Genomic DNA, 72,089 nt, shown 5'->3' with positions numbered 1-72,089 from the left:
CACCTTTTCTAGGTACTTGGCAAGATTACATCATTCTATCATCTATGCCACTACCTCTTTGGATGTCACCACTCCTTCCAGATTGTGGATGCTGCAGTATTTTAATTGATTGAATGCTCAGATTTCCATGGCTAATCCATATCTTCTTTGCTCCTCCTCTGAGAAAGGGAATCTGTTGGCTTTATCCTATTGATCTGCCATTTAGGTTCATGTGGCCACACAATAGCCCACAATTAGTTTCTTTAAAGGGCATCTCTTGCATGGAAGATAAAATGACTAGAAAGATTAGTATTCGATGATGAAGGATATAACCCACAAAATGAGAATTCCCACATCCATCAATCCACACACTTTTACACATTCATTCTTTCCTTTAAAATTCAATTTATATTTTGAGTTCTCATCCATTTTCCACTTTTACCTCCTCCCCCTTGGAAAATATGAAAATCCTTCCTAAGATTGTGGAAAACAAGGTGTATGTGCATTCAGTGTGTCTGTGGTGTGCCTCACTCTCTCAAGAGCCAGTCATAAAACTTGGGGTTATACTCTAGAGTCACATAACTGTCCATATCTTGTGGCTGAATGCCTACTTGCATTATATAAGTTAATACATCAGTCAAGAGGTCACCGAAGTTGAGTTGACTTGCAATGTGGAGTTCCTCCTCCGTTAGAATCTTATCCAAGTATGGGTGAAGCATGATATTGTCTTTGATTCCTAGTTATGGCTAACACTCTAAATGAGATTGGGGCCACATAGGTCTGGTTATACTTGGAAGTCTTGATGGCACATCATTGCTCCACATTGGTCATGATTTGGCAGTCTTCTTGAGCCCATGAAAGACACAAATTACACTACTTGTGTAAGAAATTGGACTCAGACTCAACTAGTTGTTGGAGTTTAGAAAGTTCCTGTGGTGGCATGGGAATTTTGATTTTCTTATAGGAGGTGATTAAGTATTGGCTTATGGCCTCTTCTCATGAAATCTCACTACCAATCATTTCATTTGCAATAGTGGAGGTCTTAGTGAAGATGAACTCATATTCTTTTGAAGAATACAGCAAGGAACGTACCTCACTTGCAATAGGTTCGTCAAGTAGGCCTAGGTCCAACCGTTTGTAACTTTTAGCAAACAACATGAAAGTTAAGTCCAATCGTCTAATGCACATTACCAAGTCATCCCCTATGTCCACGGCCATCTTGGAAGCCACTTCAAGAATGGTTCATCGTGGCTACAGTGGCCTAAGGCATGTTGGTGGTTTGGGTTTATTTGAATAGGACAAGTTGATGTGTGGTACTTCCATGTGAGGATTCTCAATGGGTGTGACAAGCTTGGTTTGAGAGTTTTGGAATTTGATTGCCACTGTGTCATCGTGTTTTGTAGTGGTGATTATCTTAGAGTCATGAGGTAGGGGCTTACTCAAGAGTGGTTGCTTGTGGACTCTTAGTTGAGCTTTGGGCTAATAGACCATTTGAGCACTCAAGGATCGAGTACCCTTTCTTTTGGATTTTCTCCTCCCCTATTTTAGTTGATGCTTCTTCTGAAGCTTGGTTTTTGAGGCATGAGATTGAGGATCATATATAGCACTTGAGATTTTAGGCAACCACAACAAGGTGCTATCCCCATAGTATCCTTGGGCTTGCATCAGGGCTTTTGGAACCCAGTGCTACTCTGTCACGTGTGAATTATAAGAGCACCAACTCCACCATTAAGGCCTATAGTTTGAGGCACGGAGATTATACATTCCCAATTATTGATGTTTATGAGACGATGGTCTATGCTTAGGAATCCACTTGAATATTTGGGCCGTAGCTTTGGGCATGGTTCCCAGATGCAACTGTGAAGGTACTATGGGAGTACATTGTGATGTACTATCCCCCTCCTTAGGGTTGATACTAGAGGTTTAGTTATAGGTGACACTACAAGCTTTGGGACAAGCGTGGTGCCCTTACTGCTACTTGAAAGCTGTTACTATTGTAACATTACCATTGGCAAGGTGGATGTGCTGTGAGTCATAGTCAACATTACAATGAACTTGTTTTTTGAACATGCACCCCAGCAATGATTCCTTACCAACACTCTACTTGTTAGGTAGCACATAAAAGATGATGGGTAGGCTCTCAGTCTCGATAGAAACCATTATTTTACATTATTCCAAAAGTGGATAGGATTACCTCCCAATCGGGCTAAGTTTTGCATTGGTTGGTTGCAAATGGGGTTGACCCATGGCGGTCCAAAGTTGATGCATTAAGATATTTGTGTCTACTCCCTCATCAATTAGTGTATCAAGGGTGTATGCCTTTTGGGAGGTTATGGTGATTTGCACAGGTTGGCTGGTGCTACCACTTCCTCATCTGCATCCTCGAGTTCAGTGATGGTTGTAACCCTCATGTTCGTCAATGGTTCTATCATTAGAGGTTCGTGAAGTGGATATGACAGAGGGTAATACTTTCAAATGTGACTTCTGTTGAAGAAAACTATGCCCTCTCCTTCTAGGGTTTCAAGTTCCACATTCCATATTCTACTAATATTGCGAACCTTGAAAGGTCCAAATCCCACAAACTTCATTTTCTACTTGCGTCCCTTGACAGAGTATAGCAAGACGAGAGCAAGACTAGGTCTCCTCACCCAAAGTCTCGTTGTTTGACGTGTTTGTCAAACCAACTCTTGCATCGTGCCTTTTCACAAGATTAGAGAATGACTTGCAATGAGACGCATCTCAAATAGATGTTCCAACTCTACTAATAGATTTATCCATGCTTCTTGGCCCTTCCATCTCTCTTGGGCTACTATTCTCAAGCTTGGAACAAAGAATTCCACTGGTTAATAGCTTCGATTTCGTAGGTCAATTTAAATGGAGTCTATCCTATGGCTATTTTGTAGGCTGTCCTATATGCCCATAAAGCTGGCATGAGCTTGTTGTCCCAATCACTGCATGAGATAGAGACTACTTTTGTTAGAACATCCACCAAGATCTTATAGAGAGGATTCAGCTCGACCATTGGCTTGAGGATAATATAGAGAGGATTTTCTATGGATTATTAAGAATATGGATAACAAGTGAGCGATCACTTCATTGATGAAGTGTGTGCCTTGGTCACTAACCAACTCTATGGGGCAACTAAACTGTGAGATTACTTGCTCCCACAAAACATTGGCCATGGTCCTAACATCATTTTGGTGAGTTGCTCGAGCTTCCACCCACTTGGTGAGGTAGTTTGTGGCAACAATGATGTACTTGGATTGGAAGTATTGTGCTACAAGGATGATTGGACCAATGAAGTCAATTTTCAACTTCTCAAATGGTTGGCACACGATCACCGTGGTCAACTCCATTTTGTCCTTACAAGTAGGGACTTTGGTTTGTTGGCACTCATCAAAATGCTTCACAAAGCTAGTTTCATTGAGAAATAGCATTGGCCACCACAATTGAGACTGGAGCACCTTACTCGGTGTAGTGTCTTCACTAAAGTGCCCTCCAGCAATCCCACCATGCACTTCCTTGAGCACATCATGCATTTTGTGTTCACATACACATCTCCTTAAGAGTCCACCTTGTCCTAACCGATACAGTTGACCTGCAATCAACTGATAGGGTTGGACCTTCAAGATTAGTCTTTTTAACCTAGCATTTTCTGTGGGTCATTCTGACAATCCGTTCTTGAGGATGTGGACTATGTCATCCACCTAATATGGTGTGACATCTACTCTAAACAATTCTCATTCGTTGGACATTCTAAAAAGATGTGCATTTGGTAGGTCATCATTGATTCCCTATCTAGTCCGATTCTCCTATGGGCATGCATGACATGTGATCTGCCATATAATGTTGTTTGCATTTGCATACGACCACAAAGAAATCAATTTCCAAAAGCAAATTTAGCCATTTAGTAATGCATCCTGTTGCGCGCAAGGTTTGTTTACAAGATAAAGCAATGCTTGATGATCCACAAAGAAGGTAAAGGGTGTCTCTAGAATCTAGTGTCTAAACTTCTTTACAGTGAACGCCATGGCTGATCCTTTCCTCTCTGTTGTGTAGTTTATTTCTATCTCAATGAGTTGTCTACTAGCAAAGCTCATTGGATAGTCTAGGTTATGTTCACTAGGTGGGAACAACAGTTCCCCCACAACAAATTTTGATGCAACAATGTGCACATGAAAGGTAATGGACCAATCTAGATCTCTTAGGATAGGAGCTAAAGTCAGAGTCTATTTAAGCCTTTCATAGGCCTCTTGACACTCTTCAGTCCACTTGAATACTATAAGTAGCTTGTACAAAGGTCTAGTAATTAATGCATAGTTCAATACAAACTACCAATGGTACCCGGTGTGGTCTAAGAAACATTGAACTCCCTTGAAGTTGGTCGGAGGGGGAAGATCTATAATCACCTTGACTTTAAAGAAGTCTGGCTAGCCCATTCCTCAACACAACATTCCCTAGAATACAACCATGTTTCACCTAAGACTGGCACTTTAAGGGGTTCAGTGAGAGATCGTATTGCCGACACTGTTCAAAGACTATTTGCAACTTTTTCAATATGCTCTTCCCAGTTGTTGTGGATGTATAAATCATTGACAGAGACTTCCAACCATTTCTTGAGCATGTCCTTGAAGATGGCACACATGAGGCATTGGAAGGTAGCAGGAGCATTAGTCAATCCAAATGGCATGACTATATAGGCAAACACCCCCCATTCGGTGGTGAATGTTGTCTTATGCCTATCATCCGAATGGAATTACACTTGGTTATAGCTTAACAATGCATCCAAAAAGTTGTAGGCTTCCTTTCCTGCCACTCTCTCTAGCATGTGCTCTGTGTATGGCAATGGGTAGTTGTCTCTCTTTGTAGCCCCGTTGACTTTCTTATCGTTTACGCACACTTGAATCTTCCCATTTTTCTTCATGATGATAACTATGGGTGATACCTAGTCTGCGTGCTCTATATCATAAATGAATTCCGCCTTCATTAGCATATCAATCTCCTCCTTTATTGCATGTGCATACTTAGAATTCATTGCATTGTTGGGGGTAAAGGCACCTCCGCCTAGCCGCCCGTGCATTACTACACTGACAGTCACCACCACTACACACTGCAGGTGGTGGGCGCCCGTCACCGTCACTTTATTCTTTATTCTTTTAGTGACAGTTTGAATAAAGGAAGGCCCGGTCACACATTGTGATTGTTGGAGTTCCCATTTCTAGTCTCTCCCTTTCTTGCTCTTGCTCTCCCGCCATAGCTCTCGAGTCCAACCTTCGATCCGTCGCTCCCTTTCAACTGGTATCAGAGCTTTGCTTTTTGACTCTTGAGCTTGATTCATGGCATTCTCAGCATCCCATTGACTCCCTACTTGCATTGGGTCTCCTTCCCAACAGCCATATCCGACTCCTTCGAGCTCCCATCACTCCCCGGCTTCCGAGCACCTTCCTTGCATTGTTGGGCACCTTCAGGGTATTACATCAGAGGTATTTGATCATTTTCTTCAGGGTTTACTTCAGTTCTCATGTCTCACAAGCCGTAAACAAGATGGGGGTAGCCACCATTGAAGCTTCCTTGCTTCATATCTCACTTGCCTTTGAACAAGACTTGCTGGAGCTTGTTTGAAGCCTTCCTTGGCTTTAACTGGACCCCTCCGAATCTTGGCCACCATTTTTTGCAACCCCAGGACCAGCATTTACAGTTGGCGGAATCACGCAGCCCTCCCATATGTGTCTTCAGCATTGACAGTCACAACAGCAGCGCACTTGGAAAGGCTCCATTTCGGGCATATGAACATGCTTTGATGCTTGATTTTGATGGTTGATGTGTTGGCATAGCATTTGGACTGATTTAACACTATTTTGGAACTGTCATAACAGTCCACATGCAGTTTATGACAGTGTTACACTGACATTTGATGCTATAGCTTGTTTGGCATTGTCATTTGATGCCCGGTTGGTCCCGTTTGATGCCTGGATGTTAGGGGAATGTATGCCTATTGTTTGGCAACCATTTGGAGCTGATTTTGGTGCTGAAATTCTCAGTTTTGAACAGTAAATCATTGCTGTACATAGTTGGGCTGAAGTCATTTTACTCATGTATACTTATGCCTATGCTTTTCGGGCTATGTTTCGGGCATATATGGTGATGTATTGACACTTGGGGCTCGACATAGATCTTGGTTTTGATTCGTGATCATTGGTTGAGCTTGAGCTCACTTTGCAAAGCATTTGGATGCTCCATCTTGGATGTACTTATGGTATGTATGTTGCTTATGTCTGACCGGTCTTGACATGCTTAGCCTATGCCATTACTACATGCTAGTTATATTGTTTGGAGCCTGTTGCTACTGGAGCTCAATTTTGGCTTGACCTTGGATTCTCGGAGCTTACTTGAGCTATTTATTGGCTTGCCAAAGTTGTATCTTGGGATGTACTTGATGTCTTACATGCTTATGGATGCTACATATAGATGCTCTACTGCCTACATATTCGGGATGTACTATTGATGTATTGTCTTGGACTTATGTCATTGGCACTATGTCTTGCCTTGGCTTGAGCTCTTGAGCTCATATATACGGATTTTGTGCCAGTGGGAGCATTCTTGAATGCTTATCAAACATTAAGTAGGTGGTACTTTTATGCATTGAACCATTACATGCTATTGAGCAGTTTACAGACACTTTAGACTTTGAGTCTTCTTACCTTTTGGGATGATACATCATATGTCTTGGTTCAATGTATGCTTATGAGCTAAGTCTTAGTTTTGGAACCGTATCTTTGTGAACTAACACCTGTGTCAAGTTTTGGTAGTGGCAGGAACACTTTGCCCCGTTGCTTGGGGGGTGTGCCTTGCTCACTGGCAGATGTTTGTATGACATACTTGGATGTTGGATTCATGCTTATTGACCATCATATGCTTATGATATATCCGCATGATGCCGGCTTTGGTCTTGGCAGTATCTGATTGCCTTGGGATCCGATTTTGGCACTGTTAGCTCTCTTTTACTGAAATCTGAAATCTATTACACCAAGCATATATGTATGGACTGACATGGATTTAGCATATGCACATATCTGCAGTGTCCTTCAGGTACCTCATGATACCCTTCACGGCATCCCAATGCTTCTTGCCAGGTATAGCCATATAGCGTGCCACAACACCAACTGCAAAGGCAACATGGCATACATAAGACTCTGCCCACTGCGGATGCATAGGGAATCTTGGCCATCTCGGCCCTCTGCTCATCTGTCTGCGGATAATCAGCATGTGATACCTTCATATAAGAAGGCAATGGACAGCCAATAGGCTTTATATCCTGCATGCGAAAGTGCTCAAGGACTTTATGAATGTACTCCCTCTGTGACAAGTAGAGGAGTCCCCGATGCCTGTTGCGTCTAATGCGCATACCAAGTATGTGAGCGGCCTGGTCCCAGATCTTTCATCTCAAAGCTCTTCTTGAGCTGAGCCTTAAGAGTATCTAGCTCATCATGAGCTTTCCCTGCTATCAGCATATCATCCATATAGAGTACCGAAATCAATAAAGAACCATCACGGGCTTTCTTCATGTAAAGACACGGATCCATAGCACTCTGACTGTAGCCTTGTGACTACATATAGGCATCAAACTTATGATACCACTCCCTAGGTGCCTGTTTCAAGCCATAAAGACTTTTCTTCAATTTGCACACTAGGTGTTGCCTGCCAGGTTCTGCAAAGCCCTTAGGCTACTCCATATAAATCTCATCATGTAAGTCCCCATGTAAGAAAGCTATCTTGACATCCATCTGGTATAAATCCAAGTCAAGTTGAGCAACCAAAGCCAAGACTAAGCGCAGGGTGATCATCTTAACCACAGAAGAAAAGACCTCGTCAAAGTGCACACCATGCTCCTGCTTAAAACCCTTTGCTACCAATCTAGCCTTGCATGCCGGCTTGGGGTGTCCATGGGTACTTTTTAGCTTGTACACCCACTTGCATGGCAAAGCCTTCTTGCCCGTAGGCAAGGAAACCAAATCCCAAGTGTCATTCTTATGCAGGGAGTCTATCTCAGATTGCATAGCCCTCTCCTAGGAGTGACTATCACCCCTGCGCATAGCCTCATCATAGGTGAAAGGCTCTCCTACATCTGTAACCAAGACATAATGCATCGAGGGTTGAAACCTATCAGGTGGACGTTTGTCTCTAGTAGACCGTCTCACAGCAGGCTTTGCTGCCTGCCCAGCTACCTGTCCAACACACTGACCATGAGCATCTACTGCAGCTGTAGGCTGTCCAACTGGCTGTGCGGGAGCTCTCAGCTCCTCCTGAAATATGACCGTGCGGATCTCAACACCTCTCTCAGGTTGCCTATGCATTTTGTCTTCATGGAAGACTACATCATGACTATGAATGACTTTCCGTGCCTGCGGATCCCAAAGACGGTAACCCATCTCACCTGCATCCCCATAACCAAGGAAAATGCATTTGACACTCTTGGGATCCAGCTTACTTCTCTTGTCCCTGGTCACATGGCAAAATGCCTCGCATCCAAAGACATAGAGATGTGCATAAGAGGGAGGTTTTCTAGTCCATACCTCCTCTTCAACTTGGAAATCCAAACCACTAGAGGGTGATCTGTTCATGACATGCACAATTGTACTAACTGCCTCAGTCCAAAAGCTTTGTGGTAGGCCTACATGGCTAAGCATACTACGTACACGCTCCTGGATGGTTCTATTCATCCGCTCAGCCAAACCATTCTGGGGGGGGTGTAGGGGGTGGTCAACTGAAGCTTAATACCCCTCTCATCACATAACTGCTCAAAAGCACGTGAGACATACTCACCCCCATTATCTGTCCTTAGGCATTTTAGCCTATACCCAAACTGGTTCTCAACCAATGCAAGCCATCTCTAAAACACAGCCAAGACATCGGATTTCAGCTTAATGGGATAAGCCCAAACTTTCCGTGAAAAATCATCTATGAACGTAACAAAATACTTTGCACCACCCATAGACTGAGTATGAGTGCTATTCAGTTAGCCAAGAATCTGGTCTTCCATGCGAAGATGAAACACATTGAGGTCAGGTATCACTTCATATGTGGGGTCATTGAGGACAAGTCTGTTGATCTTGTCAAGATCTCAACTGACTAGAATCCTGCAGATTTGCTCACGAAAAGCCTCTCTACAGAGCGCTTTGCCTTCCTCAGGAGGTTGATGGGCGTGGGATGAGATGACGTCTTTCCTCATCCTGTTGTACATGTGTGCATGTTGTACTGTCTTTTTTCTTTTTCTTTTCACTCCTCACTAGGGCAGATTCACTTTTAAGTGGGAGGTTATTGGGGGTAAAGGCGCCTCTGCCTAGTCGCCCATGTATTACTACACTGACAGTCACTGCCACTGCACACTGCATGTGGTGGGCACTCGTCACCGTCACTTTATTCTTTATTCTTTTAGTGACAGTTTGAATAAAGGAAGGCCCGGTCACACATTGTGACAATTGGAGTTCCCATTTCTAGTCTCTCCCTTTCTTGCTTTTGCTCTCCCGCCATAGCTCTCGAGTTCAACCTTCGATCCATCGCTCCCTTTCATGCATACAGTTGTTCCTTGATGCTTCGGAGGTCATGGAAATATTATGAGTCACTGTGCTTGGATTTATTCCCTTTAGCTTGTCTAAGGACCACGCAAACACATCAGTAAATTCCCTTAAGAGATGCATGAGATCATTCTCTTCCTCCTCGGTTAGGCTATCCACTATGTACATGGGTCGAGGCTTGTCATTCTCTCTTGCCAAGTTGACATTCTTAACCTTGGTTGGTCCTTCAATAGGTTCACTTGCTTGCCCTTTCTATTCGGCTCCTACTAGCCCCACTACTCGCTTGCCCTTTTTGTACTTCGTAAAGCACTTGAGTAGGTCTTGGGGTTTCTTCTACCATTCCATTTTTGAAGACTTTGATCACTTCTATTTCTCCTTCTTTAATCCTTGGAGGAAGGTCCCCCTTGGTGCATCAGGTCGAGGTATTTCGAGGTCACTATCAGACCTTACCTCTCTGACTCGAAATTGTACTCGTCATTCTCACTAGACGAGGTTGTCTCCCTTGGTGCTTGCAACTCTACGAGCTAACTCTACTCCAAATAATGGTGTGGTGAAAGGATGAACTAATCCCGCTTGCTCATAATCTACCACCTCAAGGCATTCTAGCCAAGCTCAATTGCAATCTACCTTGGCAACTCCTTTGCTTACTAGAGACATGTTAACCTCTCAAGATTTAATATTTGCTCCCTATTTGCTCAATGACTCTTCCATCAGTGTCAAGATTTGTGTGTCACTTGAAGGGTTCCTACCTTTTTGAGCTCTGTGCCACCTTGAGGGGCTTTAAGTTGGCAGCTGGGCTACCTGAAAGCTCACTTGATAGGTATATTGAGAATTTTGTCGAGTTCCAATTTGTGTGTTGGAACATGATAGGTGATTGGCATTGGTTGGCTTATGCGACTTCCAGCCATCATGCATAAAGATACTATGGGTAGGTTAGAAGCGATGGCAATGTTAGGTTTGCTAGCTGAGTCTATAGCTTGCTTGTATTCACCCTCATCCTCTGAGAATGGGAGATCAATGGTTGCCAATACATGCACCCAGTCTCACTCATCCTCTGGGCAAGGAATGTACCTTGTTAGAGGTCCATAATAGCTCCTAGACCCCAAGTCACCCTTAAACAGGGTAGAGATGGCATGTAAGTCCACTGGTGAGATTTTCCCAAGTGTTCATCTCTATTTGGATTGCTTTTGATCTATTGCCCAAGAATATCAAGCGATTACCCCATTCCTCTATCACTTTGGCATTCCTCATGCAAGGCCTACCTAGCAGGATATCACAATCCACTCCCTTCATAACTGTGAAGTTCATGAAGAATTGGATTCCCGCTATCTTTAAAGGCTAGTCCTTCAAGACTTCGAAAGGTCTAACCTTCATCCCATTTGCTAGAGTGATATTAAACCATGAGGTTTCCATGGGTGGGTTTCCCCAAGCTTGTAGGACTTCGTGTGACTAAGTACACTAACCCCTACTTATGTGTCCACTATCCCCTTTCGTGTAGTATCTACTAAGGCAACCACATGTAAGATTGTGTGCATCTCAGTGCCCTCCCAAAAGGTATTCACTTGTGGGGACTTAGACATTGGATGTAGCCTTATGCTTGGTGTATGTGTCACATCATTGTGGTCAGAAAAGTCTTGTGGTTTATGTTCATTACTACATTCTACCCATTGCTTCAATTCTTGCCAAAGTATGGAGTTTTACCACCTAAGCAATTCTCCCAACAACAATGTCATAGGAGTTTTTATTGGTGTGGTTAGCAATTTTCCATTCGTCTTTCCCTCCTTAGATTCATGGGCTCCCTACCAATGCTCTTGATCCATTTGCGTAGTTGTGGCCCCCTCATTCTACCCATGTAGCTATTCACGTGATGGTGTTGTCTCTCCTGCTCTTAGATATGTGGAAGAGACTAGTGGGCTCAAGGTTGAGAGTTCATTAATCTTATTTTCAATTATAGGTTCGACATCTCAAATGTAAGATTGAGCTTCTTTTATCCATTCCTTAACCTTATCCGCAACCTTTAGTTGCTAGTTGGGATTAGGGTACTCTCCAATCTTAGCGCTTTTCTTTTCTCTCATCTCAGGAGCAGATGTTTCTACTTTAACATCAATGACCTATTTTCCCTTGGTTAATGTGGCATCACTCTCAGTCTTGAGCATTATTTTCTCTTCAGTTCGCTTTCTCCTCCATCATTGACTCTTCTTTCCTATAGAGGACACATCGAGGTTACCAAGTCTAGGTAATGAGATACCAGCGTGCTTTGTTTGAGCTCGTATCATGACATTTATGGGGATAGGTATGGCATCATACAATTGCCAAGCTAGTGGAGGGTTTCCACTAAGGGCAATTAGTGAATATGTGTGTGACTATGCATTCGGGGCATCTCAAGTCAGCCTTCTCTCTATTTGCTTGCTCCTTTTCAGGGCACCTAGATGAGATATGCCCTAGATGACCACACGTCCAACATGCTATGGATTCTTGGTTCTGAGCTCCTCCTAGGCCTCTACCTCTTCCTCTGCTTGAGGTCACGATCGGCATAGCTCTATAGTCCATCAATATGGGATTACCCTCTTCGTCATAAGAGACATAAGGGTTCAAGTAAGAATCTTCTTCCAGTGGTTCCTCCACAAAGTGCATTGGAACATTGCTCGGTGGATAGGTCACAATAGGTCTTGGTGGTCTAGGGATTCCCATTGGATTGATGTCTATCCTCAATGTAGCTAGCTTTGAATTGTTAGGTGCAGGGAGAGCTAAAGGGGGTCCCCTTCCAAAATATGGTTGCCCAAGTGAGAACCAATTGGACTTTAGTATGAGTTGTAATCTCAGTCTCAGACCTAAAAATAAAGTTAGAAACCTATACGAGCCCAACATGGTTAAACATTGGAAGGCTTGGGATGAATAAGGCAAGCGTGGTAGCCTAGTTTTGGGTTGGTTCACTTTTCAAGTGAGATTGTACATATGAGAATAAAAATCAAGAACATCTTTGTTTTCAAATGGACTGATTAGTGTTCGTAAATTAAGGGTGTGCTAATGAACCCTGTGTAAATACTAATTAATTAAGCTATTTTTATATGTCATCACAACATGGTAGCATGCCTATTCAAATACTAAAATATGCATCGACATAGTGGGAAGAAGGTAGATGATTTTCTAACGAAATCGTTTGATAGTCAAGTAGACCTGGTTAGTCGAGTAGCTTTCCCCAAGTTTAGAATAAAGATAAACAAGCATGACCTTCTTCTGTGTCAGTTCTAGAAACGGTAAGCACCATTTTAGGGGGATGGTGTGAGACTATGTCATATGGTAGAGGGGTTGATGGTTAGTTCCCCCTCATTTCTCACTCATTGAAGTTATGTCTTTAGGAACCTGTAGGTCGGATCCTCATAGAGCAAGGATGTGCATTTCACATGTGAGGTGGACCTAGGAAACACCTAGTCATCAAGTCCACGCACTCAAAGTTAGCATAGATGGTGGTGATAGGATTGGTCCCTAGATGACTAACAAACTACCCTCCCTAACTTAAATTGGGTCAGGTATGTTTTAGTTTTAGATAATAAGAGGGGTTAGCATTATGGGATGGAGGTGTCTATAGTAAAAGAGAAAACTTGATTACTCATATAAAGAATATACAAAATCATAAGAGATTAGAGAATCCTAGAGGGCATAGGGGTATCCATGTCTTACGCAAGACAATGTGTTACTTTACCTTAGCCTATCTACATATCTTCCCTATGTGTAGGTGTGAGAGAGGACTCTTAAGTCGTAGGGTTGAGGGTTTAAGAGAGAGAGAGGACTCTAAACACACATACACACTTTGTGTATGTGCAAGGGGTAGGTTAAAATGGCTAGAGAGAAAAGAGAAAGAGAGAGAAAGAGAATAGTAAACTATAGTTATACTTAAAAAATTTGTAGTTTAAACTATTAATATTTAACACAAATGTACCAAAGTCTTTCTACCTTAAACTAAATAATATATGTTTTCTAGAAATATTATATTCTCATATGATGCTATGTTTTTTTACAGGGTTATAAATTAGCCTTATATTATGATGGGCTCTCTCTTTCTCTCTCTCTCTCTCTCTCTCTCTCTCTCTCTCTCTCTCTCTCTCTCTCTCTCTCTCTCTCTCTCTCTCTCTCTCTCTCTCTCTCTCTCTACATGTATATCCTTATGTACAATATTTCTACCATGTCTACCTATATATATGAGTATCAAAGTATAGATGCACTCTTATAGCTTACTTACACGCGTGCACATCGATGTCTTATGCATATAGAATGCAGTCCTTTGCCTTTCCATGTCTACATGCATCATTATATACACGCATGTGCACACACACACACACACATACAAAAGCTCTCTCTCTCTCTCTCTCTCTCTCTCTCTCTATGATCATGGGGTCCCTCCCCCGTCTCTCACACACTCTCTCATCATAGTGTCCCTTCCCCCCTCTCTCTCTCCACATGTGTCCAAATGTGTGCGATGTGTCATTCCATAGCTTTTTTGAGTGAAGCTTAAGACATGAGATAGAGGGGGGCTAGAAATCAATGGTTGGTGGCTAGCATTAAGGCTCCGAGTTTCAATATAATAATGATAATTTAACTCAAGTATTTTCAATATATATAACACTCTCAAAAAACATAGCATTAAATAAGAACACAACGTTTCTAAAGGATATCTATTGTTCGGTTTAAGTAGAAAGAATTAGGTACATATATGTTAAACATTGATAGTTTAATTAAAAAGTATATATACAATGGTAGATTTTTGTATTTTTTAATTTTGAGGAGTATTTTAGGAATTTCCACAAATTGTAGGGGCATTTTGGTGATTTTCCCTAACATTAATTCATATGATGGTGATCTTGTTGGGTGAGAAAGATGGTATGCACCATAGCATGGACAAGAAATGGCTTGCCTTTCATCACTCTCAACTAGGAATTTGTTTCTAGGTTGGACCAAGGACATAATAAAAGGTGGCACAAGCATTAAGTAATTCATGCATTACCTTCCCAATGGTGCTTATTAAACTAAATAATTAATCTTCTTATGAAAAAGGAAAAATAGAAAGTAGAGTATATTTTTGCTTCTTTTGGCATGGACACCTCAAGAGTTAGAAGCTCTGGTTACACTTGAGCTTGTTGCTATTGATTGTCTCTATCAAATTTATGACTCAATATGCCTTACTTAATAATAGAAGTGTGCATGTATGGATCAAATCCATTATATATCAATTTGCACATGTGGAACTACGCCATCATGACATCTTCTTGAGTGTTCTTATCTTCATTGTATTCTTGTCATGCCTAAGGTTATACATGTCCTTCTTTGAATGTACATGATTGTAAACTCTAAAAGTTGTTTAGACTTAGTGGCAACAATAAGCATGGACAAAATACTAGTCCCAAATGTTTGCAAATCATGGGGTCATCGTTTGGCCCCTTTGCACATTATTTCTAAATGACTCTAGAGTTTTAAGTTATATATATTGTCATGGAAAATATTAAAATTTTCAACAATAACAAACTAGTGTCTCTTGCATGCTTCTCATCAAGAAGCTGCCACGAAGTAATGTTGTGAGGAAAGCGAAGTTGTGGGAAGTGTGTGTGTATGCATTTGAGAGAGAGGTAGGCTAAAATGGCTAGAGAGAAAAAGAGAAAGACAATATTAAACTATCATTGAAGCTGATTTATTTTTATCTTAAATTATTGCTATCATTGATCTAAATGTACTAAAATCTCTCTTCCTTAAACTAAATAATAGATGTTATTTGAAAACCTTATTTTCCCATCCAATGATACAATTTTTAACAAGGTTATAAATTAGCCTCACATAAGTATGCATGTACAACCTTCTCTTGCATTAAATCTAAAAGGCATGGGTTAAAAGATGATCCCTTTGGTATTTTGTAATGTATTACTCCATTTTGTGAATTAAAAACATGTGTGAGTATCTACCTTAAGGGTTTTAAACAATAAGAAGGGTTATCATTGTTTAAAAACATGGTTGAGAAAGAGTGGAAGAGTAGATTATGGGGGAAAGTAGAAGAACAAGAATAAAACCATAGTGGCAAGAAAGAGACTTAATTGATATGTTGGTTGCAAGTACATTGTTTTGTAGCTTCTAACTTGGACACACTCTTCCCTCTTTGCTTATGGGATACAATTTCTTACATGTGCTTGTAGCATAGCATTTAGCATTATACATTTTAACACCCCCCCTTGATGCTAGCTCCCCCTCTAGTTAATTGCACCTAAGGATGTAGATTCTCCCCCTACATGCCTGCAAGGCCTCTAGCCCATGTAGGGTCAAACAATGTATGAGTAAATTTACAAAATACCCTAAGAACATTCTTCATAAGATGGTGAAGATTCTTGTATAATGTTTACCTTTTGGTTCTAACAATCTTTGTCAATGTGTCCAAACTTGTTACATTTTTTGCACATTGGCTTTCCTTTGTTCCAACATTCTTGTTTCTTATATCCATTTCTCCCACCACAGATCCCTGCGAATAATTTTTAAAGAATAACCTCTACTATAAAGTGTGGTTACTACTGGGTTCAGTGTAGAGTCTTGGGCTTTCTTCTTAAGTTTACCTTCTTATTCGTACAAACTTCTAGTCAATTTAGATTTTTATTTGGCACATTCATTATTATTGCAACCACTTGTTCATACCCTTTGTCGGGTTTATCCCACAACTATTAAGTAGCATGGCAATGGCTTCATCTTCGTCTACATCTTTGCCTATTGAAGATAGTTGTACTTTAAGACTTTTAAATTCGCTCATTAATGATGTCAATGAATCAAAGTTATTTAGGTCCAATCTAAAAAAGTCAATTAATTTTTGGATTTTTTACTTGTGAATCAAAGATTTTATCAAGCCCTTTTCATGCTTCTTTTGCCTCTTTTATGCCTGAAATGTGGTAGAGTACATCATCTGAAAGGGCCCATGCAATAATTCCTAATGTCTTATTATTTTTTATCCTCCATTGCAGGTCATTATTAGGATCTTCCAACTACTTCCATAAGTTATTACATATGAGATGGTACATAGTTTTCATCTTCCATGTATGAAAACCATCACCATTAAATTTTGCCACTGCTGCTATTTTTTATATTTTGTGAACAGAGAGGTCTTATTGGCAACTCACTTGGCAGTGTGTAATTTCGATTTAGAAATACGAGTGAGGATATATTTGGAGATTATGAGAGAGTTTGATTAATGAGGAAACTTGCATACAAACACCCCTTTATGCTTTTGCAATGTCTAATTTAGGCTTTCATGAGTGTGAATAGCCTTTTGATAAATAATGTGTATAGTTAGTGTGAATAGAACCTTAAAATATTCAGATTTGACAACCTCAATGTGAACATGGCTTGAGATGGACTGAATTGAGAAAGGGTAGTGCAAAAGGGTTCTTTTAGGAGAGGTTTATTTACCCTTAGACTTTAGGTTTAAAACGTTTTAATGAATACCTTATCCTCCGAGAAAAATGGCTATTGAGCTGCACTAGCAGTGACAGATCAACACAAGCCTTGAGAACACTGATGCCATGTGATCGAACCTGGAGATAACACCCTCTTATGATTGAACTTAGAGAGAACACCCTCTCACATCAAGTTGTTTGGTTGAGCAACACATGGTCTCTCTTTTCTCTTCTTCTTCTCCTCTCTGTCTCTGACCACACAATAAAGAAAGCAACCTCCCAACTTATGTTAGAAGCAAGCCCCTTAAATTGCCCCTTTAAGTAGCCCCCTTGTAAATGATAGACAACACAAGAACTTGACAAATTAAACCTCATTCAAACACTTCAATGCATGCCCTTCCTCCTCCTCTTGATAATGGAAGACTTCAAGATGAGCCAAAAAAATGTGCACAATGGAGAGCTATACCTTGATGGATGATGACCTTCTTGTCTTCTCAATAAGCTTGGCAACTCCAACCTACAATCTTCACTTAAATGCCTTCTTGGACAACAACAACAACACCAATGCTTGAGCTCCCAAACTTGAGTAGTAGCTATGGAAGCTCCTACAACCTCACAACCTTTAGGAAAGAGGCTTTGATACCATGTTAAAACATGGTTGAGCAAGAGTGGAAGAGTAAATTATGGGGGAAAGTAGAAGAACAAGAATGAAACCATAGTGGCATGAAAGGGACTTGATTGATTTAATGGTTACAAGTACATTGTCTTTTAGCTTTCTAGCTTAAAGGATATAGTTTCTTACATGTGCTTCTAGCATAGCCTTTAGCACCATACATTTTAACAAGCATTATGGGGTGGAGATGTCTATCGTAAAAGAGAAAACTTCACTACTCATATAAAGAATATGCAAAGTAGTAAGAGGTCAGGGAATCCTAGAGGGCATAGAGGTATCCATGTCCCACACAAGGCAATGTGTTGCTTTACCTTAGCCTATCTACATATCTTCCCTATGTGTAGGTGTGAGAGAGGACTCTTAACTCTTAGGGTTTTGGGTTTGAGGGAGAGAGGACTCTAAACACACATGCACACTTTGTGTATGTGTGAGTGGTAGGTTAAATGGCTAGAGAGAAAAGAGAAAGAGAGGGAAAGAGAATAGTAAACTATGTTGAACTCGAATAATTTGTATCTTAAACTATTAACCTTTAACACAAAATGTACCAAATTCTTTCTATTTAAACCAAACAATAGATGTTTTCTAGAAGTCTTATATTCTCATATGATGCTATGTTTTTTGAGAGGGTTATATACATGTAGGCTCTCTCTCTCTCTCTCTCTCTCTCTCTCTCTCTCTCTCTCTCTCTCTCTCTCTCTCTCTCTCTCTCTCTCGTTGTGATCATAGGGTCCCTTCCCTCTCTTTGATCATGCAGCCACTCTCCCCTTTCACTCACTCTCTCTTTCATCATAGGGTCCCTTCTCCCCCCTCCTCTCTCTCTCTCCACATGTATCCAAAAGCATGTGATGTGTCATTTCATAACTTTTTTGAGTGAAGCTTAAGATATGAGATACAAGGGGGGCTAGGAATCACTATGGTGGGTAGCATTAGGGCTCTAGGTTTCAATATAATATTGATAATTTAACTTAAAGTATTTTCAATATATATAACACACTTGAGAAATGTAGCATCAAATAAAAACATAAAGTTTCTAAAAGACATCTATCTACTATTTGGTTTAAGGTAGAAATAATTAGGTAGAATTATGTTAAACATTAATAGTTTAAAACAAGCTGTTCGAGTTCAACATAGTTTTGTGTGTGTGTGTGTGTGTGTTGGGGGGGTAGAAGAGAGGATTTGGTCATTGAGAAAGCAAACTCGGTTTTGTGTGAATCCAATGATCAAAGCCTCTCTCTCTCTCTCTCTCTCTCTTTGTTTAAGCATGCAAGATGGATGGAGCTTTGAGGTCAATGTGAGAGAGAGAGAGAGAGAGAGAGAGAGAGAGAGAGAGAGAGAGAGAGAGAGAACACACACACACACACTCCCTCTCTATCTCTCTCTCCACTCCCTCTCCCTCTCTCTCTCTCTCTTTAAGCATGCAAGATGGCTGGAGCTTTGAGGTCAATTAGAGTCTCTCTCTCTCTCTCTCTCTCTCTCTTTAAGCATGCAAGATGGCTGGAGCTTTGAGGTCGATTAGAGAGAGAGAGAGAGAGAGAGAGAGAGAGAGAGCATAAGCTTGCAAACACCCTTGGCACATGAGTAGCCCTTGCTAGACTCTCGATGAGATTTTGGTAGACGTGGCAGTGGGGCTCACCAAGATTCCTGCCGGATCCCTAACGAGACACCTTTTGGCTGCCTGACGAACACCATTTCCATGTACAAACAGGCAAGGCTCTCGGAACGTCTGATAGCCAATGGCTCGACGCCATGCCGTCTTTCTTCCCATCTGGCTGTCTACAAACCACATGTGCCCTTAAATTTCTGACTGACAACCAGCAGGGTCCGGCTAGCTCCGAAACACCTTCAAGCAAGCATGTGGGACGCCGTGCTCAGCAAGGCAACGTGCTACTGATGGGGGAAGAGAGAGAGAGAGAGATGTCAGCACTGGCATTCGCCGCTAATGGGAGAGACGCCATGCTTAGCAGGTTGATGGGAGAGACGCCGTGCTCAGCGTCAACGCTGCCATTCATTGCTGCAGCATCATAGCGACGGGGAGAGAGGTCCGCGTTGGCATTAGCTGCTGACGGGAGAGATGGGCATTAGCTACAATGAGAGAGAGAGAGAGAGAGAGAGAGAGAGAGAGAGAGAGAGAGAGAGAGAAGCCTCATATTTCTTGAATTTAAAAACCTCATATAAGCATAGTTAAAATCATCCTCATATTTTCTTCAATAAAAATATATCCTTTTCGACGACCTTACCGTTTTGTGCGAATTGTGGGACTAAGGTTTAGATGAACCCTCAGTTCCATGAGCAATGGATGACACCAAAGTTCACATAACCATTTTTGGCCATCAAATTTGTTGCTCGAGGGATTTAAAATACATGCATTTTCCATGCTTACAACTTAAGGTTTTGTAAAATTCCTAGGTTAACAAATTTCTTCTTATCGTTGTGGGCGATTTTGCAATTGAATTTTAAATGGAACCATGGTTTTTCGTGAATGTGCGACATTGATTTGGAGTGGACCATGGGAACGGAACAGAGGGAGAAAAGAACACGAGAAAGGAACGAGGGCGCGGGGTGTGAAGGCGTCCTATAAAGCCACTTGTACGTCTCCCTCTCCCTCTCTCTCTCTCTCTCTCAACGTTTTTTAATTTAAAGAATTCAAAAGTCTCTCTTAATTTCTCCCTCTCTTAATTGATCAAATTTCTCTCTCTTCTGTGCTTCACTGATTAAATGCGCGCTCTCTCTCTCTCTCTCTCTATATATACACGTAACACACACACACAATATACACATTTTGATATATATTCATATTCACATTCATATATTAATTAACTAACTAATTAGAGAGAGTATAGAGATCTCTCCTCTCACAAGTCTCTTCTCTCCCCCCTTTCTCAGAAGGAGAGAAGAGGTCACTTAGCTCATTGGCTGCACCAGCTATGGCGGACAACCCCCGGCAGCCTCTTCTCACCGTCGCTCCTTCGGCCCCTGTCTACGCAGATTTGCAGGCAGAGCCCGCTCCAGGTACGACCACAGCCGCCGTTCCTTCCAACTGGATCTCCACTCCTCTGAAGAAATCGTTTGTGTTCTATCCCTATGAAGCTTTTTGTGCTCTCTGCAACAATTGTTTTCTCCCTTATGTGTTCCATGTAAGAATTTGCATCATTTGTATGCAGGTGTGTGGTTTCTTAGATCATCTCTGGTCACATGTGTTCCGTGTAAGAATTTTGTTTTTTGCGTGCAGTTATGTCGTTTCTTAGATCATCTCTGGTCATCTAAGATTTGTTCACTGAACAGGTCTACGGGACAAAATGTCTTAGATCATTTCCAATCATTTTACGCTCTATGCATTTATCGCTTTTTAAAGATGCATGCTTTATCTTTCTAATTGCAGAGGAGAAGGAAGGGCAGCTCTCCCAATGGGCTCAGTATGAGTATGCAAGCAATTCTCTCCGTAAACCAGGTGCTGTTGAAGCATACACTTCAGTAACTGGGAACGAAATCAGAGCTGCTGCATCCACTGATCCGTACCCTGTGTGGATATACGGTGCTCTGGTCACGCCTGAGGACCCGGCAGAAGGTACCTTTAACCATGCCTTTGTTGAACTTGGGGGGAATAAGTAGTGACATTCAGCCATACAAGAACTCTCAGTTGCGAGATTTTTTTCTCTGACAGCGAAACTCGAGCCTCAAGTTGAGCCTCTTGGCTATGGACCACAACTTCAAGATGAGAGTCTGAGAAGGTAATGTATGTAGCAGTAAAGTTAGAATGCCAGTGTGGTACTTGCTTAGTTGGATGATGCAAGGGCATTTGCAGATGTATTTTCAGGGTTTTCTCTTCATTCCAGTGTCCAGGTGTTGGAGGAAGAAGAGATAAGAGAGTTGCTAGCTGACCATGTTGGCCAACACTGCTGTTGGGGAGTGCAGCCAGCCAGGAAATGGAGGATTCAGAAAATAGAGGATTGCAATTCATATGTTGGAACGCTAGAGACATTCATCGAAGAGAGGGATGTTATTGATGAATCTGAACCCTACACTGGAGGGGATATTGATAGCAAAGGCAATGGCCGAATGCTGGGTGCTTGGGAAGTTGATATGAAAGCAGAATTTCCTCTGCTGTTTGTGTCTCGAAAAGAAGCCCGGACTAAGTTACCACACTCGGAACATGTAGATAAATGCCAAGGTACAGTCACATTGTTATTCTGCTGGAGAAATTTGCACGATTATGGTCTGCTGGAAGAAAAAGTTCCCATTTCCATCATCAATGCACCACACTCCACATATTTCAAGATGTGTGATGTATGACTGGAAATTTCAGTCACATTAACCAAAGAAGATAGATTTATTGTGTAATGGTTTCAAGAAATTTGGGTTACCTGCACATGTACACATAACAACAATACAACTAGGCATACATATCAGCGTAGGGAAATCCTTTTTCTGTTCACACATGAAGGAAACAAAGATAGACCTGACTATTCTTCTTGTGAAACAAGACGGATGAGCCTTCTGAGGCTTCATCTCCAGTTATTGCAGGTCATTCTCAGCCACCTAATTAGCTGGTTTACAGCAGCGAATTCCACCCTTGACCCCTAGAGATGATTGGCCTATTTGACATGGTGCTTTGGAGCATGGCGTGCTGAAATTCAGCAGCCAATATGGGTTTCTAGAATGGCTGTTAGAGACCGTAAAAGACACCAAGCAGCTCCTTCCATTGGCTGCCTACACATGAGGAAAAGCTTGTTAAGGATAGGGTCATTTATTGGCATTTGCACCGGTGGCTATGGCATGCAGTGATGAACCCTTTGTCACAAGGATGCATTAGCAAATGATTTACAAGTGGATGCTATGGAAGCTGAATTCGATTCCATCCAATAGACTCACACTTGACAGCTATCTGACCTACCATTTGGCAAGCATGCTATATGTACAAAGTGGGTTTATAAAATTAAATGAAAATCTGATGGTTCCATGGCCAGGTATGAAGCTTATCTCATTGTTAAGGGCTATGCTCAACAACACAGCATTGATTTTGAGGAGACCTTTGCTCTCATCTCTTGCATTACTATTATCCAATACATTGTTGCTCTTGCTGCCCACTTTCATTGGTAGGTTGTTTAACTTGAGTTTAAGATTTCCTTTCTCCATGGCCACTTTCATTGAAGAAGTCTATATCATCCAACTGTAAAGAAACAGTATGGGAAACACAACGAAACACAAAATGTATGACTACGTAGAATACAATTTGTAGAATGCTGAATGAGAATGAGTGAATGATGATTTGAATGATACAATGAGGTGGCCTCAAATCTTTTTGTCTCACGATTCAAGGCAGAGATGGTTTTGTGAATGGTGTTAAGAGTGTGTTATACTTGGGGCCTGGGGCAAATCTCGAAATACAGTAGCGGCAGTCCATCAGGCTTGGTTGGAACAATGAAGTTGATGGCAACAAAGAGAGCAGTAGGCAGTCCTCTGAAGTCCACTGATGTTAGAGTGATAGGTGGCTGAAAAATGCAGGCGAGGTTGTCACAATACATAGATCAATTGATGTAGATGGTGATGATAGCAGGTCATTTGCAATTATGTGATGATGTCAGCAGGTTGCTTGAAGGTGATGAAAAAACTAGTTTTAGAGCTAATTTTAGCGGCTCAACACCAACCTTAAAGCTTTGAAGTCAAGGGCTTTGAATGCAAGGTTTCCTGATTGAAGAAGACCCTATTATGTCTTAATGCAGGCTCTTGGAGCTTGGTATGTGGCATTCATTCTAATTTGCTGCATTTGGGTCTTCATAGTAGCCCTACAAAGGCTACTTTATATTTAGCATAAGGATTCAAATTCTGATTTACTGCATTTGTTATTGGAACTAGTGTTGGTCAAATTGCAGCCTTTGAGCATGATTTGCAGGAAGCATTAACTATGATATATTGGATGTACTTCACTATTATTTGGGCATTCAATTTTCCACTATTGTAGGAGGGAGCGCTATACTGTAGTCCAAATATATTGGACAACTCATTGGTTGTAAGCTGGTGTCTACACCCTTGAAGTCTAGTTCTTGTTTCTCTTGTGATGATAACGGAACTTTTGACATTGCCCTTATCAATAGGCTATAGACGTGCCAAAGTAGTAATTCAAGTTCAGATACAATGTCATGATTCTGATATATGCTTTACGTAGGCAAATTAAAAAAAAAAGATTCCTAAGTTGAGGTTACAGGGATGAGTTGAGAAAAGTATACTAGACATTTTGGATATACAATCATCATAGCTAATAATATGATACATGTACATATATGTGTTAGGGGAAAACAAGACTCATGGGAAGAGTAGAAAGCTGCTTGCCATCTAAGAATGGCTTTCATGTGTCACTGAAGCACGACGAATATGTCTTGTTCATTCATGTTTTGGAGCTGAACCCATCCATGGTAGTGGTCATTGTCTTGCCTCTTGGGATGTGGGCAATAAACCTTGCTAACTTTGGTGACTTTGCCTAGGATCACACCTTTGGGACATGTCCCAAATTTTGATTAGATCTAGAGGAATTGCAATTGACCATATTTAAATATAGCTTGTTGGGGACCCTCTATGGGATCTTCATATTGGTTTAGTTGTTGTAGTTAGAAGTCTCTAGGTTGTCAAAAGTGGGTGCATCGATGGAAGTGTGAGAATATGTGGTAGATTGCACAACACAAAAGAGGAGAGAGATTGCAAAGAAAAGAAGAAACATTGCAAAGAGAACTCAGAAGAATGCTTGGGAAATGGAATCCATATACCAACACATGAAATAGCTAGATATAATAATGAATTGGTGGTTGAGTGGGCATTGGCATAAACTCCTTCTCTCCTATAGGATGTGTAGATGTCAAGAGTATGCGGAAGTGAATGAGAGAGTAGGAGGGAGTCTAGCCTACAAATAGGCTCTATCCATGAAAAAGTCAGCCAGCCTAAATAATAATAAAATAATTAGGTTGGTCGGCTAGCAATAAATGCCAATAAACCTTGTGCCTAAAATACAAATCAATCCACAATTGGATAATAATGTGTGCAGTCCATTGGTATACACATATATTCATACATGAATTGACTAATTTGCTAACACCCTCTCTCAAACATGGTGATTTGGTACAATACAATATACAATGATAATGACTCATCATAGTACATTTAACAATGATCATTGAAATGGACCATGGATACCCAAGTAGTGGTGGTGCAAGCCACCACCAAGGTGCCTAAAAAAAAACATAACGTTGTCCTAAGATTGTTATAATTTCCATAATACAAACTACTAAAAATATAAATATGAACTACAATGAAAGACATGCTAACCCCATTTACACATGTATAACAAAGCAACTAGTCATCCTTCACATCTCTCATGATATGTTCTACATTGTTGAAAGCTAGATCAACATTGGATCTATAATGCACGGTTGAAAAGACACCATTAATAAATTGAATAACCAAATAGAGAGCAACTAACAAAACGAAACCCTACTACTAACTTATATTGCTTAGAGTTGGATAATCTATCAAGTGCTAATAAAGTATAGAAAATATAGGCTATTTAGGCATGAAAGGTCATCTAGCTGTCATGGTGGTTGTAGTGATAACATTTGGTTCATTTTAGATTGTATAGTTCCAATCACATCAATCAAGGGCCTCCTTGGTATTCATTCCTAATCCAGAGCACCTTTCTTCCATTCATGTTGATTATACCAGCTTTTGAAAATAGAAAAGAATCATAGTAGCTCTCTATGTCTATCAACAATACATCTCCAGTAGCATATGTGACCATCTTGTCAACAAGGTCAGTGAGCATATGTGACTATGGACTCTTTGCCTTCGGGCAGACCGCCAAAAATGTATCCTCATGTGAGCTCGACTAGGAACCAATCCTGCTCTCTATCAAGAAACAACCCACTCTAAACCAAGATGTCAATTTCAGCTCCAAGATTTCAAAACCTTCTAGATTGCAATCAATGTGTAAGGGAAGCCCCTCTCCAGGTCCTTTGCACATGTATAGAAGTATAGATGAGGCTTAACTACCACACTTCAATACCCTCTCACACTCTCTCTGGCATTGGAGAGTTGTGAGGGATGATTGCATTATTGGCACTAGACGTAGGAAAAGGAGGGGCAGCCATGCCCGGTTTCCCTTCTTGGTAGAAGATGACCCCTTTCGTGCCTTGGCCTTTGCCTCGGTTGGAGGATTCGAGTCAGAGATGGAGTCAGGGGAGGAGGACGACGCATCGGATGAGTTCATATACTATTTCTGTTGCTTCTCGTTCTTTTGTGAGGCCAGTAGCCCCTAGCAATCCTTGCATAAATGTCCCTTCTTTTCACAATGATAACACTAGACCTTTGTCTTGTTCTTGTTGTTTTCATTCTGAAGCTATAAAGGCCTTTGTATGGCCATTGGACTGAGATGGAAGCCTTTGTTGTAACCTCAGAGATGCCTCATGCTCAAGCAACATAGAGGTAATATGAGTAAAGTTCACTGGTGTCGATGATGTCTGGGCCTGTAGAGCATTGGTTAATCCATCAATCTCAGAGGGAGCTTATGGAACATAATCCCGTGTCATGAGGACATGTATTTTTGAAACCTCACTTAACATGTGGATTAATTTTTAATCATATGATTAGGTAAATGTTGCACATGTGAGGTGCAACTGGGGTTAAAGTAAATTTACAAGCCTGGGACACCCAAAGAAATCACGGGATGTCAAAGGTAAAAGTTGCTATAAGCTATGCGCACAGGTACTTGGTGGTATTTGGTGCCAATTGTTGGCCTAGGTCATCCATTTGGCCATAAGTGTTAGTTGGTGACACTAGAGAAGTGGCGTTTAATGATACCTAACGCCAATTTGATGGTCAAAGATAGCGCAGAGATACTCGGAAATGGAAGTTGTCTAGCCAATTTAATTATTGGTCAGTCAGATTATTTTTCAGGGCACCCAAATAATTACTAGATTAATTTTCAATATTTAAAGATTAAAGATTAATATTTAATCATGAAAAATGTTGGAAAAACCATTTGGAAAGACTGCCACTTGTCTAAAATGGCCATGCAAGACTGAAAAACGTCTTTAAAGTTTAGAGGCTAGAGAAGCATTTTTATAAATTCAGCCTGCAAGAGAGAGGGAGGGGAGGCCACTGGTCTGATTTGCAGCCATTGGAGGATCTTTTGAGGCTGCCAAGGGCAGGAGAAGACCAATCAATAGCAAAAGATAGCATCTACAAGCTGTTGAGACAGGGCTGCAGCAGGAAATGATTGATTTTCTTTAGTTCTTTGCATCTACAAGCTGTTGTGGCAAGACAGTAGTTGCATTTGATTGATTATCAATCATTCTTCACGACAAAACTCTGAATTTTCTCTCTCTGCAGCTTTCCTTCTCATCTCCGAGCCATTTCTTAGCCTTGTTCCGAAGATCTCAACATTTGGACCCTTGGAGGCTGAGAAATTTCAGATTTCTCTAAAACCCTAATCTGTAGCAGAAATTAGGGCTTAGCAGCAGCCTCGAGAAGTGTGCCAAAGCTCCAAGACTTGGATTCAACAAGGCTGAAGCTGTTTTTTAAAGCCTATTCAAGTGGAGGGACCTCCAAATATTTGAATTTGGGGCATTTTCCATCTCCATCAAAGCAGGTGAAGGCCAATTGATTACCCGAATCAAGGGGCAAATCAGATTAAAGACTTGTTAGAAATTTTAAATAGCAAGGGGAGTTGAAATGCTGAAAGGGATTGGGAGAATCCCATTGTAAATCAACTTCTTTTCAATAAAGCTAAAGAAATACCGAAAGGGGCGCCAATTTTGGGGCCAATCAGGTGTGCATTGTCCTAGATCAGTAGGTAAATTTGTATTTTCAGATTTGCACTAATTGTTTGCTGCTGTAATTAAGTTGTAATGGAGCTAATGAAATTAGCCTCCTTGATTAATCAACAATAACTACAACAAGTATAAAATTCATATAAATTGCAATATACACTTTATCACTTAAATCTTGGACATGGACAACCTATTGGCCCTAAAATTGGTATCCCTTGTGGTATTTCTTTAGTTTTTATTGGAAATGGATAGAGTACAACTAAGAATGTCAGAATCTCCTTCACTCTCCAATTGCCTCTTGCTATTATAAATGACTAGCAAGCTTTCAAACCAATTTGCTCTTTGGTTTGCTTGGGGATTTGTTATCACTTTGCTCTTTGAAAAACAAATTAAGCCCAAATTTGATATGGGTTGGTTGATCTCTTGAACCTTTCTAAAATTCTTTAATTTTAGCTAGTAGAATTCAAATCTTAGGCCTTTAATTTTAAGCACTCATCTCGGGGTGGTTGTCGAACCCTAATATATGTTGTAAATTAGGGTTTATTGTGGAGATTTTCCAATATCTTTATCTTTGATGACTCAAATGGTTGGATTTTACTAAGATAACTTGAGAGATGACTATAGGATGAGAGAGAATACTATAGAGAGAGAAATTTCAGAGTTTCATCACGAGAAAGGTTGAAAAACTGATGTTGCCCTCCTCAAACATCCATGGAAGTTATCATCTACAGCTTAGGACCATTAGAAAGGCTGTTGTCTCCTTCGGTATATTGTCACACGTACCAGGACCTTGGGCTAATGTCACCTACACCTAGAGAGCTCCAAGGTGTTGTCACTTATTGTAGGACTGGTCGTTGGTGGTTGTAAATCACATTAGCAACATCTTCTTGCTCTCTAACAGTGTCCTTCTCCCTTACAATGGTTGGAATAGAGGTCTAACAACCCCCAAAAACGTTTTTCCCACTTGTATGGGCAAGTTTTGCCAAGTGGCAACCTTCTAATCCAAATTTTCAACATTATCCAACTTATTAAATTATTTTTAGAACATTGTTTTAATAATTATTCTAGTGAAAAAAAACCACTAGTCAATAATTAAATTGGCTAGTCCAATTTGTCTTTCAGGTATGCTTGAGCAGTTATTAGCCCTTAGATTGGCATAAATTTGTTAATTAATACCTAGTCTCTAATGTCATTGCTGACATTAGTGGCCAATAAATTGGTCTATGTCCTAATTTAACACTGGGTACTAGGCATAACTTAATGCAACTTTTGCCTTTGGTACCAATTGATATCTCGAGATTCTAGGTCCCACATTGTGAAATAATTGACTTGCACATCGCTTGGATGTCACTTTTGCTCATTTGATAACTTTTAATTAAATTGTAAGCAAAGAAATGAAATTGCACGTCCCTGTGATAGGCCACCCCCTTGAAATAGTTGCAATTGTCCTCAATTGCACTATAATGTGTCAAAGCATCTATTGCTACTATTGGAAATATATGCTAGCATTGTAGTCAAACATGTGCACCTATTGCTTAACCAGGCTCATGCCATTTGCATGTGAAATTCCAATCACTTAAACTTCCTAAAATCCATACACATGAATCATAACCACTGTTAGAACCATAAAGGATGCATCTACATATTGAAATCCAACACTACTTTGACCATTAAGACAAAGTAATGTATGAACTATACATAAACAACACCTCATAGCAATGATGTACCACATGATAGGATACATCAATTGGAAACCGCATGTAACTTATGCAGTTGTACTTCTCTTGCATCACTTGCAAATGTACATTGTGTGCCATCTATGCATCCCATAAATGCCTTGCAAACGTACATCACATCCAAATGTATGTTCCATGTATTCCATATATGCTAGCAATCTTGCAAATGTATAGTTTTAGAGCATAGGCGCAAACCATACGATATATATATTGACGCATAATGGCAGAAGTAGTGTTAGCATACAGTACCTTGGATGCAAACCAAGTACATTGGAGATCCACTACATAACTGAGTTGTCCATCACTAGGAAAGTGGTGATGTAACCTCCTCATTGAGCATTAGGTAATACTTTGGATCTTCTATGCTCTATTGAACTTGAATGAGCCTAATCCAAAGTCAGGTCTAACTAAAACACATCAAGGTAAAGTGCAACATTGAGGATGATTTGCTAGGTTACCCTCCTCCATCCAATTGCATTCTTTCATAGGTGAAACAATGCCGAAGCTTCATCAAGCACATGGAAACTTTACCTCTATCTTTACTTGCCTCAAAATCTCCACTAGGTTCTCTAGGCCTTTCTCTCTCTGAAGCATGGAGATCTTTTGTACTTTTCCACGATTGCAATTTTATGTCAACTAGCATGAAACCTCGCATGTAGTTGAGTAGCTCCTCATGTATACCTAACATGCTAGGAGCACTAGATGCATTAGAAAACATTCTTGTTTGTATACTTTGGATCATTGCAATGTGATTGTGCCTACCACTAATCATACCAAGATACCATTTTCTCATACTTTACATGTGTTAATAGTTACATTTCCCTCATGACCAGCACTATATGGAGCATTTACATAACCAGCATTAATACCATGAGTAACAAACACATTAGGTTGCATATGCATTGCCAAACTTGCCACTTTGTGCCCTAGCATTGTACCAACATTGCCATACATGGGGTTATGCGTATTACCAACCATACTTGGATACATAAGGCCTTGCACACCACGCATTGGTTGCTGCATGCCATAAGGAGTTGTGGCATACATCCTTGTATGTGGTCGTTGACCAACCATAGCATGGAAATTAGTGACAGCACCAAAGTACTCCGGTTTCCCCATAATTGCATGCATGCCCTGCTGTCCAAAAAGCATTGGATTGACACTTCCAAGTTGGCCTTGCATATACATTAATTACCCACTTGTATCATTTTGCTTATGCTTACTATCCACATTTGGAATATCATGATGCTATATTGGCTCTTTTTTCAGTGCATCTTGCTGTCCCGAAGCTCTTGAAGGCGATCTTCTCTTCTTGACTTTGTTGTCCTCCTCAAGGAGTTCAAAAAGTGCATAAACCAAGGATCTTTTGCCAATTGCGCAAATATTTTAGCTGTTGTTCTCGTCTGATCTTTAAAATGATCATCGAATTTCTCTTCTTGTTAGTCATCAGCTTCAAGAGACCTAGAAGGACCCACCTCTTGTCCAATTCCCTCATTCTTAGCTTTTTGCCATGCTGAGTGTCTTGTCTAAGATTAGGCATTGCATTTCCCCCAATACTTTGTGAAATTTCAGATTGCGACACATCATTCTTATTTGATCCCATCTCACTATTTAAAGACTTTCTTGTTGTAATGCTCTCAACTGAATACAATTTCAACACTAGAGCAAAGTTTCTAATCTTCAATCAGGTGCCTCGGGCCCACCAAGTCAAGGGATTTGATGGTATCCTAGCAATGAAACCTTGAAACCAGCCTTCCTCCTTGGAGATGGTGGTAAATAACTTGATCAATCAACACTAATTACAACAAGTATAAAATTCACATAAACTAAAATACACACATTACCACTTAAGTCTTGGACAATGGACAGCTTGTTGGTCCCAAAGTTAGTGCCCCTTGCGGTATTTCTTTACCTTTTATTGTAAATGGATGGAGCACAACTAAGATTCTTTGAATCTCGTTCGCTCTTTAATTGCATCTTGCTATCATAATGACTAGCAAATCTTCAAATCAATTTGCTTCTTGGTTTGCTTGGGGATTTTGGCTTTCACTCTACTTCTTGAAATATAAATTAAGCCCCTGATATAGAGTGACTGGCTTCTTGAATCTCCTTGGAACTCTTTAATTTCAGCTACCAGAATTCAAGGCCTAAGCCATCAATTTTGAGCACATATCTCAAGGTGGCTGTCAAACCCTAATTTTTGCTGTAAATGAGGGTTTATTGCAGAAATTTTTCAATATCTCCACCTCTGATGACTCAAATGGTTGGATTTTGTTGAGATAACTTGAGAGATGATTGTAGGATGAGAGAGAATAATGTAGAGAGAGAAATCAGAGCTTTATCGCAAAAAAAGCTAAAAAACTATTCCGAGCCTACTCAAAGAGCCATGGAAGCTGTCACCTAAAGCTTAGGACCATCAAAAAGGTTGTTGCCACTTGCACCTGAAGGGGTGCAAATTGTTGTCACTTGTTGTAGGATTGGTCCCTAGTGGCTGCAGATGACATTAGTAGCATCTCCTTGCTCTCTAATAGCCTCATTCTCTCTCACAATGACTGGAATAAACTTCTACCAGCCTCCAAAAATATTTTTTCCACTTGCATGGGTAAGTTTTGCCATGTGGCAGTCTTCTAATCCCATTTTCCAACATTATCCAGCTTATCAAATTAAATTTTAAAGTATTAAATTTGGAAATTAAAAAAATAATTATTCTAGTGTCCCTCCCCCCCAAAAAATCCACTAGGGCCAATCCAATTTGTTTTCCAAGTATTCATGAGTAGTTAATTAGCCTTTAGACCGGCATAAATTAATTAATTAATGCCTAGTCTCTAACGTCACCACTGACATTAGTGGCCAATAAATTGGTCTAGGTCCAAATTTGAGACCGGGTACCACCTAGTATGTGTCAATCATATCTTAATGCAACTTTTGCATTTGGCATCAACTGATATCTTGGACTCTTGGGTCGCACTTTGTGAAATAATTGACTTGCACCTCACATGTGCAAGTGACATTTGCGCATTTGATTAACTTTTAATCAACTCCTAAGCAAAGCAATAAAATTTCACGTCCTTGTGATAGCTAACCATAGAGGGTCACAGCTTGCATGATGAATGGAGCTTTGTACATCATTTGTAACTTCTCCCACACTTTTGAAGTTGTCCTATAGGGGGTAGCGGTTGGAAGGACCTCTTTAGAGATGCACTTGAGAAGAGCAGAGTAGACATGGGCATCATTTAACTCCCATGTAAGAATTGCTTCCTCATGGTCGTCATGGTTCCAATCATTTGGAAGAGGATCTAGAAAATGGGGATGCACAATAGCTCTTGAAACCACATACCATAGGTGCCCTTGGACAAACCAAGCTTTCATAACGGCCAGTTTAGGTAATCAAGACCAAAAAGTTTATCTAATAGAGTACAGCCAAAACATAGCATAGATTGTATTGATCACGAATTCACATGTAGTGAAGAAGACAACTGATCAGAAAACGACTGCTAAAAAATAGATAAAAAAGGTGAAGAAAGACAACACAGCCAGATACAACCTGAAAATGGTGTCACCCAGTCAATAAGAGGGAGATAAACCTGAAAAGAGGGGCCGATTAGTAAAACACAAATAAATGCGGCATTAAATGCAGCTGTACAGACTGGAAATGGGTCGCCACAGCAAAATGCAGGGAAGGTTGATCAAAACGCAGAGTTCTGGGGGCAAATAACAGGCTGGACAGAGTAGACCTGCAACAGCAGAAACAGCAGCACGAGACCTAAATGGATGTCTGATATGATGGTAGAAGTGGGTGTAGTGGTGGAAGCATGAGAATATACTGTAGTAAACTGCACAACACAAGAGAGAAGAGAAAGATTGCAAAGAAAAGAAAAATATTGCAAAGAAAACTTAGCAGAATGCTCGGAAAATGGAATCTATATATCAAGACATGCAACAGTCAGATACAACAAGGAGTCTCGAGCTGAGTCAGCATTAGCACTGGCTCCCTCTTCCAATGGGACTTGTAGATGTCAGAATATGTTGAAGTTAATGATAGAGGAGGAGAGAGCCTAGCCTATAGTTTGGCTCTATCCATGAAAAAGTTGGCCAACCTAAATAATATTAAAATAAATAGGTTGGTTGGCTAGCAATAAATACCAATAAACTTGGCATCTAAAACACAAGCCAATCTATGACTAGAAAATGTGGCCAGCCCACCGATACACACAAACTCACACACAAACCAACTAATGTGCTAACATTGTTGAAGCTCAAGTAGATAGAGTTTGAGGTTGCACTAGTTCGTTTCTCTCATGAAGTGTGAAAAAGAGATCCCTCGGTCAAGAGGTTAGTGTGCCATCCCCTTGAGATCTCAACATGGAGCTGATGTGAAGATTTAAAGTGTCCTTATGTAGTATTGCATACTTGTAAAGCTGTTTTTTGTGTTCCTCATGTAGGTTACGTTTCGTGTTCTTGTTCTGTATTCCTCATTCCGCGCTTCATGTCTTTGGAAGGGGAGCTTTGAAGGTGGCAAGAACTCTCGGGAATTGAAGTCCAGTTCTAAAAAGGTGACACCCATTCTTCAGAAGGAACTAAAAATACTAGACCAATTTGGCTGAACATTTTCAAAAAGAATAAATACTTTACTTATTGCCAGTACGCAGAACATGTGGACAAGGAGAATCATACCAAGGGCTAGGGCAACTATCCTAGACCTTCTCCCATGTCCATTAGATATTGACCACACCCATTGCGACATCCTTGGACATCTGGATGGACACTTGTAGCATTGGTCACAATGGTCATGATGTAATTTAGTGGAAATCCATGGTCACTAGCTATTTCTACCAAATGGTCTTCTACCTCAGAACATCCTGAGACTGATGGATAGATCGAAAGGACAAATCAAACTATGGAGGGAATGCTGCGTGCATGTGTCTCCCATAGACATTTTGATTGGGAATGTTACCTTTCCCGGATTGAGTTTGATTATCTTAGTGCTAAGCATTGGCTACCATGTATATAGCCCATTTATGCTGAGGTATAGTTATGAGCTGAAACTTTCGATTACCATTGAGCTCAAGGGGGTGAAAATGCAGTTTGTCATCAACTTTTTGCATGATATGCAGGAGATGTGGACAATTGTAAGGGAAAGCATTAAAACAGCCTAGGATTGTGCTATGTTTTATGCCAGCCAAAATTGAACTCCTCAAGAGCTCGAGGAGCTTAGAAGTAGATGTTTACATGTTTCCATGATCATGTGGCCTCACTAAGCTTCTTTGTGGTATGAGATACACACTGCATTTCTTCTCAAGAAACAACTCGTATTAGATGCCTTCAAAAGGAATAGCAAATTGAGGTCTTCCTTTGCAGATGTAAAAATCCTTATATTACATGTGAAATATATGAGCAACAGAAAGATACTGTTTGTTATTCAAAATGTCATTTGGTATCAACATTTAAGGTGATTCTAGTTTTAGAGTCCACCAGGCACATACCAGCAGGCTGTATTCACACTGATAATAAGGCTGAAGAATATGCCTTATGCTGTTCTTGCTTTCATCTAAATAGCAGTGCGCGCAGAATGAGCTGCTATTACATTGGCTGATCCTTTTATTGGTAATTTTGATGTAATTTAGTCTAAGATTTTCATCTGTTGAGAGCTGCTAATGTTTTTTCCTCGTGTAGGTTGCTCGGGCCGGGGTGAACTACCTTGCCCTACTTGCAATCCAAACCCTGAGCCGGGCCAATATGTAGCTGGCCAAAAAACTGTTTGCTCTGCATGTCATGGCAGAGGACTCATTGCACATATTGATGGTTCAGATACAATGTATGCCATACATATATGCCCTTGCTTTGATATTCTACACACTAAAAGAGTGCATTCTTTAGACTATAACCATGCGTAATGCCATCATACATTGCAATTTTTGGTTCTGTTATAATCTGATCCACTTAGCTATGCCTGTTTTGTGCTTCATATCTTCAACAGGTTGCATTGTGCTTATTAGTTTTAATGCTAGGTGTTGAATTGTTCAAATTGGTTACAGGCTTGTGCTCTGTTTGCAGCTGTAATCCTTGCAAAGGAGAAGGAAAACTTCTCTGTTCAAACTGTCGTTCACGAGGTCTCATCAAATGTGGAAGATGTCGTGGAGAAGGGGCTTTATTACATCGAAAGATACTCATTGTCAGATGGTGAGAGTTGAGCCATGAGAAACTAGTCTTGAAGTTAAGTCAGTTTTGGAAGTTGACAATTATAGGAAATGAACATTTTGTCATGGCTAAGTTAATCAATTGAAGTCCAAACTTATGAAATAGTACTACACAAGCAAATCAATCTGAAAATGACCCATGAGTCCATGTGAATCTATGTGCTGTTTACTATACTGAAACAAATGTTTCTGCCAGTTTGCTTCAAGTATCTAGCAGCAGTTTGAGTGAATGCAGCTCCATAGTAAGCAGATGGACTGGATGCTAACATAAGCAAACAAGACAGCAACCTCCAATTTTACTGTAATTGGATTAGTTGCTTGGCTGATTGGAACCAGCTAGTAAATGTACAGATTTTCTTATTTATCTAGCATACAAGTTATTTCTATGATGCTTCGTATTATACAGGAAGCAAACACATATGGACGCGTGTATGAAAGTACGTTTCAAGCCTCAAGCTGAAACATATGTGGCCCTAGGTTTATTATGCACCATTCGGTAGTTTTAGCACTAAATATCTGGTTACTAGTAATGGAATTGTGCTAAGAACTTGCATTTTTAGTATCAAGATGCAAAGAGAGCCTCTGTGAGGGCTAAAAGGCCTTAAAAATGCCATTTTCAAGCAGCCTTGACATTCTGAAGGCCCTGGAAAAGTCAAGTGTGTTGGGGCCAAACATTCTTCAGTTTTTTCAAACGTTTCCACGGCTAAGCATAAGAGTATGATAAAACCTATGATTCTTATGTAATTCAAAAGATATACAGTTTTGCATAATGGTTTTATAAGGATAAATTGGGCTTTGCTAGGGGGTAGAACTGGTTTGTGTAGAACTGTTGCTGATAAAATGTTGTAACAAATTTGACTTGGACTGCATTGTATACTATCCTGTAATAGGATGAACCACATTTTTGTACACATGCCATTCTATTGACAACTTATACTTGATTGAAGTCAAACTTATTGACTTGTATCTTTGACCTTTTCTTGGGTAGTACAGATTTAGGTTCCTAGGGGAGTTGGAGACAGACCATCTATTGTTGAGCTATATAGTGTAGCTTTTTTGGCAGCAGAAGTTGTGATTTCATATATAAAAGCACTCCATTTTTTGTTCTGGATCCAAGAGGCATTCGCTGTAGTTCTAACAAGCAGGTGTAGTTTGAGGAGAGAGCTACAGTAAAAGGGAAGGTGTCTGGTGCATGCAAGTTTTTCTTTTTTCATTTGCAACCTGCAAGCTGTTTTGCCTATTCTTGGATTGCATACTTAATTTGCTGTCTGGCAAAGAGAGCACCTATTGCTTGTTGTAGTCTTTCAGTTTTGTCTGTATTTAATCTGTAAGGTACTATTCAGTTGGTCCAATATTTGCCTCTTAAAGGCTTACCAGAGAGGTCTGTTTTACTTGAATTCGATGCTGGTCAAGGGCAGTGAGCCTTTCATATGCTAATCATGTAGGATATAAACATCTCTGCCTTAGTTGGTGCTTTGAATTGGTCACTTACTACTGTTTCCTCTCTGCATTTAATTCGTGCAGGAGGACAATACTACATAAACGTGTTAGTGCAACAAAAAATGCTGCATCTGTACCTGATGAAGTTTTCCATCGGGCAAAAGGAGTCCAACTCCACCAAAGTCAGAGCTACCAGTGTGAGCCTGCCTACTTTCCTAAGTCTCCTGGTTTGAGCAGGTTTTCTGCGTCCATAATTGCAGAACGTGTACCTATACCTCCTGCTGCTAGGGTAATTTGCGAAAGGCATCAGGTCACATTGGTTCCTGTCACTAGGGTGGTCATGGGAAAGAGGGACAGATCATTCATGTTCTATATTATTGGACTGAGCAGGGAGGTCTATCTGAAAGATTATCCAGCGAGAGGATTTCTTGGATGGTGTTGTGGACTGTGCAGCATTTGTTAAACCGCAGGAGGACAGTGCTAAAATACGTATTGTGGAAGTTCTCTTGGGTGGGGAGCTGTCAAATGTCATGCTTGTACAGCCTTGCAGATTATTTAGGTTCTTCTTTGTTCAGTATACCAAACACTGCATCTTGTGGACTACTGAAGTTTTTGAATGAATATTTTTAAGTTTGGCAGATATTGGCAAGCAGAATGTAAAAGTCGAGAATTTCTGTACATTTTAGAAAAAAGAGCTGAACAAGTGCTGTTTCATTATTTTTCTGTTTTGTAACTCAGGTCTGTAGATAGGCTGAGGACTGGGCACTGTACACAATAAGGGGTTTGATTTTTCAATTGAAAAAGCTAGCGTGTTTCTCAATTTTGGAAGTGTGAATAAATGTCAAAATTTTTAATGGCTTCTAATCTGGTTACCTTTCAAGTTGCTATAGCGGTAAGTTATGGTAGGCTGTATGGCTTTGTGGAGTTGGGATCTATTTGTGGCTATTAACTTTATATGTGAAGATGAAGAGGATTTAGTACTTCATTTATGGTGTTTGTAGGAGTGTTACGATTGGATTAAAGAAGTTGTTGCAATTTCAATCATTTTGCATGTTAATGTTGGTTTTGAAGGAAAATGCATTATAGTGAACTGAGTTTTCTTGATGAACCATCACAGAGAAATTAGTAACACTGTGTTCACTGTTGCCTTTGCAAGTTAGTATGGCAGGGCTCTCCATTTAAAGCGATCTAGTATGCAAAACTCACTGGTTACACTTGTATGTGAGATATTACAGGGTCTTTATTTTTCTTGTGTGCTAAATTTCGTGGCACATTAAATTTTGTCATATGATAGTATAACTAGTCAGAAGCTAGTCTTTGTTTACTAGTATTTTAGAAAGTGTATGGAAGCTGATTCAAGCTTCACTCCTGGTAAATCCAGACAAGTATGTGTGCACTTTAGCCAGCCCTGGACAATCTTACATTTTTCTAAGGAGGATATGGCCAGGTTACATTACTGAGCCACATGAGCTCCATCGTGAGGCATACATCTTGCAAACAACAAATAGATTGGGATGTGCAAAAATCACATGCAAAGCTAGATTTTTGGATATTGTCCAATCGGACTCCATGTTTGCCTGATAATTGTGCAGCCCGTATATGCACAGTTTTTCGTGGTTTTGTTGATTCCTCTGAAATCCCAAGATTCAATCTGATATCAATGAACTGATATCAATGAACTTTTTTTGTGTCAATAGCAAGTAAAAGTATATAGCTGGAGAATTGGCAGTTAAGAAAGTGTCTGCCTAAGATATACATTGATTTGCATGTTATACTCTCTTTTGTTAGCCAATTTAAATGTTTTATATATTCTTTAGCAATATGCAATTGTAGTGTTATACAAATCAATGTAAGCATAAATGCAAAAATAATTATTAGTCACATATTGAGCTACAAAATTGATCTTCGAAGAAGTATTAAGCTCAAAAGTAGGAAATTGTGCTAGCAATGAGCCAAAAAATGTATCCAACCATGGATTTCCATCATTGATTCAAATAGAAAGAACAATCATTTAAAAATGAAATATCTCAGACTTTAATTACAATCATTGGCTTTTAATGATAAATGAAAAAATAAAATTATCTCGTACTTTTACAAAATTATCAATTGAAAATATCTCATTCATAATAAAATGGCTTTCTTGAAGGTTGGCCTATGTCTACCTTTGCAAATAAAGTCAAAGCAACATAAGACTTGAATTAGGGTGACTTTGATCAAGGCTTGTCATCTTGTCCACTTGTTACTGAGAATTAACTACTAAGCAACATAAGACTTGAACTAGGGTGACTTTGATCAAGGCTTGTCATCTTGTCCACTATGTTACATGAGAATTATGGCTTAATAGTGATGTATAGAAAGATATGTAGTGCTTATTTATGGACTCTCAAAAAGAATTGGTAGAGGTAGACTATCTCTTAGGTTAGCTATCTTCATTCATTGTCAATGGGTTGCATGGCTAGTTGGGCTCCTCAATTTGATGTGTAAAGGAAATATGGGGGATCCAAGCGTAATAAATGTATAAGATGGCTTTCTCTTGTGGATTGATGGTGAACTCCATGTCGAGGAGAGTAGTAGTAGAATCCCTCTTCCCAGGTTCATTGCTTGGGGAAGAAATGGTTTCTCTAGCTTTTTAAATTAGTTCTTGTTCCCACTTGTTATTTTGTTTTATTATGTTATCCTAATCCATTTTGCCCTACAAAAATACATGTAATTTAAAACCATGTAGGAGGTCCACAGATCCATTATTGAATAGTTTTCTATTCTTGCAAAACCAAACATTCCATAGATAAAAACTTAGCCAATTCTAGATGGTTGGAGGTAGACCATAACATTCTCGAAGAAGTATTTCCTTCCACTCTGAAGTGGAAGGATGGGAAAGATCAGTAATTGCAAAAGATTAAGAAGATTGAGATTAGCTCTACAATTTGTTTAAAAAATGGGGTCAGGTTTCAATTTCTTGGTTGCATCTAACACAATAACCATTTCCAAACCCTAGTTTGGTTGCCCTTCCGTTGGTCCAAAGTGCTTTAAGAAGGATTAGCCATTGCAAGCATCCCATTTTAGCTTGTATTTGCCAAGAGATTCTAAAATATGTATTCCCATTGACTGTGATGGCAATTGAGGCCTCATCTTCTATTGAGTTTTTGGATTGGTTTAGCATTATTGGGTTTTAGCTTAGGCATAAGGTGGGGGGTTTTAATCTTCCCAACAAAGCCCTTTGGGGTTAAAGCATAATTGAGGAAAATTGTTTTCTTGAGATGAGGCCCCCATTGGGATTGTCTACTTTCAATGATTTCAAGTTGAGAGTTTTTAAGGTTATAGTGAGCTTTCAATTGATTTGGTAGTATCTAGTGCTTCATGGCTAAGTTCCCCAAATCCTTGCAACATGTGACTCCCTTTCTGAAGGTATTATAAGCTATATGTCAAAATGAAAGGAGGTAAAGTAGATTGAGTCGATGCTACTCCATGCTAGATGGAGTTCATAGTTTCAAGAGAGGACGCAAATGTTAATACTTAAGTTGTGCATGCTATAGGCTTTTAGTTAGATGAAAGTACTCTTAAACATTAACTTTCACTTTGCTAAAGGAAATTGTCATGGGGTCTAGCCCTTTTCGTTAGGTGCCCTCTAATTTTGATATGAATTGTAGGTATTATGCAAGAGGATTGCCCAATCCTCCTTAGGATGGAAGCTCTTGGCAATCCATTTGGCTACATTCTATTGGCTATTTGGTTGAGGTTGTGGAGTCATGGTGACCTTTCTTTCTTGGGAATGGTATAGTCCTCCCATGCCACCCAATAGCCCATCTTTCACTAATCCCTCCTTGTTCTACCAAAAAGGGTTCTTGCCCTATTTTCTCTTGACATGCACTTGATGGGCAGCACTCTTGGCCTAAAGCATCCACATGTATTTCATAGCTCATTCTTGTGACACATGTTGCTCTTGTTGATCCTCTAAAATCACCCCTATCTTCTTCATCATTTTTGCACACTTTATCCACTTCTTTGGCAATATTGTTCCTATTATGAGCTTTAGTGCTTCTATACTTAAAGATCGAGGGACTCAACCTCAATATCAAAGAGAAAAAGCTCATCGTGTATTTTTGAGATATGTGTCTATACCTTAAGAAATACCAAACCTATTTAGTAACCTACATAGCACATGTAGAGTACCTCCCATATCTTTGATATAAGAAGAGTCTAATATTTGAAACAATTCACAAAGAAAATCATTCATATAAGTGAGTGGCATGTGAGATATATATACACATACCCCTTTGTTGGAGGTTTCTCAAATGCCCACCTCTAAGTCACTTGCATATGCTTCAAGTGTCAAATGCTGTAACTCCTTCAAATGAGGAGAAGCCATGATGAGCATTGGGTATGGGTAGTGTTCATAGTTTAGACGTTGGAGGGGCTCTAACCTTGAAGACTAGGTGGTTATGAAATGGTCTATGTGGACTTGACTATTGGGTCAAGTGGGAAAGAGTTAATGAAGGTAGTTGTGTACATCGAGTGATGGGTTATTAGATGCATATTTTCCATGGGGTTCAAGGTTGGTCCCGACTAGAGGGTCCTAAGGGGGCTAGTAGTAACATGGAATAATTGCTAGACTATCATATCTTGCATATATGGGTGGTGGCCGATGGGTTGGTGGACTATGTATGTGGTTTATCAAACACCCAAGTATGCCTACAAATATTTTAGCATGCCCACGCGTACGCACACACGGGCCTGCACGCACGCATGCACACATGCATGCACACACACAGAGGTAGTGCTACCCTCCACAACAGAGCCATTGAGCATTCACACATTTTACACTCACTATGCTCCACCAATATCTCTCTAGACCACTATCAAAGCTCATAGGAGCACATGGGTGGACAGAGCCCTTAGCTTATTAGTTGTATCAAATTGATAAAAGAATTTCTTAAACCTCTTATTCTCTCTTATACTTGTATTCTCTATTATCTTCTACTATTGAATGTTGAAATGACTTGGTTTTTTGGATGATTTTTGTTGTTTTTGAGGCATGAATGGTTGATTTTTGATAGATTTTGAATGATATTTAGTTGTTTTGGAAGTGTTTGAGAGTGTTTTGGATGAGGTTGATTATGTTTTGGAAGCTTATGATGTTTTTCAGTAGAGATATGAGGCTCTGTGATGTTCTAATGGGTTCTATTGAATCTCTGATTGGTTATGATAGCTTCTGTTTTGTTTTGTTTTTCATGGTTTTAGTATGAGTTATGTGGTTTTGATGTTTTCTGTTGACCTTCTATAAACCCTTTGTTGAGCTTCTGTAGAGCCTTTGTTCCTGCTATGTTCTGTTCTGTATGTCTCTGTAAGTGTTCTGTGGAATGTATGTATGACTTTGGAAAAATTTTCTAGACTTGGAAAGAGGTGAATGTAAGTTCAAAAGAGCTCAAGAAAGTGGAAGAAGCAGTTGCTGATGAAGACTCAAGAGAAAATTGGAGTGAAGTGACAGTGGATGAGCTATAAAGAGTCACTGTAGTGGCTTTGGTGATCTTTCATATCAGACACACCTTTTAGAAGGGGCATCCACGACCAAAGAACCATTATTATGAGTGATTATTGAGTATTGTAGTGAGGAGATGATGTACTATTGATGGAGAGAGAGAGAGAGAGAGAGAGAGAGAGAGAGAGAGAGAGAGAGAGAGAGAGAGAGAGAGAGAGAGAGAGAGAGAGAGAGAGAGAGAGAGCTAATTCTATGCAAAACAATGTATCTATCTAAGAGAGATTGTGAGAGAAAACTATGAAATCTTTGAAGATAAATCATATGTGATATCTTTCCATTCAAAGTGGAGTATTCTTTTGCGTTTTCTATGTCTAGCAATGAATTTTATGAAGAATATGAAGAGAATGATGGATTTTGTTAAAGTTGAAGCCATGGGAGAATTGTTTCTGTGAAGCTGCTTGATGATATAATATAGATTTTCTGTGAAGCTGCTTGATGAAAGAGATAGTGCTTGATGATATAATATAGATTTTCTTGTAGTAGAAACCCTATTTTCTTGGTGTTCCTTTTGGGGCTCCATATATTTATTGCACAGCCAGGAAAAACTGCCATTAATAAGCATTAGAAGAGACTGAAAATGAAGGAAATTGCATTGCGAAGAAGAGAAGAATTTAATGGATGTTTGCAAAGTTCCTTCTATCACTAAAGAATTGGAGATTCTCATTTGCTAAAGCCACTTTCCACAAGCAACAGAGACGTGCATCTTGGTGGAAAATTATTTGGGAACAAACTAAAGTGCAGAAACATAGAGAATGACCATCCATGGAAGATCTGGCATTCATTGAGAAGTTTCCAGACATCATCAAGTGGGAGATTGTGAAGAAGCTTTAGGAGTCTTGGTTAGTGGAGGTTCATGAAAAAAAGAAAGAAAAGAGTTTGCGTTTGTTCGTGGATGCTCAACAGTAGGACACATGGGATGCATGGTGCACTGACAATCTCCTGTTTGTCCAATTAGCAACCCATTGGAAGTTGGTGGATAGAGTATTCTTCACAACATACACTATTGAAACCATTAGAAGATGGCATTACTATGATGATGGCACCACAACGATCCTTAGAAGAATGAGTTTTGATACCTTCAGAACGGAATACCTTCCCCTTTGTAGTGGCTTGAAAGCTAAATTCAGAGACATTGAAAAACATGAAGTAGAAGAGATATTGGCCAGTGAGTTCTCTAGAGAGATTGAAGCCCCTTCTGATTCTGTTTTGTTGACTACAGACCAACTGGTTGGAGCCAACTCCCTGATGAATGGTGCAATCAAGAGGCAAGCACTAGAACGAGTCCAGAGGTACGTGAGAAGAGAGAAGATAAAAATCAAGACCGAGAACAAGTTTGCAGTAGAAGCCTCCTTTGACGTCTTAAAAGCACTCTTTACATAAGTCCCCATGGCGACTCAAGGTCCCCTTCCTAGTCAAATCCGTCTTGGAAATATTGATGACAGGCTAGCAAATGTAATCCCATTGTCCATTTTAAGGGAGAGTACAATGAGGATCCTAATCTTCATGTAGGAGTTTATGGTAGCATGTGTGGCTAACAATGTCGGAACCCCTGAGCATTGGTTAGAAATATTCTCCGCCACTTTCAAAGGCGTGGTGTTTCAGTGGTATGAGAGACAAGAAACATGAAATTTTGGCACATAGGATGACCTGAAGTTGGCTTTCGTCACTAAATTTAGGCGTGAAGGTTTTAAAGAGCGGATTCAAGAGGAGTTCATGAACCTAAGCCAGTCCTTTGTAGAAAGAGTAGAAGCTTATGTCTCGCGAATGGAATCCATACTAAAGAGATGGACCAACCATAATTTGGATGAAGGTATCCAGAAGGGAGTTTTCCTCAGCCTACAACGAGAAGTTGGTAAGTTCATGGAATTGAGAAGACCCGTCAATTTGCAAGCTACAATGGAAGGTGCAAGACTGTATGATGAAGTTGAAGCAAGGTTGTCAATGACCTCATGAAGAGAAGTCTTACCTCCTCCCATGCCAGGAATGGTATACCCACCAAATGCAGTCCCAGGGACAATTCCCTACCCCTACCCCCAGATGCAAACAATGCCATAGTATAGTGCACCTAATCCATAGTGGCTGCAAACGACAGTGCCTCAAATGATAGTTCCACCACAACAATAGTGGCCCCAAACAGTTCCTCTAATGGTGACTCAACAACAGTGGAATCCTACCCATTGGAATCAATAACCTCAAGTCTCAAAACAGGAGCTCCGAATTAGAACCAGAATAGAGGACCCTCTAGATCAACCCAACCAGTGTATGCAATAATAACAGAAGCTTCCCAAAACCCAATAAGTACTCCCAAGAGGTGAAAATTTGAAAAACTATCTATCCAACTCAGTAAACAAAGAACTTATGGATGTGATTATAGAACAACTACAGACATTGAAGGTGAATACCGCCAATATATCCACTCTTGTAGGGGGTGGGAGAGATGTGATGCGGTCTAATACATGGTGTGGAAAGTGCCATCAAGTGGGACATTTAGCCAATGAATGTACCCGAAAACCAACAATTCCTGGAGCCTTCTGTTCATACAATTTGAGGAAGAACCATATACAGGATATATGCTCTCTAAAAGAGATGCACGAATAAAGAAAGAAAGATGAAGACGTAAGATGCAACTTGCTAGAATCCAAAATGACAACGTAGGACACTGGACCAAAGCCTAGGGAGTTTGGTCCTAAATTTGGTCCAAGGAGGTTTTCCTCTCAGAGTTACATAGGACGACAGTTTGGCGATGGCCAGATATCAAAGGTGGAGTATTACAGATGTAGAGAAAAGGGTCATATCTCATTGAACTGTCCAAATCCTAGAAGATATGTGGTGTTGGGGGTAAAGGCGCCTTCGCCTAGCCGCCCGTGTATTACTACACTGACAGTCACTGCCACTGTACACTGCAGGTGGCAGGCGTCCGTAAGCGTCACTTTATTCTTTATTCTTTTAGTGACAGTTTGAATAAAAGAAGGCCCGGTCACACATTGTGACTGTTGGAGTTCCCATTTCTAGTCTCTCCCTTTCTTGCTCTTGCTCTCCCGCCATAGCTCTCGAGTCCAACCTTTGATCCGTCGCTCCCTTTCATGTGGATTACAAGTCCTTATGCAGTTGATACAAAGGATAAGGCCGCACTGCAAAAGATTGTCCAAGTCCATCTCTTGTGAAACTATGAAAGCTACTCCTGATACCCAATAGAAGATCCAAGAATCTGCTTCCAATTTGGTGGAATTAGAAGTGGCTGCAATAATGCATGCAAAGAAAGGAGAAGACGTAGTTTCAAAGGAGAACATTTCCTCTGCCAAGACTGTGAAGTTCAACATTCTTCAGAAAAAGCAGAACAATGCAGTCCAGAGAACAATGAAGTATAGAGCACTATAGAGCCACAGAGATAGTTGTAGAGCTAGGACCAGAGGTTTGGGAGATAGATGATGCTGAAGTACCTCCTCATGGAGAAGAAGTGTAGATGTTGCCGCTCCTAGAAGAAAAAGGGAAGATAAAAGCGGGTGTGGCCCCATTCCCTAGCCAATTGGAAAAGCCTATGGATCCTTTCAAAGAATATGATTTGGTCAAAGACCTAGACACTTTCAAAACAAACCTTAACATTCCAATAGTCTGATGTTGTCTCCTAGCTGTAGAAAGAAATTCAAAAGCATACTGACAAGTAGATGTGGCTAATGCCTTCCTGGATCCGGGGACCCCAGAGATTGGCGTATGGATTAAAGGATGCTTTATTGCAGATGTATTGATTGATGGAGGCTCATCTCAATAAACATAATAATGGATGTGACAATGAAGGATCTAGGCTTGCAAGGAATGTAGCCTACACAATGGCTTATCAGGTTAGAAGACCAAAGCATAATCAAGCCTTTGGGCATTCTCCCATGCATAAAGACGACCCTCGCAGGAAGAGACTATTGGCTGACATATCTGGTGGTCAAACCAAATTCCTACGGGACCTCATATCCTTTGCTGTTGGGAAGACCTTGGCTTTTTGAAGCAAGAGAAAGGATGGATTGGTTCAAAGGTACCCTAACCCTGGGCAGAGGACCTAACAAAGTGGTATTGAAGTTGTATGGATCGCAAAAATGCAATGGACCCACGTCCATCGAAGTTGTAACGGACTCCTCTAATGAAGTAACAAATGGTACATCAAGAGACGAAGAGGCCATCAAACAGATCTTTCCCAAGAAAACAGAGGCACAGTTCCTAAACAGTGGGCACTGTAAGCTAACTACTGAAGGAAGCAAAGTCTTTGTCCATGGGAGAATACCTCCTACTTGAACCTGAATTGACTTATGAAATCACCTCTGACAGCGAGATAGAAGCATGGATGTATTGTTCTCCCTGTTACATGATGGCAATCGTAGAGACAAAGATAGAAATAGAGATAGAGATAGAGATAGAGACAGAAGCAGAAGCAGAAGACATGACAAAGAACTTGTTCTTCTCTTACAGAGCCCCCACAAAGGTAGAAACAAAATTTGAAGAGGACGAAAGTGATAATGTAGACGAAGATTATGAAAGAGAGCTAGAAGAGTTTATCCTACTCATCGCGTAGCAGAAGGCAGAGATGAGGAAGAAGTTCCTGAAGTTCTTGAATGCGCAGAAGCAGAAGATCCCTTTCTGTTTGAAAGAATGATTATGGTACCCTTTGGGCTAATTAATGAGTCACGTCATAAGCAAAGCCTCTATAGGAAATGGATTAAGAAGAATAGACTTTCCTTCATTAGTGACTCTTGTCACCCAAAGTTACCCTTCCTAAGAGAAGATGATAATGATGCATCTTGCCAACAACCCCCAATTTGGCACCTCAAACAAAACACAGAAAGTTCTTGTTATGTGATGTTCTTTGATGCATCCTCAGAAGACAAATCCTCGAGACAAGAAGTAACTCATTCCAACCCAAACCCGAAACCGCATGATACTCTTTCAGCTTCCAAAAGAGCTAGCTAAGCCTCCATTAAAAGAGGACATCAATTCCAGTGAATTTTCAGAAGAGGAGACCACTCCCGTGAAGGAGTCAGATCTCTACCCAGAAGCACTCCGTGGGACATTCATACGCAAAGTGGAAGGTGAAAAGCAATTGACATTTGTGGATCCTGACGATACTGAATGTCATCTGAAGGTGGGTCTAAATCTTCTGGAAGAACTACTGGTCCTGTGAGGCCTATTAAAGGAGAACTTAGACGTGTTTGCATGGTCGTACAAAGATCTCAAGGGGATTGATCCCACAGTATGTCAACATCACATCGACCTAGAGCTTGATGCCAAACCTATGAGGCAAAGACAGAGGCACACGAATCCAAATTATTCTACCCTGGTGAAGGCCGAATTATTGGAGCTCCATGAAGTTGAGTTTATCTATGCAGTGGCCAATAGTAAACGGGTTTCGCCAATTGTGGTAGTACCCAAGAAGAACAGAAAACTGTGAATATATGTTGGATGGATTCAATAGATACAACCAAGTCCAAATCGTAGAAGAAGATCAATCCAAAACAACCTTCACAAGAGAATGGGGAACCTATGCTTACAAAGTGATGTTGTGTTTGGGCTCTGTAATGCCCCTGCTACCTTCCAACGAGTGATGATGACTGCCTTCTAGAACCATCTACATGATTTCATTGAGGTGTACCTCGATGACTTCTATGTAGATAGCCTAATTTGTGAACATTGGGGACACTTAGAGCAGTGTTTTGACATATGTCAAGAGTATAGGATTTCTCTTAACCTTGACAAATGTGTATTTGGCATCTCATCAAGAGTTCTTCTAGGCCACATTGTCTCCACACAAGGGATGGCAATATATCCTGCTAAGATTGAGAAGACTGCTACCTTAGTTGCCCCAACTAACCTTAAGCAGTTGAGGGGATTTTTTAGCCATATGGGCTATTACAGAAGATTCATTGCACACTTTGTGACAAAGGCAGCCCCTTTGCATAAAATCCTAAGAAAAGATGCTGAGTTTACATGGACCAATGATTGTGATGAGGCATTCAACACCCTGAAACAGTTTTTGATTGAAGCACCCATCCTGCAGCCTCTTGATTGGACGAAGGAGTTCCATGTGCACATTGATGCATCAATTGAAGGCCTAGGTGCAGTCTTATGCCAAAAGGGCCGCTCTAAGTTATCAATCTATCTATTATGCAAGACAAAAAGTAACCAATAGAGAGAAACTACACGGTGACGGAGCTTGAGTGTCTAGCAATGGTGTTTGCCCCTGGAGAAATTTTGACACTATCTATTGTCGACGCACTTCAAATTCTACGTGGACCATGAAGCCATGTCCTTTTTGATGAACAAGGCCGATGTGAAGGGAAGAATGATGAGATGGCTCCTTTTGTTTCAAGATGTCCACTTTGAAGTGGTCACCAAACTTGGTCGCTTTCATGTCCTGGCTGATCATCTACCGTGAATCCCTCAAAGCGATGATGAAAAAGAGCAAGATGATCCAGACCTTCCTGATGCTTCCTTTGTTTCTGGTCGAAACAATCACCCCATGGTACATAGACATAGCCAACCTCTTGGCAATCCAACAGTATCCCCCTGGTATCTTGAGTCATGAGAAGAAGAAGCTTCTGCTCTGCTAGAATTAGCCCCTACACCTTGTTAGGTGGTGCTTTTTACAAGAAAGGCAAGGACGAAGTCTTGCAAAGATGTATTGTAGGAGAGGAGATAGGAATCGTGCTGAAAGCATGCTATGATGAACCCTGTGGCGGACACTTTGCGGGAGAAGTGATAGCTAGAAAGGCCTTACTTGTAGGATATTGGTGGCCAACCCTCCATAAGGATGCCTATGATTATTGCAAACAGTGTGATGCTTGTCAGCGAATGGGAAAGCCTACCAAATCCAGTGCCATGCCCCTGCAACATATTCTTTTCCTAAAGCCGTTCGAGAAGTGGGGGATTGATTTTGTGGGCCCCCCATTGATCCGCCAACCAAATGGAAGCAGAATAGATACATCTTGGTTTGTAGAAACTACGTAACCAAGTAGTGTGAAGCTAAAGCAAGCGGGATGATGATAATAGCATGGCCTTGTTCCTGTACAAGAACATCATCATCCGTTTTGGCAGCCCCCTAGAGCTTGTTAGTGATCGAGGTACTCACTTCCTTAACAAGATCATGGAAGAGTTGATAGAACTGTACAAGATCCATCATCATAAGTCCACACCCTATTACCCAGAGCCAACGGCCAAGTCAAAGTTACCAATCGTATCCTTTGTTCAAGTCTGATAAGAAATATTGTTGCACATCGCCGTGATTGGGATGATCGACTTATAGAGGACCTTTGGACATACAGAACCTCCTATAAGGCGGCTATAGGATAAACCCCTTTCTAGTTGGTGTATGGAACATAAGCCATCTTTCCTATTGAACTCGAGCTACCCTCTTTGCATGTGGCCATCAAAGAATGCTTGGGAGATGATGAGTCACTGCAACGTTGTCTCTTGCATCTAGAATGTCTCGATGAGACTCACAAAAGGGCCCTATAGTGCATGGAAGCCACACAAGCTCGCAGAGAGGCCTATCATAACAGCTTCATGAGGAAGGAGTTCAAGGAAGACGACTTAGTCCTAGCTTATGATTCTTGATTTGGTAAGTTTCCAGGAAAGCTTCAACAACGCTGGATGGGTCCTTATAAGGTACTTGATGTCAATCCTAATGACTTAGTCCAAGTCCATACAATCGATGCTTCGGATGATCCCTTCCTTATTATTAATGGCTATCACCTCACGAAGTATTACCCTCCCTCGGAATCCTGACAATCACTGTTGATAGCTTTCTCATTCCTTGTGTATGACGGTCAATATGCCTTTACCTAATGCTCTTGATAAACCTCTTTTGCTGATCTTGATGATGTGGTTTCGTTCTGATAGTCCCTTGCAGCCACCTTCCCCTCCTCCTTGGCTTCCTTTCCATCTGATGTAGCAAAGTAGTGAGGATGGTTCTAATACATGGCATTCCTGCCATTCTATTCTTAAAAAATAATACAAAAAATAAAAATATATTAGTCATGGGAGAAAAGGAATTCGGTCCCAGTCATGTCGACCTATTCTTCAAGAAAAGGTGGAAACACCCTCGGGAGTAGGGCAAAAGAGAAACAAAGAAAAGGGAAAAAAAACATAAAAATAAATCTGTTATGGGAGAAAATGAAGGAATTCCTTGTCATAAAAGGCCTTGTTCCAAGAAAAGGTGGCACACACCCTTGGATAGGAAGCTGGCTATGTGGAAAAGGTAGTAACATTACGCAGTTCTGGATCACTGAATCTCTAGTTGCACTCTTGCTGCAGACGAAGTTTTCGAGCTGCCTCCCTTGGTGCGTGGAATCCTGTCACCTCATCAATGCTTCTGATTCCTACAACAAACTAAGTTTTCAACATGCAATCCAAGCACCGAACTTGTTGGCTACCTCCCTGGGTATTCTTCTTCATCAACCAATCCACGTTAACACCATCAACTAGACGAAGCTGATCCTCATCGACAAACCTAGAGCGTTGTGAGCTTTCATCATAACTGGATGGGGATGTGAGTACGAGCTGTCCTCTGTATTCATCCATAGAGTGTGAGACAGAGGGTGGGGTGAGTGATCAGTCCTTGCCCTTTATATCCAATTGAGAGGTGAGATGTGTGAATGGAGCGTTGCACGCACGGGATGAGCCTCTCAATGTGCAAAGCACAAACTCATTTTTATGCCCGGCACTATAAGGCTCCCTAGCTTTCTTTCTTGCGCCATATGTTGGCACATGGCGGGATGCACAATTGCACCATCAATTGCGTACAAGGCATACACCCTCTGTACATGTGATAGTGAGGATAACATCAATAGGTTTCAAGAACGGGTTGCCCTCCTATATCTATCAACATAGCATGAGATAGAGGGGGGGTTGAGCGTGACTGATGTTCCTCAAATACTTATTGAGAGGTGTAGATTGAGGGACATTACGACACTTGGTGTCAGGTACATTCTCGTTTCCTTACGCACACACGAGATGAATCTTTGCCATCACCATATTATACATCACCCTGTTTTGTACACTGCACTATAAGGCTCCTTGGCCTTCTTGCTTGCATCTATACCAGACGGGGTGGGATGCACTAATGCACCATCAACAACTGTGCATACTAGCATACTCCTTCTGAACCATCTCCCTTGTTGATTTCTAAACCAAGTGTGAGACTAGGTTTTCATCATTATTCAAATCGAGTGATGTTCGCTGTGGGGTGAGTGACTGTTCTTTCATTCAATTTGAGTGAATGTGAGCTGAGTGTAATATCCTTCGCCATCGATGATTTCCCACGATTCCCTTAGCAACTCTGCCTCTCCCTGGGTACTACTGCATGGTCCCTGCCACGTTGGATGTGTGCTATGATGGTGACATAGCACATGACATTGAAAATCAACTTCAATTCTCGAGCATGGGCCAAGTTTTTCTAGCTCTACACCTTTTATTTTTCAATGGCGGTCATGTTTTAAGTGTGGGGACGTCCGTGGTTGGTTTGATGTGTGGTATTAGGTCCTTGATGTTGAGTTCACCCTTCCCGATATAAGGTCTTAAGTGTGGGAACGTATCCCTACAGGCCTATGTTGCACGCCCTTATGCATCTACCAAGATTTTCTCATGCATGTATGCCATGTCTTGATTTTACATTGATGGGATCCCTTCCCCATCCACCCGTCCTTCTTTATCCCCTTCCTATGGCCGTTCCTTTTCTGTTTTCCTTTATCCCTTGTTTTGCCATTTTTCCATGAGAACACATATTCCGTTCACTGAAACCCCCATCCAACCTGATATTCCTGTTTGTCCCTTCGACCTGGCTACTTTTCTTTTTTACAACCCCTTGTTTTGAGCCACATATCTTGAGTTATTAGATTTTAAAGAAATTTCTGCCTATTTCATGTGTTTCCATGTGAACGTACCTTTTTCACATCGAAACTGCAATATGATGAGCCATCCCTACCATACACCTTCCCATGGACATTTCTCCTTTTTATTTCTTATTATTTTGGTATACGGTTTGTCTATTATTAAATTTTTCTATAAATTCGAGTATCTTTGTCTGCGATTTTGAATATTTTTCCATGTGAACCTATCTTAATTACCTCCAAATTTAATTTTGATTGCATAGCCATGCCCCCTACTTGATTTTCCCTTTTTCCCCATCCTATTTTGGCCTACCAATTTTATTTTATTAAAATTTCAGTGGATTTTTATGATTTTTTTTCGTATGAATGCCCCCTAACGCCCTCGGAACTACGTTTTGACTGGATGACCTTGTCCCACTCCCTTCACCTGACCTTTTTCCTTTTTGATTGCCCTCCGTTCCAATGCCCAGATTTCCCTATATTAATTTTCGACTCCATTTTTAATTGTGTTTTTGCTGTTTTTTCCATGCAAACGCACCTTCCCATCCTTGAAACTGCATTCAACCTTTTTCATCCTATCCGCTCTCTTCCTATGGACATTTTTCGTGTTCACTTCATCGCGTTTTGACCACCGAATCTTTTCGTATTAATTTTTCTTCCCCGTTTTGGATATGTTTTTTTAGTTTTTTCCACATGAACAGGTCCTATCTCTGTCAGAATGGTCTTCTAATGTGATAGGCCTGTCCGACACGTTGTTTCGTATATTTTTCCTTTTTTTTGTACATCGTTTTAGTGGATGAATTTTCCAAAATTAAATTTTGTCTATTTTTGCATCTTGCAATTGTGCGGGTTTGCATGCGAATGCCCTTGTGTCCGTCTTTCGACATCCATCTTTCGACATGCGTTCTCCATCCCTGCGCCTGCCTACATTTGCTCCCTATTCCTAGCACCGCAAATTTTTTTACCTCCTGCCCGTGCCAGCGCACAAGAGGGGGGGACACTCTCCTTTTCTTTTTTTTTCTTATTTTATTTTATTTTTTATTATTTTACTTTTCTTATTAGAACTCCCTCTTCCCTCCTCTCTCCCTCTCCCTCTCTCTCTCTTTCTCTCTCTCTCTCTCTCTCCATCTCTCTTTCTTCCTCTCTCCCCGACTCCTTCCCTTCTCTATCGCCTCCCTCTTTCCTCGCCTCCACGTGCCCCTGCCACCCCTCCTCCTCCTCTTCTCCTCCCCATTCTCCTCCTTCTCCTGCCCTTCCTCCTACCCCTTCCCCCTGTCGGCCTTGCCTTCCTTCCCCGCCGCCTGTGCCCGCCCCCCACCCATTGCTGTGCTCGTCGCCCGTCGCCCGTCACTCGAAGTCGCCACGCCTGCGCACTATGCTTACCCCTGCTCGCTAGCTCCATCCCCCGTTGTCGTTGTTGCTACACCCCCGCCATTGGTCCGCGCGCCGTTGCTTTAGCTGCCAGCGCTGCCACTACTCTCTCGGCCCACCATTGGCTCTCCCCTTCCACCCCCTTAAGCCCCCCATCGCACCCCACTACACCCCCCTTTCTCACACCCCCCATCAGCCCCCCTTTCACACCCCCCTGTTCCCCCCCACTAACCCCCCTTAAACACCCTTTTTACCCCACAAGCCCCCACAGGCCGCCATAGATTCCCATTTCCCCATAACCCTCCTTCCCACACCCCCCCTTAAACACCCCTTTTCCCCCACAGGCCCCCATTTCCCCCTACGTTCCCACACCTGCCTCGGGCCTCCTTGCTGGCCCCTGATTGCGCGCTCAGTGTATCCATTTTTAGTGCATCTTCACGTGTTGGAATTTTCTGTGTTTTAGTTGCTGCTTTTCACGCGCTGTGCATGCATAATTGCATACGTGTGATATTCAAGTGCCCGTTCACGCGCAAGGACGCACGTCTTATTTCGTCCATTCTATAGGGAAGCTTTTTGCGCGCAGTTGCCGGGTAACTTGCTGTCCCGACTTTGATTATTTTATTCCCATAAATGAGAAAAACTCACAAAACTCATTAAAAAATTGGCAAAATGTGTTAAAATCAATAAAAATTCATTAAAACAGTGAAAAGAAAAAGAAAAAGAAAAAAATTTCAGCCCATCCTTGAAAATTCAATATTAAATTAAAAAATCCACTAAGCAAATAATAAAAGTCGAAACATATTTAAAACACAATAAACCTTATAAAAATCCTAAAAATTCATAAAAATGCCAAAAGTATTATGAAAAAAGTCTAATTTTTTTTTGAAACAATTTATCAACTTTCTAAAAAATTTCAAAATTTTTCTTTGATGATAATGATCCTAGCAAATTAGAAAATCATTAAAAACCCTTAATTTCATGAAAAATTACCTAAAAATGGCTGAAAATGGTGGAAATAATAAAAAAAAATCTAAAATTTTAGAAAATTATTTTCATATTTTTAGATTACTTGTATAGGATGACATGATTGAAATTGATTGGAAATAGTTAATTAAAGAAAAAAACCCTTCTTTTTTATGTAAATTCTTTGCAATTTTTTTTTTCACTCGTAAAACAACAAAAGAAATTTGGGAAAATTTTGAAAATTTATTGGAATTTTTGTGATTCACTTTTAATCCATAATGTTGATTAACCATCAAGCAAAAAAATATTAGTTCACCATTTATATCCAAATTCATTACTATTGGCAAACTTTTTCAGTTGGTTGGATTTTGTTGATTGGATTACATTGTGGTTGCATCATCTTCATTATTGATAGCGCATTTGGACTGTGCTTGCATACACACCCTTGGCATGTATTTCTTTTTTAATTTCCTTTTATTTTTTATGTTTTCAAAACCATGATTAATTACTAAAAAGACATTTAATCCATGCACGTTTTCACGTGCATCCGCAGTAAGCACACATATTTCTAAATTAAAATTAAACCCTCCATTCACTTAGCATGTGCTTCGTGTGCTACAGACACATATGAGTTTATTTAAAAATGAACCCGTCGTCACAAGTGCACACACTAAACAAAAAATGCTACACACACACACCCACACATACACACAAAATTTTTAATCAATGAATTTGCATTTAGAGACCCTAGTCAAGGTTCAAAGTTGAGGTTACAATAAAAAGCACCATTTCGCACTTAATAATTTTTAACTAATGGATAAGAAAGAACCGCCATTTTCTTTTAAAGGTTTATAACCTAATAAAATCTCACCCATCATTAATAACTTTATTAAAATGAATCCTTCATTATATTTAATTTCCCCTACACTACACATTCTCTTTTTAATACACGCGATTCATGGGGATGGGTCACGATAGAGTCTTGTCTCTTCTACTAAACATACTGATGGTGTCATTGAGGATCTTGATCCTATTCCCCCTGTGGTAATTGAGAGGAAACGCCTAAAACGAGTGGCTGAATCAACTATAGCTCATCTAGTCTCCATTCCTGTTCAATCTAGCAGTCAACTATACCAACTTTCCTCACAACACCGAATCTTTTCAAGGCACATCGTCATGGTACTCTGTAGATTTCCATTCCTTTTGTATAACACTTGGTAGTTGGAGATACAATTCCCTTTCTATGTCAAGACATTCAGAGTTCTATTGAGCTCTCAGTGATGCATGTATCCAACAGCTCTATTCCTCTTGCTATGATGAAGTTCAACAAGCCAAAGAAGAACTGACTAAAGCAAACGATGAGCTAGCTTCTGCTTATGAAATTTTTTTTGATCTTTGTACCCAAATGGAGTAGTAGACTAAGATCATTGACACTCAGAAAATGGAAATTTCTAGTTTGAACATTCAGTTGACTGACACTAAAACCCAAGTGGTTAATGTGACTGAGGAGAGGGATAGATTGTTGAAGGAATCTCAAGAGCTTCAAGCTTTCATAGCTGCCCAGACAAATGAGCTTAAATTAGCAAATACCACCTTAGAACATAGTAGCATCTGAATTCAGTTGGTTCAGTCACATCTTTCACAGAGTTCTCCAACGACAAGCCACATTATGCCCTTTGTTCTAGGCTAAAGTGGAAAGGATTTAGTCCAAGATGGACTTATTATGGTCTTCATTTGAGCAGTTCCAAGAGTATGTTCCTCTAGATCACTCATTTTTTGTGCACTATCAACTCTAGAAGTTGGACTTCTATATTAAGCTCTCAACGATGGATCTACCTCTTCCAAAGGATGGATGGAGTGGAGTCCTTGCTCTTCTGATGTATTGACTGAAGTAGTCCGAATGGTCTTTGAAGACTCTATGACTTCAGGTACAATGTTGATGTCTTATATGTATTTGAGAGGTGATCTGCTAATTCTAGATGATGAAGATCTAGCTTGGTATATTGGGGATGTGGTCTTACAAGCTGCCTTGTACGTCAAACATTTGGAGTTACTGATAGATGAAATGTTCTAGTGTTATTCCTCTAAAGTGGCTGCTTGCCTTGACACTTCGTGGCATACAATGATTGATTCTATAGTCTTGAACCCAAGACAAAATAAATCCTCTATTCATGTGCATAACATTAACCAATGGAGGGTGGATCTTTTAGCCTATCTTTCCAAGCAACATCCATTTGATTCATCTTTCTTTACCATCGACGATTTGCTTTAGGTCTATCCGTTCTTCCTAGCTTATCTTATTATCAATAGATGACCCATCGATATGATGCTTATTTTTCCCTTTATAAATCCAAATCAACAGTTATTTTACCTCTTCTTTTTCAACCTCAGGGTGCCCCTCAAATTTTGATCTTTACTTATTGTTCTTTCATTGAAGATCGAGTATTTTTTCCTTCTCCGTCTTGTCCTTCCCCAATCCATACATATTCCTTCCACTTTTCCTACCTATCAATTAACACCTTTCTTAATTGATTCGCCTAAATTCTCAGCTAATCCCTATTTAGCTCTTTCCTCATTTTATGATTTTTCCTACCCATCTCTTCATCCTCTTGTATATGTTCCTCTTCCATCTCCTATTACTTCTATTTCTCACCCCCCTCAGTTGGTTAGTGGATATGCAAGGTTTGATTAGAAGATTCCAAGAAGAAGAGGATGGAGCTCAGCTAGTTCTCTTATTGGACCGCATATTAATTGGCCATTAATTCCAAGGGAGTGGAATGATTTTCAGTTAAGTATATCAAAATTATCTCCATTTTTCTTAACAATATTCACAATCTACAGATCCTTCAGTGAGATTGATGGCTTACTTTGCTTGGTACCTAGTATATATGCATCGGCATTCACATAATGATCCAAAGGCCATTCCAAAGTTATGCATGAATGTCAATGTGAATATTAATTCCCAACAACTGGATGTATTGTATTTTCATGCCCTTTGTCTACTTAGTAGATACCTTGTCTTGCTAGAAAGGATGTTTTGCCTTCAATTTTTCCAAAATCCTCCAAAAACTTTTGTAGAGGAATCCTTATCCATGGATTGTTTTCATAATCATCAACCCTTCAAGATGGATCATCTTCACTGATTATGTATCTTTTATTATTCATAATGATATATCTCTCTTTTGGAGATGCCATTTAGAGGGTTGTTTTGTGTTTGTGTTGTGTTAATTTATCTATGTGATGAGTTTGTGGTGGTTGAATATTGTATTTGTTCGAGAGCTATATTTTCAGAGATTTGTAGTGATGGTGATGGTGGATGAAAAGCTTAAGAAGCGAAGATACATAACCTATTATATCATTTACGAATTTGTCATGATTTGTTGTTGTTTATAAGATATATTAATGGATAAAGGGTTTTCCTTTCATTGTATTCTTTATTAGATACATGTTATAAGTTGGGGTTGTGGTTGGGTGGTTTATTGAAGATGCCAAGGAAGATCAAGTTGAGCTCTTTAATGAACTTGCATTCCCTTTTTCTTAGGTCGCGAGGATACTCCCTTATTAAGTGTGGGGATATGTTGAATGCTGAAATGACTTGGTTTTTTGGATGATTTTTGTTATTTTTGAGGCCTGAATGGTTGATTTTTGATGGATTTTGAATGATATTTAGTTGTTTTGGAAGTGTTTAAGAGTGTTTTGGATGAGGTTGATTATGTTTTAGAAGCTCATGATGTTTTTCAGTAGAGATATGAGGCGCTGTGATGTTCTAATAGGTTCTATTGAAGCTCTGATTGGTTTTGATAGCTTTTATTTAGCTTCCATTTTGTTCTTTTTCTTATGTATGAAGCATGTAGTAATGATTGATGAAGGTTGAGGTTGTTTGAAAGCTCATTGAATGGTTTTTGATAGTTTGGCATGGTTTTAGTGTGAGTCATGTGGTTTTGATGTTTTCTGTTGACCTTATGTAACCCTCTGTTGAGCTTCTGTAGAGCTTCTGTTCCTATTCTGTTATGTTCTTATGTCTCTGTAAGTGTTCTGTGGAATGTATATGTGACTTTGGAAAAGTTTTCTAGCCTTGGAAAAAGGTGAATGTAAGTTTAAAAGAGCTCAAGAAAGTGGAACAAGCAGCTGCTGAAGACTCAAGAGAAGACTAGAGTGAAGTGACAGTGATGAGCTATAAAGAGTCACTGTAGCGGCTCTGGTGATCTTTCATATCAGACACACCTTTTGGAAGGGGCATCCACAACCAAACAACCATTATTATGAGAAATTATTGAGTATTGTAGTGAGAAGATGGTGTATTGTTTATGGAGAGAGAGAGAGAGAGAGAGAGAGAGAGAGAGAGAGAGAGAGAGAGAGAGAGAGAGAGAGAGAGAGAGAGAGAGAGAGAGAGAGAGAGAGAGAGAGAGAGAGAGAGAGAGAGTAAGAGATAGCCAATTCTATGCAAAATAATGTATCTATCTAAGAGAGATTGTGAGAGAAAGCTATGAAATCTTTGAAGATAAATCATATGTGACATCTTTCCATTCAAAGTGGAGTATTCTTTTGTGTTTCCTATGTCTAGCAATGAATTTTATGAAGAGAATGATGGATTTTGTTAAAGTTAAAGCCGTGGGAGAATTGTTTCTGTGAAGCTGCGTGGAAATTTCTTGTTTCTCGTATTGTTTTCTTTGTTGAGATTGTACAAAAGATGAAAGAGATGGTTGTTGATGATACAAGTTAGATTTTCTTGTAGTAGAAACCCTATTTTCTTGGTGTTCCTTTTGGGTGTCCGTCTACAATGCTATGTTTTCTTACAATCTCTCATTTCTTGGTAGTAGCCACATAGAAGTGAGGTGGGGTCTCTCTCTCTCTCTCTCTCTCTCTCTCTCTCTCTCTCTCTCTCTCTCTCTCTCTCTCTCTCTCTCTCTCTCTCTTTAAATATATATTAGGATTGTTCCTACCACTTAAAAACCACTCTTCTACAATGGGTGCATACATAACCACTTTCATAAAATACCAAATAAAGAAAGGATAGGAAAGTATGCATAATAAGGTGGCATATTAGCTAGTAGATTTTTATGTGGAATTGACACTTAACAATGAATATTCTAAGTGGTGGGGGACACATACTTTTTGCATGCAAAAATCCTATTCAACGTTTTTTAATTGGAACTTATTGCATGACATGGGGATTGGGCCGTTCTTCTTTTTAGTTTTGCATTGTCGACCAATATTTTCCTTGCCATCACCAGGGAGACTCGAAAAGTGAAAATACTATTAAAGACATTGCAACTAGGTTGTCCACGATACAACATGACATGATAAAGGCCAAATAGGAAAGTAAGGAAAATTTAGAGGCAACCAAAAAATGGCAAAGTAGGATTTGATACCCAATTTCATTACCATCAAAAGTATTTGATCCCTTCACCATCAATCTCCCAATATTAGCCAAGAAACCTAGCTTTCATGAAGTAGGTTTCTGAATGGTAGCCTCCTTACATTACCTTTAGAGAAAGAGTGTTTTTTTCGTGATTAAAGATCACGCCCATGAGGTGTTGGGGATAAAGGCATCTCCATCTAGCCGCTCGTGTATTACTACACTGACAGTCACCGCCACTGCACACTGCAGGTGTGGCGAGCACCCGTCACCGTCACTTTATTCTTTATTCTTTTAGTGACAGTTTGAATAAAGAAAGGCCCGGTCACACATTGTGACTGTTGGAGTTCCCATTTCTTGTCTCTCTCTTTCTTGCTCTTGCTCTCCCGCCATAGCTCTCGAGTGCAAGCTTTGATCCTTCTCACCTTTCAACTGGTATCAGAGCGCGGCTTCCCAACTCTTGAGCTTGGCTCGTAGCATTCTCAGCTTCCCATCGACTCCCCACTTGCATTGGGTCTCCTTCCTGGCAACCATAGCTCATTCTCTTGAGCTCCCATCACTCCCTGGCTTCCCGAGCTTCTTCCCGGCCTATTAAGGCACCATCAGGACATTGACATTGAGGTATTGCTTCATTATTTTAGAGATTTATCTCAGTCCACAAGTCTAGGTAAACAGGGTTTTCACAGGTTGTGGGTAGCCATAGCTCACACCTCTTGGAGCTTCCTTCACCTGGATCGTGCTTCCAGCCTATCAAGGCTTGCTGAGACTTGGTGTAGGCCTTATTTGGCCCCCATTTGTGCCCCCTTTGGGCCCCATTGTTGACACATGGGACAATAGACCCCCCCAGCCAGCTCACGTTTTTTTTGAGCCTGTTTCAAAATTTGGCCCAAAAATCACTCTTTTTGTCATATCTCGGGCATTCGGAACTCGATTCAGGCAAGGTAAGAGTCCAAGTTGGGGTTTTGGCATGCTTCGGACGCAATGGTGATGTCGGATTTGCTAAATTTTGATGAGAAAATATTCTGCAACAGATTTCAAGTTTGAGACAACATGTACTTGTATGCCTATGGCTTATGTGATGCTTTCTTACGTGAGATGCATTTGGAGCTGATTTAGCTCAGCCATTGACTATTTTGAACAATCCCAGATCTGTCCAAAATAGGGTAGCCACCTGTTACTTCAATTTTATGTTTACAAGTCTTGGCATTTGATGCCTAATTATGCCCGGTTGGTGCCTATACATACGGGAATGTATGCCTATGGTTTGCCTATGGATTTGACCTTGGACTGAGCACTGATTTTCTCAGTTTACAGAGGTTATATGCTTTTAGAAACTTCAAGGTTGAAGCTATTTATGCTACAGTTGGATTATGCCTATTGGTCACGGGGTGCTCCCGGCTACTCGGTATGATGTCATGATGTATTTGGACTATGCCACATGTCTTGTTTATGCTCCGGAATGATTTTGAACTGAGATTAGAGCTCAATTTGGGTTTGACTGTCACTTCTTTGTAGCTGGCATTTCATCTATGACATGGTTTATGCCTAGGCTACCTAGTATGGGTCATGATGTCTTGGTGAATGCTTTATGCTTTGATTGTGGATGGTAGTTGTTTGAGCTCGTCTCGACATTCATTTGAGTATTCCCTTGAGCAGTTGGACATTGACTTGGATTTTTCTGTTATGACTTGGCTTTTTCCATTACGACCTTGGATACTATTGAGGCATTGTCTTCGTTATCTGTCTTTGGTACTCTGACTTGGTTTGATTGAGCTCATTTATTCACCTTTTGTGCCAGTGGGAGTATCTTGTATGCTTGACTGACATTGAGTAGGAGTTTATGCTATTTTGAGCATTTTGCAGATACTTGAGACTTTGGGTTCTCTTACACTTAAATGTTGCATGGTTCATGCACTGATATCTTAGAGTTGCTTTTGACTTGAGCTTGGGCTTTGCACCCTTGTGAGCATACACCTATTGGTGTCATGTCTTGCCAGTGTTATGTATACTTTGCTCTATTGTCCAGGGGGTATGCCTACTCTCACTGACGAATGCTTTGGTGACATGTTTGGGTGTTTGCTCAGGGTCTTGATGACTGTTTGGTGCTGATTTATGCCTGTTTATAGTTGGTCATGTTTTGGCTATCATTTCTTGACTTGATGCAGTGATTAGGTCAGCAATTGCCTCTCACAATACCCTGCTGTCATTTATTACAGCAAGCATATAACTCCAGATCGACATAGCTTTTTCATGCTGAAATATTTTGAAATGATGTACTTTCACTAGTACTTGGTGGACAATAGCTTTGCTTACACTTTTATTGCCATTTTCTCTCGAGTTCGGTGATTCTTTGGTCATTTTTTGCAGTAAATAATAAGCAGTTTTGAACTGTTTACAGTCTTCCAGCCTGCATTATGGCGAGTTTGTCCACTGATTGTGCTATTTTCAACATCACTAAGCTTGATGGTACGAATTACTCTTATTGGAAGAGCCAGATTTGATAGTTGTTGGTGCAGAAATCACAGATCAAACCATTGAGGTTGAGCGGGCATCCGCTTGCAACTATGCCAGATGAGGAATGGCTTGAGCTTGATGAGTTATGCAAGTCCACTATTGTATTATCTCTCACAGAACAGGTTCATTACAATGTATTTGAGGAAGAACAGAGTGCATGGCAGTTGTGGGATAAAATCAAGAATCTCTATGACAAGAAAAGTCTAGCGAGTCAGATGTATTGGCTGAAGCAGCTTATGGATCTGTGCATGAAGGAGAATGTGACCGTGTCTGCTCACTTGAGCCAGTTCCATGCTATACTCAAGAACTTGACTTCGCAGGACATCAATTTTGCAGAGGATGTCACTCCTCTTTTCTTGCTTGGTACTCTTAATGAGTCATGGGATGTACTTGCTTGGTACTCTTAATGAGTCATGGGATGTATTCCGCACTGCATTATGTGCCTCTACTGCTACCTTGAAATTATCTGATGTTGAGAGTGCTCTTCTGCAGGAAGAGGTTAACCGTAAGAATTTGGATGCCTCTCGTGTGTCGCATGCTATGAGAGTTAGAGGCAGGAATGATGGATATGGAAAGCATGGCGGTGGCAGTGGCCGTGGCCATGGACAGAATTCTCAGAAATCTCGGTCCAAGTCTCGTGGGAAGTCACGTAGCAAATCCCGTGTCAGGAATGCAGATGTTACTTGTCACCATTGTGGGAAAAAGGGCCATATTAGGCCACAATGCCATGAACTGCGCAATGAAAGGCGCAAAGATAAGGGGAAAGATAAAGTGTAGGATAAGTCTTCTGATCGCATCATAGTGTCTGCAAAGTCCAGTGTTAAAATTGAAGAGATCAATGTTATGCAGCATGAGGATATTGATGATGATGATTATATCCTTGCAGCTTCTTTTAGTGCTTCGCAGATGACAGAGATACACTCTATGTATGCATAGTGTTGGCTCTTGGACTTAGGTGATTCCTTTCATGTGACATCGTGCTGAGAGTGATTTCATTCATACCAACTATTTCGGGTTCTGTGCACTTGGGTGATGATAACTCTCTTGATATCGTGGGCATTGGTGATGTTAGGCTGCAGTTTCCTTCTAGCAGCAGTTTTGTTATGCAAGATGTATGTCATATACCTGCTTTGACACGCAGTCTCATGTTAGCTAGACAGCTTGATGATGCAGGCTATCATGTATCTTTTGGAGACTCTGCATGGAAGATCACTCGTGGTAGACTTGTGATTGCGAGAGGTGCTAAGGCTCGCAGCCTCTATCCCTTGATTGTATCTGTTTCTTCCCTTGATCATATTTTGTCTGTGAGTTCTATCCCACATGTATCTCTTTGGCATGCTCGTTTGGGCCATATGTTTTTGAAGGAAATGAAAATGCTTTCTGGTTTGCAGTACTTACCGCCCCTTGATTATGCATGTTTTGATTCATGTGAGCATTGTCTTTATGGCAGGTAGACTAGGTCTACGTATAAGAAGTTTGGTAGGCCACGCATGAGTGAGCCCTTGGCATTGGTACATTCGGATGTTTGTGGACCCATGCCTTGTCAGTCTATGGGTGGTGCAAAGTATTTTGTTATGTTCATAGATGATTTTTCACAAAAAGTTTGGGCTTATCCCATTAAGCTGAAATTCGATGTCTTGGTTGTGTTTCAGAGATGGCTTGCATTGGTTGAGAACCAGTCTAGGTATAGGCTAAGATGCCTAAGGACAGATAATGGGGGTGAGTATGTCTCACGTGATTTTGAGCAGTTATGTGATGAGAGGGGTATTAAGCGTCAGTTGACCGCCCCCTACACCCTCTAGAATGGTTTGGCTGAGTAGATGAGTAGAACCATCCAGGATCGTGTACGCAGTATGCTTAGCCATGCAGGCCTACCGCATAGCTTTTGGGTTGAGGCAGTTAGTACAACTGTGCATGTCGTAAACAGATCACCTTCTAGTGGTTTGGATTTTCAGGTTGCAGAGGAGGTATGGACTAGAAAACTTCCCTCTTATGCGCATCTCTGTGTCTTTGGATGTGAGGCATTTTGCCATGTGCCCAGGGACAAGAGAAGTAAGATGGATCTTAAGAGTGTCAAATGCATTTTCCTTAGTTATGGGGATGCAGGCGAGATGGGTTACCGTCTCTGGGATCCGCAGGCACGAAAAGTCATCCGTAGCCAGTCTTCCATGAAGACAAGATGCATAGGTAGCCTGAGAGAGTTGTTGAGATCCGCAGGGTCATATTTCAGGAGGAGCCGAGAGCTCCCGCACATCCAGTTGGATAGCCTACAGCTACAACAGATGCTCATGGTCAGGGTGTTGGACAGGCAGTTGGGCAAGCAACAGAGCTTGCCGTGAGACGGTCTACTAGAGACAAACGTCCACTTGATAGATTTCAGCCCCTCGATGCATTATGTCTTGGTTACAGATGCAGGAGAGTCTTTCACTTATGATGAGGCTATGCGTAGGGGTGACAGTCACTCCTGGGAGAGGGCTATGCAGTCTGAGATAGACTCCTTGCATAAGAATGACACTTGGGATTTGGTTTCCTTGCCTACGCACAAGAAGGCTTTGCCATGCAAGTGGGTGTACAAGCTGACAAGTACCCCTAGACATCCCAAGTCGGCATACAAGGCTAGACTGGTAGCAAAGGGTTTTAAGCAGGAGCATGATGTGGACTTTGATGAGTTCTTTTCTCCTGTGGTTAAGATGACCACCTTGCACTTCATCTTGGCTTTGGTTGCTCAGCTTGACTTGGATTTATACCAGATGGATGTCAAGACGACTTTCTTACATAGGGACTTGCATGATAAGATTTATATGGAGCAGCCTAAGGGCTTTGTAGAACTTGGCAGGGAGCACCTAGTATGCAAATTGAAGAAAAGTCGTTATGGCTTGAAGCAAGCACCTAGGGAGTGGTATCATAAGTTTGATGCCTTTATGTAGACACACAAGGCTACAGTAGGAGTGCTATGGATCCGTGTCTTTACACGAAGAAAGCCCGTGATGGTTCTTTATTGATTTTGATACTTTATGTGGATGATATGCTGCAGGGAAAGCTCATGATGAGCTAGATGCTCTTAAGGCTCAGCTCAAGAAGAGCTTTGAGATGAAAGATCTGGGACACAGGCCGCTCACATACTTGGTATGCACATTAGATGCAACAGGCATCAGGGACTCCTCTACTTATCACAGAGGGAGTAGATTCATAAAGTCCTTGAGCGCTTCCGCATGCAGGGAGATTGGCTGTCCATTGCCTTATTATGTGCCTGTGAGCTCGATTAATTGGGTTGCATTTGCTAAGAGCACTGTGTGAACATGGAAGCAAGGAAGTTGCTAGCAAAAAAAAAGAAAGGGTGCACAACCTTTCACTCTAGTGTTGCATCTTAAAGTGTCATGCATCAAGAAGTTGAAGACTTTGATGCAAGCAAGGGGTCTATTGTGAACCCCTTAGCAAGAGTGCACTTTGGTCCACCCTTAGTTGCTTTCTACAATGTTTCTTGACATGGTATCATAGCCTCTTTCCTCGAGGATGTGCGGAAGAGAGGCATCCACTACTACGTAGGGGATGAAGGAGCTCAAGATGTTCAAGGCTCATGTAGCTCAAGACAAGGAGGTGCTGCTCAAGAAGGCTAAAGCTTAATTTGAAGCTTACATTTGTGTGGAGTCTATTTGAGTTTAAACAAGCTGCCATTAAAGGAAGTTATTGAGATATACTATCACTTGGTCATTATCATTTCAATTAATTTAGAAGGCTTCTATTGTTAACAAGAAGGAGAGGTTTGCATCCATTGAAAGGTTGAGTTCTTAGTTGTCATTACCTGCAAGCAAGGAGATTGCACAAGGGGGCTAGTTGAGTCAAGTAATGGGTTTGCTTAAGCAAGGACTCAGCTCAAGCTCAGTTTGTGCTTAAAGGGCCTACTTTTCTTATAAGTTGGGGTGTGCTTGTCTGAACAAAGATAGAGAAGAGAAGAGGAAAAGAGAAAAGAGCCTAAACGTTCTTCAAAAATATGTTGCTCTGCTCCAAGTGGATGTCCTCTTGCAGATTGAACATCGAGAAGACATGTTGACATCCTAGCTAGATTCACGCCATTAGTAACATGACCGAGAGCTGCTCACAATAATCTTTTTAAATTATCTTCACTATCTTCTTAAGATTAAGGTTATAAAAAGCCTCCTTTAAACCCCCCTTCACATTGTTAACCTTTCTCAAACCAATTTCTTACTAATCCCCATTCACATTACAACTTGCGAATTGGTTTTTTGTAAGGATTGTTCACACATGCACTGTCTATTTCATTTGCAATCCATCCACACTTGAGTCTCAAATCGATTTCTCTTAAGAGCAATTCGCACTCGTAAGCACCTAAAGTTCATAAAAGTGTTATTGTATTAAAGTACTCATCATTAAAATCTACAAAAACTTCTCATAACTACCTCAAAATATCCTATTGTAACTAGAGTTAGACACTACGTGTGGGTCATCGATAAGACCTTTCTGTTCACAAAATATGGCAAATTGAAGTAGTGGAAAAAATTCAATGGCAATGGTTTTCACACTTCTTCCATTGGTAAATATATTGAAGAAGATGAAGCCATTCCCTGCTACTCAGTAATGTGGATAAGCCTAACAAAGATTGATGTGTAGGTGGTAGCAACCATGAGACATGTGTTAGATAGAAAACTCAACTCAGTGGAAGTTGCTTTGTACAAGTAAGAGAGAAAAAATAAAGAGAAGGCCCAAGAGACTACATCGAACCCCATAATCTCTATACTCTATAGTAACAGATATTCAAAGATTATGTGTAGGACATGTAGAAAGGCATGACACAAGGAGTAGGACTACTGAAACAAAGGGAATCCCAAGTGCAAGAATTGCAAAAAATTCAGACACATTGATAAACAATGTTGGAGCCAGAAAGTAAATTTTGTAAAAGAAACAAACTCTGAAGAATGTCATGAAACCCTTTTCCAACCCTTTTTAAGTGGAAATTTGTATAGAATTTTGTTTGACATTGCATAGGCTAGCGCCCTTGCAACCATTTAGGGGGAAACCTACACTCTTAGAAACACTTGTCTATAAGACGATCTAGCACCAAGGTGGTGTTAAAATTTATGTATAGTGCTAGAGGCATAGGTGCTAAAGACACATGTACCATGTTTCTTGAAAATTTCCACTGAGTGAGACTCACTTTTCCTCTTGTTCCCTTAGCAAAACCTTAATAACTTTCCTACTCTCTTCTTTAGAGTTTCGTATTAGATTGGAGATAGGCGGCTTGTCCTTCCCTTGTGCATCGGCAAGGTTGCCTTTGCAAAAAGCCACAATTATCTTGACACCAAGTAGAGTTAATATGAGGCACATTGCATGTAGTTGCACACTTGGTCTTCCAAGCAAAATTTTCTTTCCAACATCCTATTATTTTGGAAGCACATAGAACATAATTGCCATGCTTTCAGTTTCTAAGGTCATCAAAATTTTACATTTTCCCAAGAAGAGGGTATGGGGGTCTATCATATGGGTTGATTGTTGCATTGGTTGACACAAGTTCGGATTGCCTACTGATCACGATCCATGCATCATATGTAAGGATGACATAGTTTGATGCTCCTTCATTAATGAGAGCTTTAACTACTTACTCTTATTTAGCCATTAATTTGACCCTAAGATAGGTAGGTGGAATCAACTATTCATCTTCCAGATTGATATTGATAGCCTTTACCATGCATGTGGAGATGTTACACTTAGTAGGCACAAGCATATTGCTATTGGATGCCCTACATTTAAGACAATATTGATACAAGTGATGGTAGCTACACTCGATGCATCAGTGGTTGTTGCATTAAGTTGGGTGAGTCCTTGTTAATTTTGGTGGCAGTGACTAAACAATCCAATTCCAATAAGTTTTATGTGTGCATCATCATACTTGGGAATTTTTAGAGTATAGCAAGTCATGAGTTGATTGCTAGGCATCTATGGTATGTACCATTCTTTTAATTTAATTACACACTCTTTGTGTTATGAGTTGTATTTGAACAAAAAGTTAATTCTCTAGGTCTCAATTACTCTTAAATTTATGAAGTTTGGTCAAGGTTTTAGAGCAGTTTCCATTATTATTTATATCCACCAATAATGCCCACAACTTAAAGTCAAGTACTTTTAGTGCTCAATATGCATCCGAGTTTTCTTCCCTCAAAACAATTTGTGATTTCAAAGAACAACAACTTTATAGTATTTGTATTTGTTCAACAATCAACAAACAATTCAAAGTCAATCTAGTTTTTTTGGTCATGTTTGGTTCTCTTGGTTATTGTGATTTGACCCTTCACTTTATGTTCAATCCTCAAAGTATGTTCACTATTGTTTACTTTAATCCTTAGGTGCACCTATGTTGGTCATGTATACGGGGGCGTATGTGTGCATAATGGTGTGATTTGACCTATGTGCCCTATGCCTATATATGTGTGGTGGGTGGTATGCTAGAGTTAGTATCCAAGGGTGAGCGGTGAGTGCATGGGGGTTGTTGTACACTAGTGTAGCACACATGCAACATCCTAAGGAAGGTGTGCCATATTTAAGTGTAGGGTAAGTGTACGAGGGTGGGCTAAGGGTGCTTGGTATACAAGCATGCAATGTACTTAGATTAGTGTGTGAAGGTGAGTTTTGTGCATGATGGAAGTGCACTAGCATAATGCAACAATGTAGTGCACTAGGGTTGGTTATGGACTTCCTAATTGCACTAAGGTAGGTGGATGTTAGTTGAGAAGGAGGGTGTACTAAGATTTACTTAGGGGTGGAGGTTAGCACATTGGGTTAATGGACATTGTAGAGTGCAAAGTGCATGTGTGCATGGATGGTGCACTAGTGCACTTAACTAGGAGCATATGCGTTTGTGATAGGATATGTTAGTTTGCTCAAAAGGATTGGGTTATGCAGGGGTTATCTGTGTGGTTGTGCCAAGGTAAGTGCCTACGATGGGGCATGTGCTAAGGTGCAATGGTGTGCATTATGAGCGATGGACCATGGTAGTGCAATTCTAGTGATGGGGTGTGTGCTAAGGTGCAATGGTGTGCATTATGAGCAATGGACTATGGTAGTGCAATTGTGATGTGCACTAGTGTGCAATGTAGTTGCACTAGGTTTTTGCATTAGGGTCCGTGTAATGCGATGGGAGTGGTGCACAAGGTTTATTGTGCACTAGGGTAGATGAGCGAGTAGTCGTAAGGATGGGGCTTATACTTTAGTGTGCACCATGGTGTTGTGAATGCAATTGTCCTAGTAGATGGTGTAGAGTGGATACCCATTGATGTGCACAATGCATAGATGCAAGTTAGTGCACGTGTGCACCAACAAGTGTCCAAGTGTTATGTGCACTATGATTAGGCTCTCATACCCTACTATGCAGTGGTATCTAAGTGTAGGAGGGTATACCTAGTGATCTAGTGTGTATAGTATAAAGGTGCAGAAGGATAAGTGTGCCGGAATGGTTGGGGTGGATTTACTAGTGCACATGTGCACTGGGCATAGTACATGATTGCAATGTGCGTGTGATGCACTGAATGTAGGTAGATTAGTGCACTAGGATGTGTGTAGGAGGATTACACTAGTGTACATGTGCACTAGTGGAGTATTAGTGCATGTATGTTTATTAAATTGGATGTTGTGTATGAGGGTGGACTTATGCAGCCTAAGCGTTGTATTATATGCGAGTATAGGTGTATTAGAAAGGTTTAGAACACAAGGCTCAAGTGCATGTGTGTGAGTTCATGTGTGCTAGTGCACTGCACTAGTGCACATGTGGAGTGCACTATTTGTGTGCCTATGTACAAGTGTATTGTACACAAGGCTAGTGCACAAGGTTAGGTATGCAAGTGCAAGGCTAATGCACTAGTGTGTGGTGAGTGCACCTGTGTGGACTAGTCAAGTGCATTAGTGCATGTGTGCACTAGTGTTTGTGCACTCGTGCATGTGCAATGTGCACAAATGTGTTAAGCTAGTGCTGCACTTGTGTGGTGCGCTTACTAGGGTGGAAGGTGAGGTTTTAGTGTGTCGCTAGTCCTAGGGATGGTGCATTAAGGTGGGATTATGTATCAATGCAAGTGCATGCGCACTCAAGCATGCACAAGAGCACACAAGCACACGTGTGCATGCAGGCGCACAGGGGACACTAGTGCATTACAAAATGTCACCTTCTTCCCTTCTCCTTCGCTCCAAAACTCCCTTGCGAGTAGGGTGGGGGGACGTGGGTTGGTATAGAGATGAAAGAGCCTCATGCGAGTGCACGTAGAAGTTGTTGCCACAAGTGCACGTGTGTGCATGTCTCATGTGTGGAGTGCAATCAGCCGGTTTTCTCTCTCCAACTGTCTCCTGCAGCTTCCCTCTCTCACAATTAAGCACTAGTGGTCTATGAGGAGGGTAAGTCTCCAGCGTCGAGTGGTAGGTCCCTAGCCTGCCGGCGTGAAAGAGCCTATTTGAAGTGGCATGAGATATGAAGAGGTTCTACGTGTTATGGGCTTGTGGCGCTGCTGCATCATTGTATCTCGATCGAAGCATGCAGGTGGCTCGGAAGTTCCTGTAGGCGCAAGACGCGGGTTTTGCAAGGCCGTTGGCTTGGATTTCATGGAGGCGGCCGCGTTCGGGCAGACCCATGCTTCTGGTCACAGTCCCCCACTGACACCACGCTCTTGCAGTAGTTCTCTGCCAGAGGAGAATCCCGCAAGTCATTGCAGCACAGCATGGCGGCATGATTAAGCACGGTGCCAGGATTGTTAGGCGTGGTGGTTGGGCTAAGAGCGCTGCAGTCCTGGGAGTGCGCTTGGGGTGACACGGTGGTTGGTGGTGATGGATCCCAGCGGGTGCAAGGTGGGTTTGGGGTGGCACGCAAGTTGAAAGAGTGACCCATGTCATTGTGGTGCAAGCTCCCTTAGCATATTGTGTCTCGGGGAGAGAGAGGAGAGACACAATAGATCCTCTTGCAAGCGCCCCTTAAAGGGGGCCACCTGGAGAGCATGTGCTAATAGTAGAACATATTCTTGGTGCTAGCAAGGATGAGCTATAGTAGAACATATTATTGGTGCTAGCAAGGATGAGTTATAGTAGAACATATTCTTGGTGCTAGCAAGCATCTTCAGTTATAGAATGTTTTAGGCTTGTTCATAACACAAACATGTGTTACGGATGGTTGGCTTATGGCAACATGGACACTCTCTTCGAGCAAGCATGGGGGGTTTAAACCCTTCTTTCGTCACTAAACCTGCTCTATGGTATGTTTTGCCATACTACGTTCTTTATTGAACGGATACTTTTGTTTAACGTGATTTCATGTTTGACCTTCGGCACAATGCCATGGTTCACTGCAAGAGTAGACAACTATTTTGCTATTTGGCCTCCATATTGCAAACATATTTGAAGCAAGAAGGCTACAAAATTTTAATATGAGAGAGAGAGAGAGAGAGAGTGTGTGTGTGTGTGTTTTCTATGACCGGTCCTTCTACCCTAAGGCCTCCTTCCCATGTAGTGGTCCTTTTAGCTTCTCCTTCATTCTCAACTTCTCTCCTCTTGCCAAAGGGGGTAACCCTCCCATCATTATGGCACATCATGCATGTTGAAAAGAAATCCTAGCAAGTTCAATACATTCCACTATTCTTCTTCTCTATTACAACCAACTG

General features: G+C 40.7%; 1 protein-coding gene across 2 annotated transcripts; it reads left to right on the top strand.

Annotated features, from left to right (window-relative positions):
• The first annotated feature begins 20,215 nt into the window (after positions 1 to 20,215).
• LOC148031592 (chaperone protein dnaJ-like protein) lies at positions 20,216 to 37,550 on the top strand. Of its 2 annotated transcripts, XM_087685167.1 has the most exons (8): positions 20,216 to 20,234; positions 20,532 to 20,657; positions 21,028 to 21,213; positions 21,310 to 21,376; positions 21,482 to 21,816; positions 34,870 to 35,011; positions 35,251 to 35,376; positions 36,918 to 37,550. In XM_087685167.1, exons 2-8 carry the CDS (start codon positions 20,573 to 20,575, stop codon positions 37,294 to 37,296), a joined length of 1,320 nt encoding a protein of 439 aa, XP_087541293.1. In that variant the 5' UTR covers positions 20,216 to 20,234; positions 20,532 to 20,572; the 3' UTR covers positions 37,297 to 37,550. The 2 variants fall into 2 exon arrangements, with proteins under 2 accessions (XP_087541293.1, XP_087541292.1); XM_087685166.1 differs by lacking the exon at positions 20,216 to 20,234 and having other exon boundaries at positions 20,449 to 20,657.
• The last annotated feature ends 34,539 nt before the right edge of the window (positions 37,551 to 72,089 follow it).

The sequence above is a fragment of the Lygodium microphyllum genome, chromosome 9 (genome assembly GCF_053477565.2).
Source record: "Lygodium microphyllum isolate KBCC chromosome 9, Lygodium_microphyllum_v1.1.10, whole genome shotgun sequence".
Classification (NCBI taxonomy): domain Eukaryota; kingdom Viridiplantae; phylum Streptophyta; class Polypodiopsida; order Schizaeales; family Lygodiaceae; genus Lygodium; species Lygodium microphyllum.
Note: the sequence above shows the minus strand (reverse complement) of the source record. Positions and strands in the feature narration are given on the sequence as shown.

Bases quoted from the DNA above. Each gene is read 5' to 3' on its own strand.
- LOC148031592 (XM_087685167.1), top strand. From the start codon at position 20,573: ATGGCGGACAACCCCCGGCAGCCTCTTCTCACCGTCGCTCCTTCGGCC. The intron at 21,214-21,309 runs GTACCTTTAACC...TTTCTCTGACAG, and splicing joins GCCTGAGGACCCGGCAGAAG to CGAAACTCGAGCCTCAAGTT. The intron at 21,817-34,869 runs GTACAGTCACAT...TTCCTCGTGTAG, and splicing joins ACATGTAGATAAATGCCAAG to GTTGCTCGGGCCGGGGTGAA.